Genomic DNA, 72,089 nt, shown 5'->3' on the forward strand with positions numbered 1-72,089 from the left:
GGGGGGGGTCCAACTCCATATTAATGCCCATGATTTTGGAATGAGATGTTTGACGAGCAGGTGTCCACATACTTTTGGTCATGTAGTGTATATATCACCGGAGAAAGCATCCGAGCGAGCAAAACAGCGGCCCTCTATATATTTACATTTACATTTTACATTTTCGTCATTTAGCAGACGCTCTTATCCAGAGCGACTTACAAATTGGTGCATTCACCTTATAGCCAGTGGGATAACCACTTTACAATTCTGCTGTTGTTCAGTCTGCTGTATATCAGTCTGCTGCAGGTCAGTCTGCTGTTGTTCAGTCTGCTGTTGTTCAGTCTGCTGTAGATCAGTCTGCTGCAGATCATTCTGCTGTAGATCAGTCTGCTGTTGTTCAGTCTGCTGTAGATCAGTCTGCTGTAGATCAGTCTGCTGTAGATCAGTCTCTGTTTCCTTCCTGTCTGGGGGGCTAGGGGTTGGACTGAGTGGAGCAGGAATTGGGCCTGTACTGGGTTTATTGGGCCTTGAGGTTGGAGCGGGGCTGGGTATTGGTCCTGGGATGGGCATTAGTCCTGGGCTGGCCTGGACTTGGGGTTTGGAGTTGTAGCAGGCTGGATTGGGCCCAGGCTGGGTGCGGGGGCATCGTGATGGCACCTGCTCTGGGCTGGAGGTGAGTGAGAGAGGAGAGAGAATTGTAATGAAAAGCTGAAATGTCTTGAGTCAATAAGTATTCAACCCCTTTATTATGGCTTAAAATGTGCTTAACAAATCACATAATAAGTTGCATGGACTCATTCTTTGTTCAATAATAGTGTTTTAACATGATTTTTGAATGACTCCACGTCTCTGTACCCCACACATACAATTATCTGTAAGGTCCCTCAGTCGAGCAGTGAATTTCAAGCACAGATTCAACCACAAAGACCAGGGAGGTTTTCCAATGCCTCGCAAAGAAGGGCACCTACAGTGCCCTGAAAAAGTATTTGCCCTCTGTCAGATTTTCTGCATTATTGCACATTTTTCACATTGAATTTGGTCAGATATATAATATGCCATTTAGCAGACGCTTTTATCCAAAGCGACTTACAGTCATGTGCGCATACATTTTTACGTATGGGTGGTCCCGGGGATCGAACCCACTACCCTGGCGTTACAAGCGCCGTGCTCTACCAGCTGAGCTACAGAGGTTGTAGTGGTATATAGAGGGAGCCTGAGGGAAAATAAAGTGACGCTCAAAGTTTGGTGCTTCTTTCATTTGTTTGGTGTGCAAGGTAACCAAACATGCTATCTTCAGGTGTGAAAAATTTATTAACCCCCCTAGTTAACTCAACTCAATTAAAGGGATAATTAGAGTCAGCTTTTTTAGTACTTTGGTTAACATCCAGCCCTGATTTGGGCCGGCCCTGATTTGGGCCAGCCCTGATTTGGGCCAGCCCTGATTTGGGCCGGCCCTGATTTGGGCCAGCCCTGATTTGGGTCAGCCCTGCCCAATATAAATCTGACTAACTTTGGCCCTTTGGACACCACACTGGTTCTAGAAGCACATCATGCCACTATCAAAATAAATTCCTGAAGACCTCCGGAAAATAGTTGTTGATGCCCATCAGTCTGGGAAGGGTTACAAAGCCATTTCTAAGGCTCTGGGGCTCCACCGAACCACGCTCAGAGCCATATTGTCCAAATTGAAAAAAGTTTGGGACAGGAGTGAATCTTCCCAGGAGTGGCCGTCCTGCCAAAATCTCTCCCAAGAGCTAGGTGTAAAATCGTCCAGGAAGTCACAAAGAACCCTAGAACAATATCCAGGGATTTCCAGGCCCCTCTCGCCTCGGCTAAGGTCAGTGTTCATGATTCCACCATCAGAAAGACACTGGGAAAAAATGGGATTCATGGCAGAGTATCAAGGCGGAAACCATTGCTCACTAAGAAGAACATGAATGCTCGTCTCAAGTTTGCCAAAAAGCACCTGGATGATCCTCAAGAGTTCTGGAACAATGTTCTATGGACAGATGAGTAAAAAGTGGAACTTTTTGGCCGACATGGGCCCCGTTATGTCGGGAGAAAACCAAACACTGCATTCCACAGTAAGAACATCATACCAACGATCAAGCATTGTGGTGGTAGTGTAATGGTTTGGGGATGCTTTTCTGCATCATGACCTGGACGCCTTGCCATCATTGAAGGAACCATGAATGATGTTCTGTATCAGAGAATTCTACAGGAGAATGTCAGGCCATCCGTCTGTGAGCTGAAGCTGAAGTGCAGCTGGGTCATGCAGCAAGACAATGATCCAAAACACACAAACAAGTCTACATCAGAATGGTTGAAGAACAAGCTTGGTGGTGGCTGCATCATGTTATGACCATGCTTGTCATCAGCAAGGGAGTTTGTTTTTGCACAGGCAAAATCCCACAAGAAAACCTGGTTCAGTCTGCTCTCCAACAGACACTAGGAGACGAATTCACCTTTCAGCAGGACAGTAACCTAAATCACAAGGCCAAATCTACACTGGAGTTGCTTCCCAAGACGACATTGAATGTTCCTGAGTGGCCTAGTTACAGTTTTGACTTAAATCAGCTTGAAAATCTATGGCAAGACTTGAAAATGGCTGTCTAGCAATTATCAACAACCAACTTGACAGAGCTTGACATTTTTTTTTAAAGAATAACAACAAATATTTTACAATCCAGGTGTGGAAAGCTCTCAGAGACTTACCCAGAAAGACTCACAGCTGCAATCACTGCCAAAGGTGATTCTAACATGTATTGACTCACGGGGTTGAATACTTATCTAATCAATATATATATATTAGTGTTTTATTTTTTATAAATGGTAAAACATTTCTTCCACTTTGACATTACAGAGTATTTTGTGTAGATCGGTGAACAAAAAAATTAAAAGATTACAATTAAATACATTTGAATCCCACTCTGTAACACAACAAAATGTGGAAAAACTCAAGCGGTATGAATACTTTCTGAATGCACTGTAGGTCTGCTCTGCAAAGGCCAGAAAGCTGAGAGGAGAGGGGGATGGAGGAGGCCTGCTGCCGTCCTGCTCGCACTGTGTGTGTTTGCTAGAGAGGAAAACCCTCTGCGTTATGCAGCACATGTGCGGCCCACAATGCTGGGGCGTGTGTGTGTGTGTGTGTGTGTGTGTGTTTGAGTGTGTAGGGGGGGGAGAACTCGGCACATTTTTGGCCTCTTTCTGAAGCTGATAACATTTAGAGGCCTTTGTTTTGAGAGGAGCTGTGTTTCACAGTTCACTAGCTTTAGAAAGAGGAAGACATCTTATTGGCAGTCTTCTTGAGGTTTAAATACTAAGGCTAAAATGTATACGTTCTGTTAGAAAGCTGCATTTCTGAATTATTTCCTGTCAGTCTGACTAGTTTTCATGAAGGTACCATAAGCAAAGAGATCGAGTCTTTCTCTTTCTCTGGGTCAACGGCTTTAAGTTCCGTCCACAAGGACTTAAATTGGTCCGCATTGGGTCGGTATGCGTGTATATGTTTGTGTTGTCGGTATCCATGTGTGTGTTGTGTGTGTGTGTGTATGTGAATGTGTGAGAGTGTCAGTGTAGTGTGTGTGTGTGTATGTAGTGTATACTGTATACAGTATTGTGAGATAGTCAGTGCTAGATAGGGTCAGAGCAGATAGTCCCTGGTAACCATTAATTAACTATTTAGCAGGCTTATAGCTCGGGGGTAGAAGCTGTCCCGGAGCCTGTTGGTTGGTCAGTTTGCCGGACGGTAACAGAGTGAACAGTCTTGGATGGCTGGAGCCTTCAGCAATATTTCGGACCTTCCCCTTACACCGCCTGGTATAGTGGTCCTGGATGGCAGGGAGCTCTGATATAGTGGTCCTGGATGGCAGGGAGCTCTGATATAGAGGTCCTGGATGGCAGGGAGCTCTGATATAGAGGTCCTGGATGGCAGGGAGCTCTGATATAGAGGTCCTGGATGGCAGGGAGCTCGGTCCCAGTGATGCAGCCAGTCAAGATGCTCCCGGTGGTGCAGCAGGTATATCTTTTTGAGGAGCAGAGGGCCCAAATCCTTTCAGCCTCCCGAGGTGGAAGTGCCCTCTTCACGGCTGTGTGGGTGTGTGTGGACCATGTTAATGACCTTAGCGATGTGGACGCCAAGAACTTTGAAGATCCCGACCCGCTCCACACACCTGCTCTCCCCTCTTTCTACTATAGTCCACGATCAGCTACTTGGTCTTACTGACGTTGAGGGAGAGGTTGTTGTCCTGGCAACCACACTGCTAAGTCTCTGACCCTCCTCCCTGTAGGCTGACTCATCGCCGTCGGTGATCAGGCCTACCACCCTCGCGTCGTTAGCAAATTTGATGATGGTGTTGCAGTCGTGGGTGGGCACGCAGTCGTGGGTGAACAGGGAGTACAGGAAGGGACTAAGCACGCACCCCTGAGTGGCCCCCCGTGTTGAGGGTCAGGGTGGCGGAGGTGTTGTTGCCTACCCTCACCAGATGGGGTCAGCCCGTCAGGAAGTCCAGGATCCAGTTAGCAGAGGGAGGGGTTCAGTCCCAGGGTCCTTAGCTTGGTGATGAGTTTAGAGGGGACTATGGTGTTGAACGCTGAGCTGTAGTCTATGAAAAGCATTCTCACGTAGTTATTTCCCCCTCTTGTCCAGGTGGGAGAGGGCAGTGTGAAGTGCAATTGAGATTGCGTCATCTGTGGATCTGTTGGGGCGGTATGCGAATTGGAGTTTGGTCTAGGCTGTCTGGGATGACGGTGTTGATGTGTGTCATGACCAGCCTTTCAAAGCACTTCATAATTACAGATGTGAGCGCTACGGGGCGATAGTCATTTAGGTAGGATACCTTGGTGCTCTTGGGAGCAGGGACAACGGTGGTCAGCTTGAAACATGTTGGGGTTACAGACTGGGACAAGGAAAGATTGAAAATGTCTCTGAAGACACTTGGCAGCGCGTGCTTTGAGAACACGGTATTCCGTCTGACACTTGGCAGCGCGTGCTTTGAGAACACGGTATTCCGTCTGACACTTGGCAGCGCGTGCTTTGAGAACACGGTATTCCGTCTGACACTTGGCAGCGCGTGCTTTGAGAACACGATATTCCGTCTGACACTTAGGCAGCGCGTGCTTTGAGAACACGGTATTCCGTCTGACACTTGGCAGCGCGTGCTTTGAGAACACGGTATTCCGTCTGACACTTGGCAGCGCGTGCTTTGAGAACACGGTATTCCGTCTGACACTTGGCAGCGCGTGCTCAGAGAACACGGTATTCCGTCTGACACTTGGCAGCGCGTGCTTTGAGAACACGGTATTCCGTCTGATTGTCAGGGGAAGACACTTGGCAGCGCGTGCTTTGGGAACACGGTATTCCGTCTGATTGTCAGGGTGGAAGACACTTGGCAGCGCGTGCTTTGAGAACACGGTATTCCGTCTGACACTTGGCAGCGCGTGCTCAGAGAACACGGTATTCCGTCTGACACTTGGCAGCGCGTGCTTTGGGAACACGGTATTCCGTCTGACACTTGGCAGCGCGTGCTTTGAGAACACGGTATTCCGTCTGACACTTGGCAGCGCGTGCTTTGGGAACACGGTATTCCGTCTGACACTTGGCAGCGCGTGCTTTGAGAACACGGTATTCCGTCTGACACTTGGCAGCGCGTGCTTTGAGAACACGGTATTCCGTCTGACACTTGGCAGCGCGTGCTCAGAGAACACGGTATTCCGTCTGACACTTGGCAGCGCGTGCTTTGAGAACACGGTATTCCGTCTGATTGTCAGGGAAGACACTTGGCAGCGCGTGCTTTGGGAACACGGTATTCCGTCTGATTGTCAGGGGTGGAAGACACTTGGCAGCGCGTGCTTTGAGAACACGGTATTCCGTCTGACACTTGGCAGCGCGTGCTCAGAGAACACGGTATTCCGTCTGACACTTGGCAGCGCGTGCTTTGAGAACACGGTATTCCGTCTGATTGTCAGGGGAAGACACTTGGCAGCGCGTGCTTTGGGAACACGGTATTCCGTCTGATTGTCAGGGGTGGAAGACACTTGGCAGCGCGTGCTTTGAGAACACGGTATTCCGTCTGACACTTGGCAGCGCGTGCTTTGAGAACACGGTATTCCGTCTGACACTTGGCAGCGCGTGCTTTGAGAACACGGTATTCCGTCTGACACTTGGCAGCGCGTGCTTTGAGAACACGGTATTCCGTCTGACACTTGGCAGCGCGTGCTTTGAGAACACGGTATTCCGTCTGATTGTCAGTGGTTGAAAATTGTCATACTTGAGTAAAAGTAAAGATACCTTAATAGAAAATGACTCAAGTAAAACATATATATATAAACACTAACCGGTCAAAGGTTTTAGAACACCTACTCATTCAAGGGTCTTTCTTTATTTTTACTATTTTCTCTGGTTGTATTGACTGACCTTCATGTCTTAAAGTAATGATGGGACTGTCGTTTCTCTTTGCTTATTTGAGCTGTTCTTGCCATAATATGGACTTAGTCTTTTACCAAATACCCCCTCTACAGTGCCTTGCAAAAGTATTCATCCCCTTTGGCGTTTTTCCTATTTTGTTGCATTATAACCTGTAATTTCAATGGATTTTTATTTGGATTTCATGTATATGGACATACACAAAATAGTCCAAATTGGTGAAGTGAAATGAAAAAAAATTACTTGTTTCAAAGAATTGTAAAAAATAAATTACGGAAAAGTGGTGCGTGCATATGTATGCACCCCCTTTGCTATGAAGCCCCTAAATAAAGATCTGGTGCAACCAATTACCTTCAGAAGTCACATAATTAGTTAAATAAAGTCCACCTGTGTGCAATCTAAGTGTCACATGATCTGTCACATGATCTCAGTATATATACACCTGTTCTGAAAGGCCCCAGAGTCTGCAACACCACCAAGCAAGCTGCACCATGAAGACCAAGGAGCTCTCCAAACAGGTCAGGGACAAAGTTGCGGAGAAGTACAGATCAGGGTTGGTTTATAAAAAAATATCAGAAACTTTGAACACCCCACGGAGCACCATTAAATCCATTATTAAAAAATGGAAAGAATATGGCACCACAACAAACCTGCCAAGAGAGGCCGCCCACCAAAACTCACAGCCCAGGCAAGGAGGGCATTAATCAGAGAGGCAACAAAGAGACCAAAGATAACCCTGAAAGAGCTGCAAAGCTCCACAGCGGAGATTGGAGTATCTGTCCATAGGACCACTTTAAGCCGTACACTCCACAGAGCTGGGCTTTATGGAAGAGTGGCCAGAAAATAGCCATTGCTTATAGAAGAAAATTAGCAAACACGTTTGGTGTTCACCAAAAGGCATGTGGGAGACTCCCCAAACATATGGAAGAAGGTAATCTGGTCAGATGAGACTAAAATTGAGTTTTTTGGCCATCAAGGAAAACTCTATGTCTGGCGCAAACCCAACACCTCTCACCACCCCGAGAACACCATCCATGCTGTGGGGATGTTTTTCATCGGCAGGGACTGGGAAACTGGTCAGAATTGAAGGAATGATGAATGGCGCTAAATACAGGGACATTCTTGAGGGAAACCTGTTTCAGTCTTCCAGAGATTTGAACTGGGACGGAGGTTCACCTTCCAGCAGGGCAATGACCCTAAGGATACTGCTAAAGCAACACTTGAGTGGTTTAAGGGGAAACATTTAAATGTCTTGGAATGGCCTGGTCAAAGCCCAGACCTCAATCCAATTGAGAATATGTGGTATGACTTAAAGATTGCTGTACACCAGCGGAACCCATCCAACTTGAAGGAGCTGGAGCAGTTTTACCTTGAAGAATGGGCAAAAATCCCAGTGGCTAGATGTGCCAAGCTTATAGAGAAATACCCCAAGAGACTTGCAGCTGTAATTGCTGCAAAAGGTGGCTCTACAAAGTATTTACTTTGGGGGGTGAATAGTTATGCACGCTCAAGTTTTCTGTTTTTTTTGTCTTATTTCTTGTTTGTTTAACTATATTAAAATACTTTTCATCTTCAAAGTGTGTGTAAATCAAATGATACAAACCCCCCAAAAAATCAATTTTATTTCTAGGTTGTAAGGCAACAAAGTAGGAAAGATGCCAAAGGGGGTGAATACTTTCGCAAGCCACTGTACCTTGTCACAACACAACTGATTGGCTCAAACGCATTAAGAAGGAAATAAATTCCACAAATTAACTTTTAAGAAGGCACACCTGTTAATTGAAATGAATTCCAGGTGACTACCTCATGAAGCTGGTTGAGAGAATTTCAAGAGTGTGCAAAGCTGTCATCAAGGCAAAGGGTGGCTATTTGAAGAATCTCAAATATATAATATATTTTGATTTGTTTAACACTTTTTTGGTTACTACATGATTCCATAGGTGTTATTTCATAGTGTTGATGTCTTCACTATTATTCAACAATGTAGAAAATAGTAAAAATAAAGAAAACCCCTTGAATGAGTAGGTGTTCTAAAACTTTTGACCGGTAGTGTATAAAAAATAAATTAATGACTCAAGTAAAAGTAAAAGTCACCCAGTAAAAATTTACTTGAGTAAAAGTCTAAAAGTATTGGTTTAAAACATACTTAAGTATCAAAAGTAAAAGTATAAATCATTTCAAATTCCTTTTATTAAGCAAACCAGACGGCACCATTTTCTTGTTTTTTTAAATTACGGATAACCAGAGGCACACTCCAACATTCAGACATAATTTACAAACAAAGCATTTGTGTTTAGTGAGTCTGCCAGATCAGAGGCAGTAGGGATGACCAGGGATGTTCTGTTGATAAGTGTGTGAATTGGACCATTTTCCTGTCCTGCTAAGCATTCAAAATGTAACGAGTACTTTTGGGTGTCAAGGAAAATGTATGGAGTAAAAAGTACAATATTGGCCCCTTTACACAATACTGAACTAGACAGATCACCCCCCTTTACACACTACTGGATTAGACAGATCACCCCCTTTACACACTACTGGACTAGACAGATCACCCCCCTTTACACACTACTGGATTAGACAGATCACCCCCTTTACACACTACTGGACTAGACAGATCACCCCCCTTTACACACTACTGGACTAGACAGATCACCCCCCTTTACACACTACTGGACTAGACAGATCACCCCCTTTACACACTACTGGACTAGACAGATCACCCCCTTTACACACTACTGGACTAGACAGATCACCCCCCTTTACACACTACTGGACTAGACAGATCACCCCCCTTTACACACTACTGGACTAGACAGATCACCCCCCCTTTACACACTACTGGACTAGACAGATCACCCCCTTACACACTACTGGACTAGACAGATCACCCCCCTTTACACACTACTGGACTAGACAGATCACCCCCTTTACACACTACTGGACTAGACAGATCACCCCCCTTTACACACTACTGGACTAGACAGATCACCCCCCCTTTACACACTACTGGACTAGACAGATCACCCCCTTTACACCTACTGGACTAGACAGATCACCCCCCTTTACACACTACTGGACTAGACAGATCACCCCGCTTTACACACTACTGGACTAGACAGATCACCCCCCTTTACACACTACTGGACTAGACAGATCACCCCCCTTTACACACTACTGGACTAGACAGATCACCCCCCTTTACACACTACTGGACTAGACAGATCACCCCCCTTTACACACTACTGGACTAGACAGATCACCCCGCTTTACACACTACTGGACTAGACAGATCAGATGAGGAAAGCAGAACTATGTTAGTTGATATCGTTACTCCCTACCTTTGACTTGGTTTTATTATCCATATAACTGAGTTTATCACAGAGATATAGTGGGTTGACACAACGTGACACAGCCCAGTGTTTTATGGGCATAGGATTAACACACACACACACGGTGACACACACGGTGACACACACGGTGACACACACGGGAATGACCCTGTTCTCAGTGTTACAGTACAGGTCACAAGGGGTGAATATAGGGTGTGACGGAACTCATTATCAATCCTCCAGTTACCCTCAGAAAACTTGGACTAATCATCAAGCCTCCAGTTCCCTCAGAAACCAAACTAATCATCAACCCTCCAGTTACCCTCAGAACCAAACTAATCATCAACTCTCCAATTACATTCAGAAACCCTGGACTAATGATCAACCTCCAGTTACCCTTTAGAAACGCTGGGCGAATCAAACCAAACTAATCATCAACCCTCCAGATACCCTCAAAAACCCTGGACTAATCATCAACCCTCCAGATACCCTCAGAAACTAAACTAATCATCAACCCTCCAGATATCAGCAGAAACCCTGGACTAATCATCCACTCTCCAGTTACCCTCAGAAACCCTGGACTAATCACCAACCCTCCAGTTACCCTCAGAAACCAAACTAATCACCAACCCTCCAGTTACCCTCAGAAACCCTGGACTAATCATCAATCCTCCAGTTACCCTCAGAAACCCTGGACTAATCATCAACCCTCCAGTTACCCTCAGAAACCCTGGACTAATCATCAACCCTCCAGTTACCCTCAGAAACCCTGGACTAATCACCAACCCTCCAGTTACCCTCAGAAACCCTGGACTAATCATCAACTCTCCAGTTACCCTCAGAAACCCTGGACTAATCATCAACCCTCCAGTTACCCTCAGAAACCCTGGACTAATCATCAACCCTCCAGTTACCCTCAGAAACCCTGGACTAATCATCAACTCTCCAGTTACCCTCAGAAACCCTGGACTAATCATCAACCCTCCAGTTACCCTCAGAAACCCTGGACTAATTATCAACCCTCCAGTTACCCTCAGAAACCCTGGACTAATCATCAACTCTCCAGTTACCCTCAGAAACCCTGGACTAATCATCAACCCTCCAGTTACCCTCAGAAACCAAACTAATCATCAACTCTCCAGTTACCCTCAGAAACCCTGGACTAATCATCAACCCTCCAGTTACCCTCAGAAACCCTGGACTAATCATCAATCCTCCAGTTACCCTCAGAAACCCTGGACTAATCACCAACCCTCCAGTTACCCTCAGAAACCCTGGACTAATCATCAACCCTCCAGTTACCCTCAGAAACCCTGGACTAATCACCAACCCTCCAGTTACCCTCAGAAACCCTGGACTAATCATCAACCCTCCAGTTACCCTCAGAAACCCTGGACTAATCACCAACCCTCCAGTTACCCTCAGAAACCCTGGACTAATCATCAACCCTCCAGTTACCCTCAGAAACCCTGGACTAATCATCAACCCTCCAGTTACCCTCAGAAACCCTGGACTAATCACCAACCCTCCAGTTACCCTCAGAAACCCTGGACTAATCACCAACCCTCCAGTTACCCTCAGAAACCCTGGACTAATCATCAACCCTCCAGTTACCCTCAGAAACCCTGGACTAATCATCAACCCGCCAGTTACCCTCAGAAACCCTGGACTAATCACCAACCCTCCAGTTACCCTCAGAAACCCTGGACTAATCACCAACCCTCCAGTTACCCTCAGAAACCCTGGACTAATCACCAACCCTCCAGTTACCCTCAGAAACCCTGGACTAATCACCAACCCTCCAGTTCCTGAAGCTCTAGCTTCATAAATCCTCTCAATAATAGTGTACCATATAATAGTGTACCATATAATAGTGTACCATTAGCTACAGCTCAAACTCCAAAGACACTGATGAATGTGTCCAAAATAGCACCTTATTCCCTATAGAGTGCACCTCTTTTGACCGTGGCTTCAATATATCCACATAATTTTCCTTCCTCATGATGCCATCTATTTTGTGAAGTGCACCAGTCCCTCCTGCAGCAAAGCACCCCCAACAGCATGATGCTGCCACCCCCCGTGCTTCACGGTTGGGATGGTGTTCTTCGGCTTGCAAGCTTTCCCCTTTTTCCTCCAAACATAACGATGGTCATTATGGCCAAACAGTTCTATTTTTGTTTCATCAGACCAGAGGACATTTCTCCAAAAAGTACGATCTTTGTCCCCATGTGCAGTTGCAAACCGTAGTCTGGCTTTTTTATGGCGGTTTTGGAGCAGTGGCTTCTTCCTTGCTGAGCGGCCTTTCAGGTGATGTCGATATAAGACTTGTTTTATTGTGGATATAGATACTTTTGTACCTGTTTCCTCCAGCATCTTCACAAGGTCCTTTGCTGTTGTTCTGGGATTGATTTGCACTTTTCGCACCAAAGTACGTTCATATCTTGGAGACAGAACGCATCTCCTTCCTGAGCGCTATGACGGCTGCGTGGTCCCATGGTGTTTATACTTGCGTACTATTGGTTGTACAGATGAACATGGTACCTTCAGGTGTTTGGAAATTGCTCCCAAGGATGAACCAGACTTGTGGAGGTCTACAATTTTTTTCTGAGGTCTTGGCTGATTTCTTTTGATTTTCCCATGATGTCAAGTAAAGAGGCACTGAGTTTGAAGGTAGGCCTTTAAATACATCCACAGGTACACCTCCAATTGACTAAAATGATGTCAATTAGCCTATCAGAAGCTTCTAAAGCCATGACATCATTTTCTGGAATTTTCCAAGCTGTTTAAAGCCACAGTCAACTTAGTGTATGTAAACTTCTGACCCACTGGAATTGTGATACAGTGAATTATAAGTGAAATAATCTGTCTGTAAACAATTGTTGGAAAAATTACTTGTGTCATGCACAAAGTAGATGTCCTAACCTACTTGCCAGAAACTATAGTTTGTTAACAAGAACTGTGTGTAGTGGTTGAAAAACGAGTTTGAATGACTCCAACCTAAGAGGATGTAAACTTCCGACCTCAACTGTGCGCACATACACATGCATGCACACACATAAATGCACACACAGACTTAATGTATTACTTAATGTAGAATAAGTGTGTTTATCATGATTATGAGTCATCCAGGTCTCTATGGTAACCCAATCCCTGTCAATAAACATAATAGTGTAAACATTGCAACACAAGAGAACATGAAGGTTCTGCTGGTTATGACAATACTACAGTTATCTGTGTACTATTTAACCTTATCAAGGTGTGTCATCATATTCACTTCCAGAGGTACTGAGATCTGAATCTGATTCTTCACAATGGGGTCGCTAATCCGGACGCTTATAAGAAATCCCGCTACGCCCTCAGACGAACCATCAAACAGGCAAAGAGTCAATACAGGATTAAGATTGAATCCTACTATACCGCCTGGTATGGCAACTGCTCGGCATCTGACTGTAAGGTGCTACAGAGGGTAGTGCGTACGGCCCAGTACATCACTGGGGCCAAGCTTCCTGCCATCCAGGACCTCTATACCAGGCGGTGTCAGAGGAAGGCCATAAAAATGGTCAAAGACTCCAGCCACCGTAGTTATAGACTGTTCTCTCTGCTACCGCACGGCAAGCGGTACCAGAGTGCCAAGTCTTGGACCAAAAGGCTCCTTAACAGCTTCTACCTCCAAGCCATAAGACTGCTGAACAATTAATAAAATGGCCACCCAGACTATTTACATTTACACCCCCCTGTATATAGCCTTGTTACACTGCTGCTACTCGCTGTTTATTATCTATGCATAGTCACTTTACCCCTACCTACATGTACAAATTACCTAAACTAACCTGTACCCCTGCACATTGACTCGGTACCGGTACCCCCTGTATATAGCCTCATTATTACCTGGACTAACCTGTACCCAGCACATTGACTCGGTACCGGTACCCCCTGTATATAGCCTCATTATTACCTGGACTAACCTGTACCCCAGCCCATTGACTCGGTACCGGTACCCCCTGTATATAGCCTCGTTATTATTATTTTATTGTGTTACTTTTTGTTATTTTTTACTTTTGTTTATTTAGTAAATATTTTCTTAACTCTTTCTGGAACTGCATTGTTGGTTAAGGGCTTGTAAGTAAGCATTTCACCGTGAGGTCTGTACTCCCGAGTGGCGCAGTGGTCTAAGGGGAGGGAATGGCCGGCAGGGATGTAGCTCAGTTGGTAGAGCATGGCGTTTGCAACGCCAGGGTTGTGGGTTCGATTCCCACGGGGGACCAGTTAAAAAAATATAATGTAAGTCGCTCTGGATAAGAGCGTCTGCTAAATGGATAAAATGTAAAATGTAAAATGTCTACCTGTTGTATTCGGCACATATAAAGTTTGATTTGATTTGAATCGTTTTTATATACAGTCTATGGTGTGAATGTATGGCCAATCATCATGAAGAATGAAAAGATTGTTCTCTTTTTAAAAGACATCGGGAACGAAAGTGGAGAGAGAGACAGGCATACAGACCGACAGGCAGACAGGCTGACAGACAGGCAGGCAGACAGACAGACAGACAGACAGACAGACAGACAGACAGACAGACAGAGAGGCAGGCAGACAGACCGACAGGCTGACAGACCGACAGGCTGACAGACAGGCAGGCAGACAGACAGACTGAGCGAGAGAGAACTCAAATTAATAGGTTTTCCATGCAACAGCCGTTCAGTACTTTAAGAGTTGGGAATGTTGGTGTTCTATGGGCTAGCCAGTCTAACTCCCACCAGAGGAAATGCGTCCCAAATGGCATGCTATTACCTAGTGCACTATATAGGGAATTAGGGTGCCATTTGGAACACTAAAGAGGGGGAAGGATCAGGACTGGAGTGTGCTGCTCTGTTAAAACTACCGTCAGCACTTGATGTCATTGGCTGAATTACGAAACAGCACTTCATCCCAGCGGTGTGCATTTAGCTCTCAATCTCTCACCTCCACAGATTACATTACCATGAGAGACAGCCTGCCTAATGGACTATAGTGGCTTGTTGTATCTGTGTCTCTTAAACTAGTACAGTAGGTCATATTCATGGATGTGTCTGTGAAAGATAGTTTTCAGTTGTAGTATACTTTACATTTACGTCATTTAGCAGACGCTCTTATCCAGAGCGACTTACAGTTAGTGCATACATTATTTTTTTTTCATACCCCCTGTGGGAATCGAACCCACAACCCTGGCGTTGCAAACGCCATGCTCTATCAACTGAGCTACATCCCTGCCGGCCATTCCCTCCCCTACCTTGGACGACGCTGGGCCAATTGCGCGCCGCCCCATGGGTCTCCCGGTCTCGGCCGGCTACGACAGAGCCTGGATTCAAACCAGGATCTCTAGTGGCACAGCTAGCACTGCCTTAGACCACTGCGCCACTCGGGGTAACAGTGTTGCTTCTGTCCCTCTCCTCGCCCCTACCTGGGCTTGAACCAGGGACCCTCTGCACACATCGACAACAGTCACCCTCGAAGCACCGTTACCCGTCGCTCCACAAAAGCCGCGGCCCTTGCAGAGCAAGGGAAACAACTACTTCAAGGTCTCAGAGCGAGTGACGTCACCGATTGAAACGCTACTAGCGCGCACCGCTAACTAGCTAGCCATTTCACATCGGTTACACTCACCCCCCTTTTACATTTACATTTTAGTCATTTAGCAGACGCTCTTATCCAGAGCGACTTACAGTTAGTGAGTGCCTACATTATGTTTTTTCATACTGGCCCCCCGTGGGAATCGAACCCACAACCCTGGCGTTGCAAACGCCATGCTCTATCAACTGAGCTACATCCCTACCGGCCATTCCCTCGCCTACCCTGGACCAATTATTCGCCGCCCCATGGGCCTCCCGGTCACGGCCGGCTACGACAGAGCCTGGATTCGAACCAGGATCTCTAGTGGCACAGCCTTAGACCACTGCGCCACTCGGGAGCCTTTTGACCGCCTCCTTTTCCGCAGCAACCAGTGATCGGGGTCAACAGCATCAATGTAACAGTGTTGCTTCCGTCCCTCTCCTAGCCCCTACTAGCCATTTCACACCGGTTACATACACATGGTTGTGTCTGTGAAAGAAAGTTTTAAATTGGAATTAGTAGTTCATATATTCATGGTTGTACAGTATCTATGTCTGCTAAATTTAGTTTTTATTTGGAATAGTTAATACTGTACGTTCATGGTTGTATATATCTGTGAATGGATGGTTGTATGAGGTTACAGTGACAGAACAACCAGGTTCAACATTAGCGCTCAGTGGGCTAGTCTGTAACTTATTGTTGAGAGGCTAACAGTAGCTTGTAGCGTTAGCACTCAGTGGGCTAGTCTGTAACTTATGGTTGAGAGGCTAACGCACTCAGTCTCTTAACTTATTGTTGAGAGGCTAACAGTAGCTTGTAGCGTTAGCACTCAGTGGGCTAGTCTGTAACTTATGGTTGAGAGGCTAACAGTAGCTTGTAGCGTTAGCACTCAGTGGGCAGGTCTGTCATTTATTGTTGAGAGGCTAACAGTAGCTTGTAGCGTTAGCACTCAGTGGGCAGGTCTGTAATTTATTGTTGAGAGGCTAACTGTAGCTAGTAGCGTTAGCACTCAGTGGGCAGGTCTGTAACTTATTGTTGAGAGGCTAACAGTAGCGTGTAGCGTTAGCGCTCAGTGGGTAGGTCTGTAACTTATTGTTGAGAGGCTAACAGTAGCTTGTAGCGTTAGCGCTCAGTGGGCTAGTCTGTAACTTATTGTTGAGAGGCTAACTGTAGCTAGTAGCGTTAGCGCTCAGTGGGTAGGTCTGTAACTTATTGTTGAGAGGCTAACAGTAGCTTGTAGCGTTAGCGCTCAGTGGGCTAGTCTGTAACTTATTGTTGAGAGGCTAACAGTAGCTTGTAGCGTTAGCGCTCAGTGGGCTAGTCTGTAACTTATTGTTGAGAGGCTAACTGTAGCTAGTAGCGTTAGCGCTCAGTGGGCTAGTCTGTAACTTATTGTTGAGAGGCTAACAGTAGCTAGTAGCGTTAGCGCTCAGTGGGTAGGTCTGTAACTTATTGTTCGTGGGGGGTTTGTGATGAGAGGGATGGAAACACAAGAGCTCACTGTCAGAGAGTCTGGAGTAACTGTAAGTCATTGGGGCTGAGGGATAAAGGGCCATTGTCTGCTGTCAGTGGCTCTCTACACCTTCTGTCCTGCAGCTGTGTGTGTGTGTGTGTGTGTGTGTGTGTAAAGCTACATTTCTCCTTCCATTAGTGGATGTAGGTTCCAACTGTACAAATATACTACTTAGCTGTCCAAAGGAGTAGGCCAGTAAAACCACTGACTGTACTTGTCAATTATATAACTTCTATGGTATTCTATTTAGAATAGAATACCATGGAATGAAATAGAATATAACGGAATAGAATATAATGGAATAGAATAGAGTGGGAATATAATAGAGTCCCTTAATGTGGCGCAGATGACAATTCGTTTGCTTGTGGTCAACTACAGGTTAATTTCAGTCAGATTTTATCATCGGGTTTTATCAACCATGAGATATTTTTTTTCAATCGTGGGGCGGTCCATTCATAATGAATGTTCTTCTCAGGTTGGGAGGGTGAGAGAGAGAGGATGGAGGGAGGGAGGGAGGGAGGGTGAGACAGAGAGGGGGGCAGATATGTTAAAGAGGAACCGGCTGCATCTGACTCTTCTGTATCCACCGATAGAGCATTACGCACTGTCCTTAGTTTCTAATATCTCTATATTGAAAAACATCTATGTGGACGTTGAGAATGGGTATGGTTCGGACTATTTGTATTGTTATGGTCCAATGGCTATCCTCCTATTCCATTGTGGATGATAAATGGGATATTGCCTGTGTGCCAGAGGTTGCCCAAAAAGGTGTCTAAACGCGATTACGCAATCTATGCATTTGGAGGTCCCAATAGACGGTGCTTCTTCTCCGGTCCCGGTCCCGGTCCCGGTCCCGGTCCCCCCCTTATTAATCAGACAGGGTTGAATGACCCCTAAGAATCCGACAGGGTTGAATGAATCATCAGTGTAATATTTTAGGACATTTGTTGCTGTCCAAGTTGGTGAGAGAGAGGGACATGATGTCTGAAAGCAACAGCCTCTCCTCTCCAATGCTGTATGCTGCGTCTTTAACTGTTGCCCCAGCTCCTCCTACAGTGACATGCCTACTGTCTGCAAACCCCTTTTAGTTCTGCCTGCTTGTCACAGCGGTTACTGGAAATGACACACGGGAGGCGGTCGAATGGCAAACGTTAAAATAATGTGCTATAGCTACGATCCAACCGGAATCCACATTTTCATCAGATTTATATAATAACGCGATATAGGTCATTTTTAGTAAAGGGCAGCTATAAGACCGCAGTATCAAATGGACGTCGACCGCATCTGAATGAACCCAGCATAATTTCTAGCCTACGGACTGAAAGAAAAATATCCTTAATGTGTTCAAGCCTGGTGGTGTGTTCACTCGGTCAACCAGCCTTGGCGAGCAGAGGTGCTGCTATATCGGTGGACGAAAGTGATCAGAGCGGATTCGGTTCTGTCCCTATCCACAGCAGTAGAAGTTTAGCGCCGTGATTTTTTATCTCCCCCCTCATGTTACTGCAAAGAGCCACCTCCACATTTCCCTAATGAAAATTCATCTTTGGAACGGTTCCCGGGACGTGACAGAGATTATGTCGAGTAAAAGTGTGGAATGGCTTCAAGAAGAACTGGAGTCCGGGCTCGGGGTGAGCTCGCTACTACTGTTGGACTGCCGATCGCACGAGCTCTACGAATCGTCGCACATCGAGTCGGCCATCAACCTGGCGATACCCGGTTTGATGCTGCGGAGACTTAAGAAGGGGAATCTACCGATCCGGTCCATCATCCCCAACAACGAGGATAAGGAGAAATTCGTGAAGCGGTGCAAGACGGACATGGTTCTTCTCTACGACGAGGCCACTACGGACTGGCAGGAGACCGGGGTGGCGAGCTCTGTTCTCGGCTTGCTTCTGCAAAAGCTCCGAGATGAAGGTTGTAAGGCTTTCTACCTGGAAGGTGAGAATGAACTTCTTCGATTCTATTATTTTATGTTCCTGGTACCTTTTTTTTTTTTTTTACGTCTAGAGACTAGGCTACTTGTCTAATACAACAGCAAAGACATTTGGACTATAGCACAATTTCTATTTTATTCCTACATGTCCGAGTTCAGAGACTAGGTAGACCACTTGTCTAATGAAACAGTTACAAATGGACTATAGCGCAAAGTTACATTGTAGCTAAGTCAAGGCAGCGGTATGGATCTATGTATCCATTCGTTTCCCTCTCACCACAATGGTATTATCGACTATGGAGTGCCTATTTGATTGTGTTCTGTATCATATTAAAGTTGTAAAATATTTTTTGTCTAAATGAAAAGTCAACGGAAGGCAGCCACGGTTCCTATATAATAATGTGTAAAATATAGAAATAAAGGTCTATATTTTCCTCAAGTGATTCAAATGAATAAAACCAATAATATTTCTCTCGATTTTTATTCCCCTTCCGCTTCACGACTGCCTTTATAAAATAAGCAGTGTTGAAAATAACTTATTCTATTGTCAAATAGTCGCTTATTTCCCACACCGTGACAGTAGTAAGAATCACCAAGTTTCAACCCCATTTTCGATTGTTAATCTATTAGAGTAAAATATGTTGTATTAATTATTTGAGTTTTAACTTTGAAAGAATGTTGAACGAGGCAAAGATGTTTTCAATTAATGCTCTAACATGGCTCCGCCATGTTGTCAAGTGCTTCTTCAGGAAAAGACGTGCATTTCATGAATGAACAGAACAGGAACTATTTCTTCACTGTGTGCTGTCTGACACTAGTCTAGGCTATATACAAACCTTTTCTTTATACCACACAATCAACACCATTCTCGCCATAGGCCCATTCGTGTCTTATTTTATGTGTGTAGGAAAATAATAATAGTTGAGTGAACTATTCCTAAACATGTTTCGGGCTCACTGTCATTCAGGAACTACTTCTATGCTGTGTGTTGCTGAGACTAGATTGTAGAGTGAGATAATACAACCTATTTATGACAGCAGAATCAGACCCGTGCTAAAGACCTTCCACTATTCATTACTGTCTCATGTAATGTATAATTATAATTATAATTATATTATTAATGTGTACTTTCATGAATGAACAATAAAACACTTGTAGCCTACTGTACATTGAACTGCTGAGAGTATACTATAGAGGCTGTCCATCCTGACCATAGATCTATTACCATCCTGACTATAGATCTAGTACCATCCTGACCACAGATCTAGTACCATCCTGACTATAGATCTAGTACCATCCTGACCACAGATCTAGTACCATCCTGACTATAGATCTATTACCATCCTGACTATAGATCTAGTACCATCCTGACTATAGATCTAGTACCATCCTGACTATAGATCTATTACCATCCTGACTATAGATCTAGTACCATCCTGACCATAGATCTATTACCATCCTGACCACAGATCTATTACCATCCTGACTATAGATCTATTACCATCCTGACCACATATCTAGTACCATCCTGACCACAGATCTATTACCATCCTGACTATAGATCTATTACCATCCTGACTATAGATCTATTACCATCCTGACCACAGATATATTACCATCCTGACTATAGATCTATTACCATCCTGACTATAGATCTATTACCATCCTGACTATAGATCTAGTACCATCCTGACCACAGATCTAGTACCATCCTGACTATAGATCTATTACCATCCTGACTATAGATCTAGTACCATCCTGACCACAGATCTATTACCATCCTGACCACAGATCTATTACCATCCTGACTATAGATCTATTACCATCCTGACCACATATCTAGTACCATCCTGACTATAGATCTAGTACCATCCTGACCACAGATCTATTACCATCCTGACCACAGATCTATTACCATCCTGACTATATATCTATTACCATCCTGACTATAGATCTAGTACCATCCTGACCACAGATCTAGTACCATCCTGACTATAGATCTATTACCATCCTGACTATAGATCTATTACCATCCTGACTATAGATCTATTACCATCCTGACCACATATCTAGTACCATCCTGACCACAGATCTATTACCATCCTGACTATAGATCTATTACCATCCTGACCACATATCTAGTACCATCCTGACCACAGATCTATTACCATCCTGACTATAGATCTAGTACCATCCTGACTATAGATCTAGTACCATCCTGACCACAGATCTATTACCATCCTGACTATAGATCTATTACCATCCTGACCACATATCTAGTACCATCCTGACCACAGATCTATTACCATCCTGACTATAGATCTATTACCATCCTGACTATAGATCTAGTACCATCCTGACTATAGATCTATTACCATCCTGACCATAGATCTAGTACCATCCTGACTATAGATCTATTACCATCCTGACTATAGATCTATTACCATCCTGACCATAGATCTATTACCATCCTGACTATAGATCTATTACCATCCTGACCATAGATCTAGTACCATCCTGACTATAGATCTATTACCATCCTGACCATAGATCTATTACCATCCTGACTATAGATCTATTACCATCCTGACCATAGATCTAGTACCATCCTGACTATAGATCTATTACCATCCTGACCATAGATCTATTACCATCCTGACTATAGATCTATTACCATCCTGACCATAGATCTAGTACCATCCTGACTATAGATCTATTACCATCCTGACCATAGATCTATTACCATCCTGACTATAGATCTATTACCATCCTGACCATAGATCTAGTACCATCCTGACTATAGATCTATTTCCATCCTGACTATAGGCCCATTCATGTCTTATCTCATGTGTGTAGGGAAATAATAGTACTTGAGGAAAATATTCCAAACATGTTTCAGGTTCACTGTCTGATATTCAGGAACCACTTCTACACCGTGCTGCTGAGACTAGCTGCTAGTGTAACAGATGTGCTCGTACTTCGTAACTCTCTTGCGTTGTGTTTTTAAAGAAAGGACTGTCCAGCCAGAGATTTGTCGCTTGCATGTCAATATCAGACTAGGTATTTTGTAATCAAACATCATAATGACAAAGACAGTACAAAATACAACAAATCTATGTACCTGACGATAGACACGAGGAAGGAAGCACATTAGATGTGCAGGACAACAGTATGTTGATGGCTGTAGATTCATGTTTTCATCTGTTAGTATGGAAATAACTGAATTAGCAGGGAGCTAATGTGACCATTACAATTAGAGCATGCTAGCTAACTCACTCTTACAGCAATAACATACAAAAGCACGTCCCAGGATTCTGCCAATATCTAACAGGTACTGTACACATATATATACACATCAGGACATGTACACAGTGAACTCGTACACATTGTAAACATGACAATAGAACGTGACCTACCACTTGCATAGAAATATCAGACTGAGAAGAACTGACGTTCACGATCTCCCCCCTATCTGCAAACATAACCAATGGCGTAACACCTTATTGATATGTAAATTCAACCAACCAATAGGAATACATAAACATCGAATACATATTTCTGCAGTGGCAAGTGGAAACACAACCAACCTTGTTACACTAGGCTATAGAGATATGACCTACAACCTGTTCACAATATTACAGAATCATTACAATCCTGACCATAGACCACTGTTGTCTTATCTTGTCATTATGAAAATGGTAATAGTTGAGGGAAGTATTCCATAGGCCTACATGTCTGAGGCTCACTGTCACCTGTCATTCACAAAAAGTCCACACATGACACTCTATGGCCCTGTCACTTAGATGTCCCCTTAGATCAGATCAGTGGTAGGATACTGTACACATAGCCGCAGGAAGTAGGGGTTCTGAGGGTTCTGATGAGGGTTCTGAGGGTTCTGAGGGTTCTGATGAGGGTTCTGATGAGGGTTCTGAGGGTTCTGATGAGGGTTCTGAGGGTTCTGATGAGGGTTCTGAGGGTTCTGAGGGTTCTGATGAGGGTTCTGAGGGTTCTGATGAGGGTTCTGAGGGTTCTGATGAGGGTTCTGATGAGGGTTCTGATGAGGGTTCTGATGAGGGTTCTGAGGGTTCTGAGGGTTCTGAGGGTTCTGCCGCACCCCCTGAAAAATAAGAATAAATTGTTTGTATTTTTTATTTGTATATAAATAAATAAAATCACCAAAGGTAGTGCACTGGGCCTTTGCTAATCCTATATTAGCAGACCTTACAGCTGTCTGTAGCACGGGCAAAACATTTTTTTCCTCCAGCATTTTATTGAAGGACTGGAAACATGGGATATACAGTAATCACATTACCAAAAACATCAGTGTATGAAATGGGTTTATTATTGTGTTATAGGATGTAATGTGATAATATATCAGTATACATTTATTTTACCATCGTGTAGGAAGTAGGCCCATATCCTTTTCCTGTCTGACACATATACATAGTATCTGGTTGTTTGCGTTGGCACAATGTACTTTTTTATTTCACCACTTTGAATATGTATATGCTGTGTACACACACACACACAACCTTTTTGTGTACAGTATTTTCATAAATCTCAGTACTAATTGAGTAGATTAAATGAAAAGTTTACACAACCTTTCATCACACAGAGATGACTTTCCAATTCACATTGGACAATAAAGTTATATTCTAATGCTCACAATTTCATTTCTCTGTATTGTACTTTTTTTGAATAGGTGAAATGACAACATGCCGCACAATCATTCTCATATTGTAATTCTGACCCATCTCTGTATTGCTGTGTTTCCAGGGGTTCTATTTGTTTCTACTGTTTTATATTCTACTCTATTCTACTCTATTCTACTCTATTGTATTCTATTCTACTCTACTATATTCTACTCTATTCTACTCTATTTTATTGTATTCTACTCTATTCTACTCTATTTTATTGTATTCTACTCTATTCTACTCTATTTTATTGTATTCTACTCTATTCTACTCTATTGTATTGTATTCTACTCTATTCTATTCTACTATTTTCAATTCTACTCTATTCTATTAGATTATTTTTTTACTCTATTATATTCTACTGTATTCTACTCTACTATATTCCACTCTACTCTACTCTATTTTACTATATTCTATTCTACTACTCAATTCTACTATATTATATTCTACCCCATTCTATTCTACTTTATTCTACTCTACTATGTTCTACTCTATTGTATTCTACACTATTCTACTTTATTCTACTCTATTCTATCCTACTAAATTCAACTCTACTCTATTCTGCTCTATTCTACTATTTTCTATGCTACTCTATTCTACTCTATTCTACTCTAATCTATTCTACTATATTGTACTCTACTATATTCTAGTCTAGTCTATTCTACTCTACTCTATTCTACTCTATTCTACTCTATTCTATTCTTATATTGGGATTCTGATCCATCTCTGTATTGTTGTAATTTCCAGGACAATAGTTGTATTATATTTTACCCTAATATATTCTATTATATTCTAATTAGTCTCTGTTGTTGTTTCCAGGTGGCTTCAACAAGTTCCAGACGGAGTACCCTGAGCACTGTGAGACCAACCTGGACTGTTCCTGCCCCAGCAGCTCCCCGCCTGCCTCCGTCCTGGGTCTGGGTGGGCTGAGGATCAGCTCGGACTGTTCTGATGGGGAGTCATCGGACAGGGAACCGGGCAGCGCCACCGAGTCCGAGGGCAGCCCTCTCCCCAACAACCAGCCTGCCTTCCCGGTCCAGATCTTACCCTACCTCTACCTGGGCTGTGCCAAAGACTCAGCCAACCTGGACGTCCTGGGGAAGTACAACATCAAGTACATCCTCAACGTCACACCCAACCTGCCCAACATGTTTGAACATGACGGAGACTTCAAGTACAAACAGATCCCCATCTCCGATCACTGGAGCCAAAATCTCTCACAGTTTTTCCCAGAGGCCATTTCTTTCATTGGTGAGTATAAGTGGCCTCATTTGGATGCTTTAACAGATCAGTTGGAGTTTAGTCTTTTACAGATCATTTGGAGTTTAGTCTTTTACAGATCATTTGGAGTGTACAGTCTTTACAGATCAGTTGGAGTTTAGTATTTTACAGATCATTTGGAGTGTACAGTCTTTACAGATCAGTTGGAGTTTACAGTATTTTACAGATCAGATGTGAGTTTACAGTCTTTTGAAGTCTTGTTTTGTGATGTTCGTTTTCGCAACATCTTATGAACCTATCTCATAGCTGATTCATCAGAGAACTGTGGTCTACACTTGACACTTACATGTGACTTCTGCTATCAGAATATAAAGATCGCATTGAAAAGACGGGTCTAGACGCACAGAAGTCACTTTGTGGTCTGATCTGGCTGACCACTTCACGTGGTGGTCAGGGATTGTGTGCGGATTTCTCCTCAGTCTGGACGCAAATCAGGCTACCGAAAGGGCATACAGCGGGCGTCGTTCATCAGCACTCCTCCCGCAAGTCTCCAGAAAACGTGTGTTTTGGGAGCGAGAGGCACCTTCTCATTATACCGTTGGAGGAAATACGTTACTACTGTGTGAGGAACGTGTTTGCTGGCCTCATACATGCTAGCCAGCTAGCTAATATTTAGAAAAACAATTTTCTGTTTGGCTAGAGTTATGCTAACCTGTTTGCAATCCCTTTAGTGTTGCTTGCTGGCTAGCTACAAAGGTTAGCTGGCTAGTTAGCAACAGTAGTTAGCTACTGCCATTAGTTGTGGTGTTGTTATCAGATTTAGCCTATTCCACCGTTTGTAGAATGCATACTGGCATCTGAATATAGCGCGGGAAAAGGGAATCCGGACACACTGTGGACACGGTAGACACATTTACATGTAGGTGTAGACGCATGACGCGTTCAGAATTCCATGATCAGAACTCTGTGATCAGAACTCTGTGATCAGAACTCTGTGATCAGAACTCTGTGATCAGAACTCTGTGATCAGAACTCTGTGATCAGAACTCTGTGATCAGAATACTAAAACTGCATGAACTGTCAAGTCTAGACATTTCACCAACATTCAGGTTATATAACTATTAATATAACACTAAATTAGGCATAAATAGATTAATCCAATTTGATTGTGCCTCATATCTATTGAAGGATGAGTCAAACAAGCGGTCTTATTGCTTATTTGATTTGATTTGATTTATAAGTACAATAACTCATATTTTTGCTTAAAACATGTAGATTTATAAATTACAAAATAAAAATGTAAATCTTAGTCGTTTATCAGACGCTCTTATTCAGAGCGACTAGGGTTAAGTGCCTTGCACAAAGGCACATCGACAGATTTTTCACCTAGTCAGCTCGGGGATTCGAACCAGAAACCTTTCGCTAGGCTACCTGCCGCCCGTACAATAACAAGTACAATAACAGGTGTTATTGCCTAAAACATATCGTATAGGTTTATTACTACAATGCCAAATCTTATTGCTTAAAACATATAGATTTATAATACATTAACAGATCTTATTGCTTAAAACATATAGATTTATAAGTACATTAACAGGTCTTATTGCTTAAAACATATAGATTTATAAGTACATTAACAGGTCTTATTGCTTAAAACATATAGATTTATAAGTACATTAACAGGTCTTATTACTCAAATATAGATTTATAAGTCAGCAACTTAAGCTAACAAGCCCCACCTCAGACGCAACAAAACGTTGCTTTATCCTCCAAGGAACAAAACGTTGCTTCACTCTCCAAGGAACAATATTGAACTCTGAGTTGATTTATGTCTTCTGAGCGGTTTGTGGTATTTCCTGCTACACGTCTCATTTCACACCATGAAAGAGCCATGACTTGATCCGAGTCATTGCAGGGATTATATTATTATCAAATCACAGAGTGGGCCTTTAAATAACTCATCAAAAGTTGGCCTAAGGTTTCTAGCACACTCGTTACACCACAGAAGGGAATCTGTGAATGAAGCAGGTCATCTTGAGAACCATTGTGAAGACTGATGAATGAAGGAAATACCTAGTTTTTAAATGATTCAGGTTACCCTCCGCTGCACCCAGAGGTTAAAGGTTGTCGGTTGATGCCAGCTTCTTCATCTACTGTCTATTACATGACCTCATTCCATTACTGTAATGTGGTTGTGTTTCACGGTTGCCAGCCTTCAGTCAGAAGATAAACACCTCCAGAAGGCTGAAGGTACAGAGTATCACTTCATCAAAGCTCTGATCTCACACATTACTTGACAGACATTATTCCCCAAATTAGCCTTATAGTTATCTGAATGAATTGTATTATTCGGTCCCACTTTAAACGACGTGCAGCTTATAAAGGCTTCATAAAGCACTACATAAATGTGTTACAAAGCATCTATAACCATGTGTCATGCTTTATAAAGGGTTCATAAATGTGGCATAACTGTGTGACATAATCACTAATGTCATGTGACGTAACCCACTATGTCAAATAGGATATAAACGTGCTTTATAAAGGGTGACATTTTGTGCTGAAGAATGGCACACGCTCTGAAGTGAAGTCATGCTAGTCACGTTACACCTAATCTCGTTCCCAGACACTTCCGTCCAAATGCGCGGGAGGTCTGGTGGACCGACGCATCAAACTTGGCCTTCATTAGTTAGGGTTAGGTTTAAAATCACATTTTAAGAAGATAAATTGTGGTAATGGGCAGAGTTTAGAAATAATGATGACTTTTTGACTGTGTTAAGTAGTGACGATGACACATACTTTACTCAGTAAGGTCACTCCTGTAGAATTATATGGGTCACTCCCACTAAGACGATCTTTGAATGGTTGATATCACAGGCTTATATGTGCTGTGTTTGCAATAGCCTGGGGACGACGTTACACCAAGAAACACTTACCTTGAGAAATTGAAATTGTCTTTCTTCTGGAACCAAGTTACATGTTCCTCAGAACACAAACATGCACACAACAACAACAACAACAACAACAACAACAACGAGCCATACCCGAGCGGTGCTGGGCCCAGTCAGGTCTTTAACACAACAACAACAACGACGAGCCATACCCGAGCGGTGCTGGGCCCAGTCAGGTCTTTAACAGAACAATATAACGAGCCATACCCGAGCGGTGCTGGGCCCAGTCAGGTCTTTAACAGAACAATATAACCAGCCATACCCGAGCGGTGCTGGGCCCAGTCAGGTCTTTAACAGAACAATATAACAAGCCATACCTGAGCGGTGCTGGGCCCAGTCAGGTCTTTAACACAACAATATAACGAGCCATACCCGAGCGGTGCTGGGCCCAGTCAGGTCTTTAACACAACAATATAACGAGCCATACCCGAGCGGTGCTGGGCCCAGTCAGGTCTTTAACACAACAATATAACCAGCCATACCCGAGCGGTGCTGGGCCCAGTCAGGTCTTTAACACAACAACAACAACGACGAGCCATACCCGAGCGGTGCTGGGCCCAGTCAGGTCTTTAACACAACAATATAACCAGCCATACCCGAGCGGTGCTGGGCCCAGTCAGGTCTTTAACACAACAATATAACCAGCCATACCCGAGCGGTGCCGGGGCCCAGTCAGGTCTTTAACACAACAATATAACCAGCCATACCCGAGCGGTGCTGGGCCCAGTCAGGTCTTTAACACAACAATATAACCAGCCATACCCGAGCGGTGCCGGGGCCCAGTCAGGTCTTTAACAGAACAATATAACAAGCCATACCCGAGCGGTGCGGGGCCCAGTCAGGTCTTTAACACATTCACCCACTCCCCCTCTGAAAGGTCAACCACAAAATGTTGGCACCATTGTGACAGGTTGTAATCAAGCCCTGGTCTCCATGGGAACAGAAGAGGAATACCTGGTGAGGTAGTCTCAGGATGGACTCCTCCAAATCATCTTAGTTCTGACACACACACACAAGCTTTTCAGGCCCATCAGTCCATTTAAATACGTCTCTCACCCTACAGTAACCTGTGGATCACGAGAGAACCGTCATAAATCAGCAGAACGTTAATAACCTGATTAGTGACACTTCATGTAGTGTCCTGTAACACTTAGTTTGAAGTGAGACACCTTCGGTCATTCATAACACATCCATAAAGACTCTATATCGCATCATGCTGTACTTAATTTAGTCAGACCCCTCTGGTCATTTATAACACACGGTGTCCCGTGTAGATCAGTTGGTAGAGCATGGAGCGTGCAACGCCAGGGTTGTGGGTTCGATTCCCACAGGGGGACCATTATGAAAAAATGTATGAAAAATGTATGCACTCACTAACTGTAAGTCGCTCTGGATAATAGCGTCTGCTAAATTATTTAAACTAAAACAATTTAAATTGTAATTCATAACATATACATGAATGCCTCGTATCATATGACGCTGTACTTACTGCATGAATACATACATAAAGGCTTAATGATATTAACACTTAGGGAATTATCACTAAGAGCTAAAACAAATGAACATTAAAATACATGTTTAAACCATACATTTCCTTTTATTTGTACATTTTTAAAACAATACAAAATACATGAAGTTTTCAAAAAAGTCCAGCAATGCAATTCCATTGAACACTACACAGGGCTGTGAATAGTGCAGCTTGTCCCTGAGCAGGAGGACGAATGGTTCTTCACCTCTCTGCCTGCTGGAGGACGAATGGTTCTTCACCTCTCTGCCTGCTGGAGGTTACAGCATGTTGGTTCCAACCTTTAAAAGTAACAACAAAGAGAGTTAGCAGGTATGTTAGGAAATGCCTTTGTCACACCATCTGGATAAGGGCATTTCTGTGCAGCGCCAGGAACTCTAAATGGGAAGATGGGGAAACTCTCATGACGTGACTATGAGACATGGCTTTATATAATAATATAATATAATATGCCATTTAGCAGACGCTTTTATCCAAAGCGACTTACAGTCATGTCTAAGGGGATTTGTATTTAGCTGAGCCTGCTAGCTAGCTAAATTGAGAAATTATTTGAAATAACGATTGAGGTAGCTACAGTATATAATCTCAACACTTGAGTACTACAAACTAATTTAAATGACAATAAATAAAGGTTAACTTACTTGCTTTTCGCTGTCCAGTGGCAGCACAAGTGGGCATTTGATTTCCGAACACATGATCAGCGCCTCGTCAGCAACGCTAAAAAAGTACTTCCGGGTCACGGAATTTCAGAAATTTAAAAGATTAAAGTCCCCCATGTAATAATAGAAAAGTGTCAATAACCATTCATGATATATGAAAAATAGCTGTCTCAAAATTAACATTGATTCATATTTGTTCATATTTAAGTGACATTTGCATTAAATGTGGGTTTTAAAACATGTTCTAAGGTCAAATAAATGCCCTCAACGCAAATCACTGTATATGTAACATATTGGGTTATAGAGCAATAATTATTCTGGGTGCCGCAGTAAAAGTATTGTAGGGAATACTCAGTAGGGTCTGTAGAATGTATATATGGTGTCTTTTCACGGGGTTCTGAATAATGCGGAGTGTTGCTGGCCTTTCACTCCACCCGTTGGCCGAATCACATCACGTGAGCTTACTGCACTACAGAAAACCCGCTAACCAAAACAACAGTGGCACCTACACATTAAAAGGCACCTACACTCAAAAATCTAAGTTTTCCCCTGATGTGGTTTAAGCATTGTGGTGAACACAGAAAATCACATTGTGCTGTTTATCTATTACAAACTGGGGGAAAACAGAACAAATGTGGGAAATCTGTAACCTGGAAAAAGAAAAACGGAAATGGAAAAATCCATACAGAAGTAGGCAAAAAATACAAACTGATTTTAAAAGGCCCTACTAACGGTTTTAAAAGGCCCTGCTAACGGTTTTAAAAGGCCCTGCTAACGGTTTTAAAAGGCCCTGCTAACGGTTTTAAAAGGCCCTGCTAACGGTTTTAAAAGGCCCTGCTAACGGTTTTAAAAGGCCCTGCTAACGGTTTTAAAAGGCCCTGCTAACGGTTTTAAAAGGCCCTGCTGTGCATGACTCCACTTTAGAGTGTGTCATCCTGCAGCACAGCATTATGGGGGAAGTTGAGGTCAGGTCCAATATTGACTATGCACCCAGGAGGGAAAGAGGTTGGGCCAGCCTAGAAATGTTTTAGTGAAATATAATATATAACATTAAACAGACACTTTTATCCAAAGCGACTTATGGTTGGTCCCGGGTATGAAAAATAAGAAAAAAAACAATGTATACACTCACTAACTGTAAGTCGCTCTGGATAAGAGCATCTGCTAAATGACGTAAAATGTTTAAATGTAAATCTGTCGTCCCAGAAGACAAAATCAAATCCAGCTGAAAAGTTGAGATGTTCTCAAATTCCACGTTTTTTTTCTTCTTTTTTTGTGATGACAGTTGTCTCTTCATTAAGAATAATAATAATAATAATATGCCATTTAGCAGACGCTTTTATCCAAAGCGACTTACAGTCATGCGTGCATACATTTTTGTGTATGGGTGGTCCCGGGGATCGAACCCACTACCTTGGCGTTACGAGCGCCGTGCTCTACCAGCTGAGCTACAGAAGAACAACTGGGTTAAACAACCAATCACGTCTATTGTAAACTCGTATAACGGGTGAAACTCAAAGTGAAAGAAATGAAGTCACAGTGATATAAAGCAGGAGAGAAAAGCCTTTGGAAGCTTCCACCACAACACAAGACAGGCTTATTAATACCCTTCCCCATTCAAGGTCACGCCTGGGTTGAGTCCCAAATGGCACCCTATTCCCTATTGGGCCCTGATCAAAAGTAGTGCACTATATAGGGAACAGGGTGCCATTTGGGATGCAAACCCTGTATTAGCGCTCTTTTCAGAGAGTTTCCCTTCACTTACTCAGAGTGCACAGCACAATGTCTACCAATATAGACTCGTTTTCACCTTGGATTCGCAGAATCAAATAGAAAACCAAGAAAGATGTTCTTGACAAGTTGAGAATCACACTGCACAGTGTGGGACTACTGTTGAGTCACGACAGTTGATTCACCACTATACACAAGGGATAATAACAGAGCTTTGCTTAGAGTTGTTTGTGCAATTTCATAGTACATTTCAGTATTTAACATCAGACTATTTCAGTATTTAACATCAGACGATTTGTTTTTAATTTCAGTATTTGAGATTAGACTATTTCAGGTTAGTTTCAGTATTATAGCTCAGACTATTTATTTTCAGTGTCAGTATTTCAGTATTTCAGATCAGACTATTTGACGATAGTTTCTGTATTTCAGACCAGACAATTTGACAATAGTTTCAGTATTGTATATCAGACTATTTGACGATAGTTTCAGTATTTCAGATCAGACTATTTGACGTTAGTTTCAGTGTTTCACATCAGACTATTTGATGTTAGTTTCAGTGTTTCAGTAATCAGTCTACTAGACGTTCCTCCTCCAATCCCCAAGGAGGAATACCCAGGGCTTTCCCTCTTCAGCTTCATGGGAATGTGGAGTTTTTGTTTGGCTCTGGAATGTCCAATGCCTTGTTTGTTTTGAAAGTGCCATAGTTAAGAAATACACTACGACGTGAAAGGATCGAGTCAGACTCAGGAAGTATTTAAGGGTCTTTGTCGATCTCCGGAATGGTGGTAGCAGGGTTTGCTGCTCAACTTTTAGGGAAATACACTACATGACCAAAGGTATGTCCAACATCTCATTCCAAAATCATGGGCGTTAATATGGAGTTGGTCCCCCCCTTTGCTGCTATAACAGCCTCCACTCTTCTGGGAAGGCTTTCCACTAGATGTTGGAACATTGCTGCGGGGGACTTGCTTCCAATTCAGCCACAAGAGCATTAGTGAGGTCGGGCACTGATGTTGGGCGATTAGGCCTGGCTCGCAGTCGGCGTTCTAATTCATCCCAAAGGTGTTCGATGGGGGTTGAGGTCAGGGCTCTGTGCAGGCCAGTGAAGTTCTTCCACACCGATCTCGACAAACCATTTCTGTATGGACCTCGCTTTGTACACGGGGGCATTGTCATGCTGAAACAGGAAAGGGCCTTCCCAAAACTGTTGCCACTAAGTTGGAAGCATAGAATCGTCTTGAATGTCATTGTATGCTGTAGCATTAAGATTTCCCTTCACTGGAACTAAGGGGCCTAGCCCGAACCATGAAGAACAGGCCCAGATCATTACAGTTGGCACTATGCATTGGTGCAGGTAGCGTTCTCCTGGCATCCACCAAACCCAGATTAGTCCGTCGGACTGCCAGATGGTGAAGCGTGATTCATCACTCGAGAGAACGCATTTCCACTGCTCCAGAGTACAATGGCGGCGAGCTTTACACCACTCCAGCTGACGCTTGGCATTGCGCATGGTGATCTTAGGCTTGTGTGCGGCTGCTCGGCCATGGAAACCCATTTCATGAAGCTCCCGACGAACAGTTCTTGTACTGACGTTGCTTCCAGAGGCAGTTTAGAACTCGGCGGTCCCGGTCTGTGAGCTCTCCAGAAATCCTGGTTGGAAGATCCCTGGAATCAGGAGGGGATAAGCAGGAAATCCAGGAATCCTCCGACAGAGATTTCTGGAAAACCTGGGAAAGTTACCAGAATGTTGCAACCCAGTGAAACTGCTCACACAGTTAATTTAAACTCAACCTCAGGCGAGATGCAGGAGGATAGTTTCAGCCACAGACATCTCAACCTTTATTTCCTTGAAGTTACAATCCCCCAAAACATTGGCTTCCTTAAAACAGCCATTGTCTGTGTTCATCTGACCCCAATCTCCCAGTCAGAGACACAGCTACAGTAGAAACATACTCTATCCATCCATCAAGAGAGAGGAGGAGGAGGAGAGAGAGAGAGAGAGAGAGAGAGAGAGAGAGACAGAGAGACAGAGAGAGACAGAGAAGCACTTTACGGTAGCCTTGGAAGCTCTAATGGCTTGATAGCGTTGCACCAGATAAAATCCAGGAACACCTTGGTTGTTAATAATGGATCATTTCTATCTATGTGTCCATCCCAAATGGCACCCTGTTCCCTTTATAGTACACTACTTTAGACCATAGCCCAATAGGACCTGATCTCTCTCTCTCTCTCTCTCTCTCTCTCTCTCTCTCTCTCTCTCTCTCTCTCTCTCTCTCTCTCTCTCTCTCTCTCTCTCTCTCTCTCTCTCTCTCTCTCTCTCTCTCTCTCTCTCTCTCTCTCTCTCTCTCTCTCTCTCTCTCTCTCTCTCTCTCTCTCTCTCTCTCTCTCTCTCTCTCTCTCTCTCTCTCTCTCTCTCTCTCTCTCTCTCTCTCTCTCTCTCTCTCTCTCTCTCTCTCTCTCTCTCTCTCTCTCTCTCTCTCTCTCTCTCTCTCTCTCTCTCTCTCTCTCTCTCTCTCTCTCTCTCTCTCTCTCTCTCTCTCTCTTTCTTTCTCCCCCCCCCAATGGGACCTGGTCAAAGTAGTATAATATAAAGGGAATAGGGTACCATTTGGAACGCACATCTATCTCTCGATGCACGTTTCTGTATGTATGGAATGTATTGTTTGATGAAGAAACTCTGCTCTGATTAAAAACTATTATTTTGTCAGTTATGGAAATAGGTCATTCACTTCTGAATAGTCAGATGGTTGTTTGTTCAGATCACGTTATGAAGGTATGCAGCACTTCACATTGTAGATACACTATATATCTGTTAACTGTAGATACACTATATATCTGTTAACTGTAGATACACTATATATATCTGTCAACTGTAGATACACTATATATATCTGTTAACTGTAGATACACTATATATCTGTCAACTGTAGATACACTATATATATCTGTCAACTGTAGATACACTATATATATATCTGTTAACTGTAGATACACTATATATCTGTCAACTGTAGATACACTACAAATCTGTTAACTGTTGATACACTATATATCTGTCAACTGTAGATACACTATATATCTGTCAACTGTAGATACACTATATATCTGTCAACTGTAGATACACTATATATCTGTTAACTGTTGCTACACTATATATCTGTCAACTGTAGATACACTATATATCTGTCAACTGTAGATACACTATATATCTGTCAACTGTAGATACACTATATATCTGTCAACTGTAGATACACTATATATCTGTCAACTGTAGATACACTATATATCTGTTAACTGTTGATACACTATATATCTGTCAACTGTAGATACACTATATATCTGTCAACTGTAGATACACTATATATATCTGTCAACTGTAGATACACTATATATATCTGTTAACTGTAGATACACTATATATATCTGTCAACTGTAGATACACTATATATATCTGTTAACTGTAGATACACTATATATCTGTCAACTGTAGATACACTATATATATCTGTTAACTGTAGATACACTATATATATCTGTCAACTGTAGATACACTATATATCTGTTAACTGTAGATACACTATATATCTGTTAAACACCAGAAACCAGAGAGGTGGAGTTGGTATCGCTGTTCTCTGTAGCTCAGCTGGTAGAGCACGGCGCTTGTAACGCCAGGGTAGTGGGGTCGATCCCCGGGACCACCCATACGTAAAAATGTATGCGCACATGACCGTTAGTCGCTTTGGATAAAAGCGTCTGCTAAATGGCATATTATTATTATTATTATTATAAACACCAGAAACCAGAGAGGTGGAGTTGGTATCGCTGTTCTCTTTGAAATCTTTCCGAACACACACATTTCACGCCCCCCCCCCAAAAAAAAAGTCAGTATTCAAAACTCTAAACTGTGTTGCGTCTCAAACACATCAAACTAATCCGTATCTTTATCTTCTCTCTCCCCCCTCCAGACGAAGCTCGCTCCAAACAGTGTGGTATCCTGGTGCACTGCCTGGCAGGGATCAGTCGCTCCGTAACGGTAACCGTGGCCTACCTGATGCAGAAGCTCAACCTGTCGCTCAACGACGCGTACGACTTCGTGAAACAGAAGAAGTCCAACATCTCACCCAACTTCAACTTCATGGGTCAGCTCTTGGACTTTGAGAGAACGTTGGGGCTCAGTAGCCCGTGTGACAACCGCTCCTCCACCAATGAACAGCTGTTTTTCACCACGCCAACCAATCACAACGTGTTCCAGCTCGACACGCTGGAATCTACATGAAGGCGTGTGGGGGGGAGGAAGGGGGGGGGCGGGACTTGAGCGGCCATCTTGGATGTGAATGTTTTTATCTCTTCTCTTCAGAGGCTGGCTGTGCTTTGACAGCGGATAGCCTGGGATGGTGGACGGACTGTGCGTGGGCAGAGACAGGTCAGAGGCCAAATGGAAGTCTGCTTGGCTTGTAGAGCTCTGTTGGTCTCTCAGAGGGTAGAAAGGAAGAGGAAGAAGCCCCGTCTCCTCTCCTCAGTGGTTTGGGAAGCTTGTAGTCTTGCCTTTGGAACAGCCTGTCTTAGAAGCAGACTGAGACGTGCTACGCTGTAGAACAGAACAGAACACAGAGCTTCATACAAAGACAGGAAACAGATGGTGGATCCTCTTGGACGACGACCTCATCAACAACCTCGTGATGATGATGATGATGGTGCCAATGTGTTGCAGTGTCTGGGGGGGGGTCACCCCTTATGGAGGGGATCGCACTCTACTGAGTGATGATGATGATGGTGCCAATGTGTTGCAGTGTCTGGGGGGGGTCACCCCTTATGGAGGGGATCGCACTCTACTGAGTGATGATGATGGTGCCAATGTGTTGCAGTGTCTGGGGGGGGTCACCCCTTATGGAGGGGATCGCACTCTACTGAGTGATGATGATGGTGCCAATGTGTTGCAGTGTCTGGGGGGGGTCACCCCTTATGGAGGGGATCGCACTGTACTGAGTGATGATGATGATGGTGCCAATGTGTTGCAGTGTCTGGGGGGGTCACCCCTTATGGAGGGGATCGCACTCTACTGAGTGATGATGATGATGGTGCCAATGTGTTGCAGTGTCTGGGGGGGGTCACCCCTTATGGAGGGGATCGCACTCTACTGAATGTAGGGTTGGATTTTTAAAAACAAAGATATTATTAACACAAACACAAGTATGTTCAAGTGATGCATATAACATGTACAAGTACTAATGTATGTATGTATGTCTACATGCATTTGTATATTTGTATAAATGTACGCACAAATGTGTGGATATACTGTATGTTTACTGCTACTCCTATAATCCTGTCCACAACCAGAAACAGATGCACTATAACATCTGAAGGAGACCTGTATAACTAAAGAGAAAACAGACCAAGAGAAAAGTTACTTTTCATAATATTCTGGGTTGTTTTTATAGTTTTTTTTTTTCTATGTTTGTAAACGATGATCTAATGCAGTTTGCACAGTGGTGAAGCCTATCACTTCTTGGCACTTAAACTAGTACTCCAGAGAAAGAGACATTCAACGAGAAGGCGAGAGGGAGAGGGAGAGGGAGGGAGAGGGAGAGAGAGAGAGAGAGAGGGAGAGAGAGAGGGAGAGAGAGGAGAAGGAGAGAGGGAGAGGGAGAGATGGTGTGGTGTAGAGGCAGTCCTAGGCAGAGACTAGCTCCTGCAGCTGGTCTGACCATGCCGTGGGCTGGGACTGGCTGGGTGAAGCTTATTGTTCCTTAACTGCATATGAAAAGATGGGTTCATCCCAAGTGGCACCCTATTCTCTATATAGTGCACTACTTTTGACTAGGACCCATAAGGCTCTGGTCAAATGTAGTGCACTACGTAGGGAATAGGGTGCCATTTTGGGATAAAACCGTGGATCTGTTTGTCTCAGCAAAGAACCTCACTTCCTCCGAGAGAGTTTTAATCCTGGGTCGATTCACCCCGCAAGCCTTGGCTATATTATGATATTATAAATATTATATTACATTACACTACATTATTATATTATGAATAAAATATAAGGTAAATTATATATTATGTTATGTTCTATACATGAGCAATCTACTGTGTGCTGTCCAACAGTGGTGTGCAGGTGACTACCTAAGGAAGTGGTTGGGAGGTGGCCTGGGCACCAGTCTATTTGTGCAATCATTCCACTCCTTGCCTTTTGTTTGGCATGACAAGTTGGAATGACAGTTGGAATGATAGCACGAACAGACTGGTACCAGGCTAGTTGGGAGGTTGTTGGATGTTGTTTATTTACCAGTTGGAAGCCGGAAAATGAGAACTGTTTTTTTTTACTGCTGTCTGGTAAGTATAGAGAGGTTATAAGCTCTTATAACGGGTTATAAGCTATAGCTGATCACATACAGCAGCATACAGTATGTAGCCAGGAGGATTTCTGACTAGGGTTGGACATTTCCCGGTAACTTTCCCAAATGTCCCAGTTTTTCCCAGAGATCCCGGTTAGAGGATTCCTGGATTTCCTGTTTTTTTGGCTCTTGATTACGGGAATCTCCAACCAGGAATTCTGGAAAACCTGGGAATGTTGGGAAAGTTACCGGAAACCTTTTTTTGTGACATTGTTACATGAGACTTGTCCAAAGGGAGCGTGGCAAAGAACAGGGTTGCTTTACGCTGGCCTTATTCTATAACCTTATAATACAACTCTTTCTATAATGGTGACTGTTCAATACTCTTTGTATCTCACTTTAGAAATATCGTTGTGTAAAAACATTTGTTCTTTAATGATAATAAAATCAAAATATACATGGCAATGACGGACAACTAATTGTCGGTGTCCGAAATAGCACCCTATTCCCTATAAAGTGCACCCCTCTAGTGCTCAACTGTGGTCAAAAGTAGTGCACTATATAGGGAATAGGGTTGCCATTTGGGACAGAGCCATTGTCTTTAACGGGTCTTCAGACGAGGTTGTTTGTATTACTCTGTCTGCAATATTAAATCAACAAACACCTTTTATTATATTATATCAACAGTATTTTATACATCTGTTTGTGTTACTATTGTTTTTTACTATAATAATTAGAATTATAGAATTAGAATTCTATACGTAAATACATAATACAGCTGTAAATACATAATACAGCTGTATCTCTGACCGCTTTGATTTTTTTGTAGGGTGAAATTGGCCCCTAAACGCTGATCCTGGTTCAGTTTGGCCTTTTCCCCACTAATGGTTAAGGTTAGGATTTTGGGGGAGGGAAAGCTGATTCTAGATCTGTACCTAGGGGGGAAACGTTATCCCAAAAGCGCTCTGCTTTGGGACTGAAGCTATCTTTCCTTCACCTGGGGGTGTCCAAAGGACAGGGCTTGGTTCGGTTCGCTAGCCTGAGTCCCACATCTGTGTGTCATCTTGCCAATGTAACAGAGTTAGCTTCGTTACCTTACTCCCTGAAGCCGTGTGAGGAAGGAATCTATATTGTTAGATAAAGCACAGGGAAACCTGTTACACCAACCCCATTGCTCCATTGTCAAGCCAGACAACAGACTGGCACCCAGGCTAATACGGTGTTGGGTAGCCTAGCGGTAAGAGCATTGGGCCAGTAACAGAAAAGGTCGCTGGTTTTGAATCCCCGAGCCGACGAGGTGAACAATCTGCCGACGTGCTCTTGAGCAAGGCACTTACCCCTAATTGCTCCAGGGTCGCTGTTCATAATGGCAGACCCTGGCCGTGACCCCACTCTCTGAGGGTGTCTCAGGGAGAGTTGGGATATGCAAAAAAAAAACACATTTCCAATTCACACATGCATATTAATACACACGTGTGAAATAGGACAAATATAAGCACCCCACCAAACTGTTCTTATTTAATAACAACAGTTTGTTTGCATCTCAACACCTAGCCTGGGAGCCAGTCTGTTTGTGCTAACCTTCCACTCCTTGTCCTCTGTTTAGCCATGGAGTGTCAAGGAGTGGATTGATAACACAAACATATCTGGGTCCAGGCTACATTACGCCTAAGAAGTAGGAGACAACCTGCACCAACGGTAATATCCTGAGCAATGTTTCTGTTCTACCGCAGCTCATTACTCCATTACATCGAAACGTCTTTCTTCTTTAACAATTTAGATTTGTTTTGATAATGTGCTCTATGCTATCTGTCTATTCATGTGGCCTTTCAATATGTTATATCTTTAAAGCTGATATGCAAAGTTGTTTCTCCTAAATATAATATAGCATTATTCCAGATGATGATGATGATGATGTGTATTTTACATGCTTGGTAGGACTTTATCCGTTTTTGAGTCCGAACCCAGTCACAACAATGAGAAAATGTGGACGAGTCAATCACACTTCGTCCCAAATCGCACACTTTATAGTGCACTACTTTTGACAATGGCACCATAGGCTCTGGTCAAAGTAGTGCACTATATAGGGAATAGGGTGCCATTTGGGATGTACTCTTCCTTTACACCCTAGGGTTGAAATGTATTTCAGTGCAGAGGTTGTTGTTTTTTTAAAAAGAGAAAATCCTTGATTTCAAGCTGCTTCGTGTGTTTGTGTCTTTGTAACGATGAAAGAGAAACCCTAAGTGTTTTTCTCTGTTTGTATATTTGACACAGGAATATATATTTTTATGTGACATTTTATTGTAGCTTCTTCCTGTTAACTAAGGTAGCGTCCCAAATGGCGCCCTATTCCCTATGTAGTGCACTACTTTTAACCAGGTTTCAAACAGCTCTGGTCAAAAGTAGTGCACTATATAGGGAATAGGGCGCAAGAGTGTGTTGGATCCGTGAGATGGAGGGAGTGTGAGAGGCCAGAGTGAAGAGTGGAAGAAAGAAAATGAATGATAAATAAATTAATGTTTACAGCGCCTTCAGTAAGTAGTCACACCCCTTGTCTTTTCCCACATTTTGTTGTGTTACAGCCTGAATTTAAAAATTGATTAAATTAAGATTTTGTGTCACTGGCCTACACACAATACCCCATAATGTCAACGTGGAATTAGAGAGAAGGGCACCTACTGCAAACATTGAATATCCCTTTGATCACGGTGAAGTTATTAATTACACTTTGGTGTATCAATACATCCAGTCACTACAAAGATACAGACGTCCTTCCTAACTCAGTTGCCAAAGAGGAAGGAAACCGCTCAGGGATTTCACCATGAGGCCAATGGTGACTTTAAAACAGTTAGTTTAATGGCTGTGATAGGAGAAAAATTAGGATGGATCAACAACATTGTAGTTACTCCACAATATTAACCTAAATTACAGAGTGAAAAGAAGGAAGCCTCTACAGAATAAAAATATTCCAAAACATGCATCCTGTTTGCAATAAGGCACTAAAGTAAAACTGCAAAAAATGTGGCAAATAACTTAACTTTTTGTCCTGAATACAAAGCATTATGTTTGGGGCAAATCCAATAAAACACATATTTTCAAGCATGGTGGTGGCTGCATCATGTCAGGGGTATGCTTGTCATTGGCAAGGACTAGGGAGTTGTTTAGGATAAAGGTAAACGGAATAGAGCTAAGCACAGGCACAATCCTAGCGGAAGACCTGGTTCAGTCTGCTTTCCAACAGACACTGGGATACAAATTCACATTTCAACAGGACAATATCCTAAAACACAAGGCCAAATATACATTGAATGTTCCTGAGTGGCCGAGTTACAGTTTTGACTTAAATCCGCTTGAAAATCTATGACAAGACATGAAATACGGCTGTCCAGCAATGATCAACAACCAACTTGACAGAGCTTGAAGAATTAAAAAAATAACAATGTGCTAATATTGTACAATCCAGGTGTGCAAAGCTCTTAAGAGACTTACCCAGAAAGACTCACAGCTGTAATCGCTGCCAAAGGTGATTTTAACATGTATTGACTCAGGGGTGTGAATACTTATGTAAATGAGATATTTCTGTATTTCATTTTCAATAGATTAGCAACATTTTCTAAAAACATGTTTTCACTTTTTCATTACGGGGAATCGTGTGTAGATGGGTGAGAGAAAAAAATATATTTAATCCATTTAGAATTCAGGCTGCAAGACAACAAAATGTGGAATAAATCAAGGGGTATGAATACTTTCTGAAGGCACTGTCTATTACCTCACTGAGGGAATTTTCAGGGATTTTTTGACAATGCATCTTCTGCATCTTGTAACAGCTTCATAGCCGTTCAATAGCTGCTTTCTATGTGTGCTGTATGCTGTATAAAAGATTATATATAAAACTGTCAGCAGGGCAGTTGATACTTCCTGATGTTGACCCAATGTATTGTACAGTTATATGGAAACCAACACAAGATGTTTATACAGCGAATAAATATTGAAATATTTTTTCTTTAAAATGTAATCTGCTTTTATTTGGGTTAATGTATGATGATAACGTGATTGTGTGTGTGTGCGTGCGTGTTAGTTATAGACATGCTGATATACCCCATCTAGTGATAGACATGCTGAAATACCCCATCTAGTTATAGACATGCTGATATACCCCATCTAGTTATAGACATGCTGATATACCCCATCTAGTGATAGACATGCTGATATACCCCATCTAGTTATAGACATGCTGATATACCCCATCTAGTTATAGACATGCTGATATACCCCATCTAGTTATAGACATGCTGATATACCCCATCTAGTTATAGACATGCTGATATACCCCATCTAGTTATAGACATGCTGATATACCCCATCTAGTTATAGACATGCTGATATACCCCATCTAGTTATAGACATGCTGATATACCCCATCTAGTTATAGACATGCTGATATACCCCATCTAGTTCATGTTATAGACATGCTGATATACCCCATCTAGTTCATGTTATAGACATGCTGATATACCCCATCTAGTTATAGACATGCTGATATACCCCATCTAGTTCATGTTATAGACATGCTGATATACCCCATCTAGTTATAGACATGCTGATATACCCCATCTAGTTATAGACATGCTGATATACCCCATCTAGTTCATGTTATAGACATGCTGATATACCCCATCTAGTTATAGACATGCTGATATACCCCATCTAGTTATAGACATGCTGATATACCCCATCTAGTTATAGACATGCTGATATACCCCATCTAGTTATAGACATGCTGATATACCCCATCTAGTTATAGACATGCTGATATACCCCATCTAGTTATAGACATGCTGATATACCCCATCTAGTTATAGACATGCTGATATACCCCATCTAGTTCATGTTATAGACATGCTGATATACCCCATCTAGTTATAGACATGCTGATATACCCCATCTAGTTATAGACATGCTGATATACCCCATCTAGTTATAGACATGCTGATATACCCCATCTAGTTCATGTTATAGACATGCTGATATACCCCATCTAGTTCATGTTATAGACATGCTGATATACCCCATCTAGTTATAGACATGCTGATATACCCCATCTAGTTATAGACATGCTGATATACCCCATCTAGTTCATGTTATAGACATGCTGATATACCCCATCTAGTTCATGTTATAGACATTAACTATATGGTGTATATGCTGTGAGAAACTAGGTGAAATTAACATACGGCATCTGTATATATAAAACACAAAACATCAGCAGTAAATGTGTTTGAATATAAACACAGTCCAGTGCCTTCAGTATCCTGCTTAATCTGTGAGCTCTGTGAAAATAATGCCTCATTTGTCAAAACCACTGCTTATCCTCTTTCATTGATGCAGTTGCAATGTTCTCTGTGCGTGTGTCTGTGCGTGTGTCTGTGTGTGTGTGTGTGTGTGTGTGTACGTTCAAACGCGGATATGACTGTGTCTTTGTGATCCCTCTGTCCATGTGTCACACACTGTATGTGCTGCTGAGAGAGCGATAGAGAGAGAGAGAGGGATAGAGAGAGAGAGAGAGAGAGAGAGAGAGAGAGAGAGAGAGAGAGAGAGGGGGAGAGACAGAGAGAGAGACAGAGGGAGAGAGAGAGAGGGGGGGGGGAGAGAGAAAGAGAAAGAGAGAGAGCGAGAGAGAGACAGAGAGAGAGAGAGAGGGAGAGAGAGAGAGTGACAGAGAGAGAGAGAGAGAGAGAGAGAGAGATATTAGGGAGAGCGAGAGAGAGAGAGAGAGAGAGAGAGAGAGATTAGGGAGAGCGAGAGAGAGAGAGAGGTCATGAGCTCATGGGCCCCTGAGTTCTTCTGCAAAAAAAAATAGAATTATAGTTGGATAAATGTAGATAAAATTGGAATTTTTTTCGCAAGGACTTGTACAGGATACTACCCTCTACATGAAAACCTTCAAACCAAATCAAAAATCCATACCTAAAACCTTGATTTTGGACAAAATTACCTGAATGGATTATTACTACCAAGGACTATCAAGGAGAAGAAAAAACGTATAGCAAACCAAACTTGCAGAAACCTGGAAATACCATCCAACCCTGGAAATACCATCCAACCCTGGAAATACCATCCAACCCTGGAAATACCATCCAACCCTGGAAATACCATCCAACACAAAACTGTTGTAATGTTCAGTCTGGACCTACAGCTGGTTATACTCCGGACTGAGGTGAGAGAACTGAAGGAGGAGAGAGAGACACATGGCACAGCTAACAGCACTGAAGGAGGAGGGAGAGAGACATGGCACAGCTAACAGAAGTGAAAGAGGAGAGAGAGACACATGGCACAGCTAACAGCAGTGAAAGAGGAGAGAGAGACACATGGCACAGCTAACAGCAGTGAAGGAGGAGAGAGGAACACATGGCACAGCTAACAGCAGTGAAGGAGGAGAGAGAGAGACATGGCACAGCTAACAGCAGTGAAGGAGGAGAGAGAGACACATGGCACAGCTAACAGCAGTGAAGGAGGAGAGGAACACATGGCACAGCTAACAGCAGTGAAGGAGGAGAGAGAGAACATGGCACAGCTAACAGCAGTGAAGGAGGAGAGAGAGACATGGCACAGCTAACAGCAGTGAAGGAGGAGAGAGAGACACATGGCACAGCTAACAGCAGTGAAGGAGGAGAGAGAGACACATGGCACAGCTAACAGCACTGAAGGAGGAGGGAGAGAGACATGGCACAGCTAACAGAAGTGAAAGAGGAGAGAGAGACATGGCACAGCTAACAGCAGTGAAAGAGGAGAGAGAGACATGGCACAGCTAACAGCAGTGAAGGAGGAGAGAGAGACACATGGCACAGCTAACAGCAGTGAAGGAGGAGAGAGAGAGACATGGCACAGCTAACAGCAGTGAAGGAGGAGAGAGAGACACATGGCACAGCTAACAGCAGTGAAGGAGGAGAGGAACACATGGCACAGCTAACAGCAGTGAAGGAGGAGAGAGAGACATGGCACAGCTAACAGCAGTGAAGGAGGAGAGAGAGACATGGCACAGCTAACAGCAGTGAAGGAGGAGAGAGAGACATGGCACAGCTAACAGCACTGAAGGAGGAGAGGAACACATGGCACAGCTAACAGCAGTGAAGGAGGAGAGGAACACATGGCACAGCTAACAGCAGTGAAGGAGGAGAGAGAGAGACATGGCACAGCTAACAGCAGTGAAGGAGGAGAGAGAGACACATGGCACAGCTAACAGCAGTGAAGGAGGAGAGAGAGAGACATGGCACAGCTAACAGCAGTGAAGGAGGAGAGAGAGACACATGGCACAGCTAACAGCAGTGAAGGAGGAGAGGAACACATGGCACAGCTAACAGCAGTGAAGGAGGAGAGAGAGACATGGCACAGCTAACAGCAGTGAAGGAGGAGAGAGAGACATGGCACAGCTAACAGCAGTGAAGGAGGAGAGAGAGACATGGCACAGCTAACAGCACTGAAGGAGGAGAGGAACACATGGCACAGCTAACAGCAGTGAAGGAGGAGAGGAACACATGGCACAGCTAACAGCAGTGAAGGAGGAGAGAGAGAGACATGGCACAGCTAACAGCACTGAAGGAGGAGAGGAACACATGGCACAGCTAACAGCAGTGAAGGAGGAGAGAGAGAGACATGGCACAGCTAACAGCAGTGAAGGAGGAGAGAGAGAGACACATGGCACAGCTAACAGCAGTGAAGGAGGAGAGAGAGACACATGGCACAGCTAACAGCAGTGAAGGAGGAGAGAGAGACATGGCACAGCTAACAGCAGTGAAGGAGGAGAGAGAGACATGGCACAGCTAACAGCAGTGAAGGAGGAGAGAGAGACATGGCACAGCTAACAGCAGTGAAGGAGGAGAGAGAGAGACATGGCACAGCTAACAGCAGTGAAGGAGGAGAGAGAGAGACATGGCACAGCTAACAGCACTGAAGGAGGAGAGAGAGACACATGGCACAGCTAACAGCAGTGAAGGAGGAGAGAGAGACACATGGCACAGCTAACAGCAGTGAAAGAGGAGAGAGAAAGCTGAGGTGTGACAGAGAGCAGGACACTCCCCCAGAGAAGCCAGCAGAACAGCCCACCTCAGACCCGGACCACAACCTCAACACCACAATGAGACAGACAACACAGGACCCACCAACCCAACAGACCCCACCCCTACCTAACAGCCCCCCTGTCATCTCCCCCGATAGCCCTCCTGACAACCCCCACACATCCACTGAGGACACACAAAAGCTAGAAATGGTGTTCCTCTTTGACTCAAATGGCAAATACATTCAAGAGAATAAATTTTTTCTCAAACCCAAAGTGGCTAAACTCTGGTGCCCAAACACTAGGCCTGCCCTGGAGCTGCTGTCAGAGGACAGACTAGGGTCCAAACACTAGGCCTGCCATGGAGCTGCTGTCAGAGGACAGACTAGGGTCCAAACACTAGGCCTGGAGCTGCTGTCAGAGGACAGACTAGGGTCCAAACACTAGGCCCTGGAGCTGCTGTCAGAGGACAGACTAGGGTCCAAACACTAGGCCTGCCATGGAGCTGCTGTCAGAGGACAGACTAGGGTCCAAACACTAGGCCCTGGAGCTGCTGTCAGAGGACAGACTAGGGTCCAAACACTAGGCCATGGAGCTGCTGTCAGAGGACAGACTAGGGTCCAAACACTAGGCCTGGAGCTGCTGTCAGAGGACAGACTAGGGTCCAAACACTAGGCCCTGGAGCTGCTGTCAGAGGACAGACTAGGGTCCAAACACTAGGCCTGCCATGGAGCTGCTGTCAGAGGACAGACTAGGGTCCAAACACTAGGCCTGCCCTGGAGCTGCTGTCAGAGGACAGACTAGGGTCCAAACACTAGGCCTGCCCTGGAGCTGCTGTCAGAGGACAGACTAGGGTCCAAACACTAGGCCTGGAGCTGCTGTCAGAGGACAGACTAGGGTCCAAACACTAGGCCCTGGAGCTGCTGTCAGAGGACAGACTAGGGTCCAAACACTAGGCCCTGGAGCTGCTGTCAGAGGACAGACTAGGGTCCAAACACTAGGCCTGCCCTGGAGCTGCTGTCAGAGGACAGACTAGGGTCCCCCAGCTACAAACGACCTGAGGGTGGCCACAGCACTCAAGAGAGTGATTGAAAAGCTTCTTCCACTTTCCCCAAAGCACAAGTGGTTATCTCCACCCTGCTACCACAAAAATAAATGTACCTTGCCACCATATAGCGGGTGAATGCAAGCATTTCCCGGGACTGTGCCTCAAAACCTGATGTCTACCTGGCCCACCACTCCACCCTGGACTAGAACAGCCTTTACAACCAGGTCAACCTCTACAAGGCAGCAATCCCAACTTTTGCCAAGACCCTGAAGGAAGTCACCCTCAACCACAGCCCCAGCACCTCACACAGGAGCAACAGAGCAACGGACACCCCGCCCAGACCAGCGAGACACCCGCCCAGACCAGCGAGACACCCTCCCAGACCAGCGAGACCCCCTCCCGAAGTACCTGCACCGAGGGAACCCACGCCAAGAGGACCTACACCCAGACCACAGCATCACTAGCCACACCCCAACCGGCTGAGACCACCCCAAACAAACCCTGGCCACACCCTATATAGGCCCCCCCAGATCAGACCTATGTGCCTTCTGCCCACTCCATGCCCCCCGCCCCTGCAGCAAGGACCTCAACATGACAGCAGGACATATGCCCAGGCCGTGAGCAGAGCAACAAGCCCAACCCCCCCCTAACACACCCCCCCAAGCCCCCTCCTGAGACCTAAGAGGTATGTATCAGATGCTCAACATGCTCTGCTGACACCTACTGTAATGGTCTGGGCCTAAACCACACGAAAACAACACTAGACACCATGGAACACAAAGCCTTCACTATCTCATCCTGGAATATCCAAGGTCTGATGTCATCTGCCGTTGGCCTAAAGAGCAGGAACCCAGACTTCATCAAATAAATCAGAAATACAGACATTGTCATCCTACAAGAAACATGGTATAGAGGAGACGGACCCACTGGTTGCCCTTCTAGGTTACAGAGAGCTGGTAGTCCCATCCACCAAACTACCAGGTGTGAAACAGGGAAGGGACTCAGGGGGTATGCTAATTTGGTATAGAGCAGACCTAACCCATTCTATTAAATTAGTCAAAACAGGAACATTTGACACCTGGCTAGAAATGAATAAAGAAATTATCTCAACAGAGAAAAATGTCCTCATGTGTGCTACCTATATCCCCCCAATAGAATCCCCATACTTTAACAATGACAGCTTCTCCATCCTGGAGGGGGAGATCAACCATTTCATATTTACATTTTAGTCATTTAGCAGACGCCACTTACAGACGCTCTTATCCAGAGCGACTTACAGTTAGTGAGTGCATACAGTGAGGGAAAAAAGTATTTGATCCCCTGCTGATTTTGTACGTTTTCCCACTGACAAAGACATGATCAGTCTATAATTTTAATGGTAGGTTTATTTGAACAGTGAGAGACAGAATAACAACAACAAAAATCCAGAAAAACGCATGTCAAAAATGTTATAAATTGATTTGCATTTTAATGAGGGAAATAAGTATTTGACCCCTCTGCAAAACATGACTTAGTACATGGTGGCAAAACCCTTGTTGGCAATCACCGAGGTCAGACGTTTCTTGTAGTTGGCCACCAGGTTTGCACACATCTCAGGAGGGATTTTGTCCCACTCCTCTTTGCAGATCTTCTCCAAGTCATTAAGGTTTCGAGGCTGACGTTTGGCAACTCGAACCTTCAGCTTCCTCCACAGATTTTCTATGGGATTAAGGTCTGGAGACTGGCTAGGCCACTCCAGGACCTTAATGTGCTTCTTCTTGAGCCACTCCTTTGTTGCCTTGGCCGTGTGTTTTGGGTCATTGTCATGCTGGAATACCCATCCACGACCCATTTTCAATGCCCTGGCTGAGGGAAGGAGGTTCTCACCAAGATTTGACGGTACATGGCCCCGTCCATCGTCCCTTTGATGCGGTGAAGTTGTCCTGTCCCCTTAGCAGAAAAACACCCCCAAATCATAATGTTTCCACCTCCATGTTTGACGGTGGGGATGGTGTTCTTGGGGTCATAGGCAGCATTCCTCCTCCTCCAAACACGGTGAGTTGAGTTGATGCCAAAGAGCTCCATTTTGGTCTCATCTGACCACAACACTTTCACCCAGTTCTCCTCTGAATCATTCAGATGTTCATTGGAAAACTTCAGACGGGCATGTATATGTTTTTCTTGAGCAGGGGGACCTTGCGGGCGCTGCAGGATTTCAGTCCTTCACGGTGTAGTGTGTTACCAATTGTTTTCTTGGTGACTATGGTCCCAGCTGCCTTGAGATCATTGACAAGATCCTCCCGTGTAGTTCTGGGCTGATTCCTCACCGTTCTCATGATCATTGCAACTCCACGAGGTGAGATCTTGCATGGAGCCCCAGGCAGAGGGAGATTGACAGTTATTTTGTGTTTCTTCCATTTGCGAATAATCACACCAACTGTTGTCACCTTCTCACCAAGCTGCTTGGCGATGGTCTTGTAGCCCATTCCAGCCTTGTGTAGGTCTACAATCTTGTCCCTGACATCCTTGGAGAGCTCTTTGGTCTTGGCCATGGTGGAGAGTTTGGAATCTGATTGATTGACTGCCTCTGTGGACAGATGTCTTTTATACAGGTAACAAACTGAGATTAGGAGCACTCCCTTTAAGAGTGTGCTCCTATTCTCAGCTCGTTACCTGTATAAAAGACACCTGGGAGCCAGAAATCTTTCTGATTGAGAGGGGGTCAAATACTTATTTCCCTCATTAAAATGCAATTCAATTTATAACATTTTTGACATGCGTTTTTCTGGATTTGTTTGTTGTTATTCTGTCTCTTACTGTTCAAATAAACCTACCATTCAAATAATATGATCATTTCTTTGTCAGTGGGCAAACATACAAAATCAGCAGGAGATCGAATACTTTTTTCCCTCACTGTACATTATTTTTCATACTGGCAAACGCCATGCTCTACCAACTGAGCTACATCCCTGCCGGCCATTCCCTCCCCTACCCTGGGCCAATTGTACGCCACCCCATGTGTCTCCCCTCGTGGCTGGCTACGACAGATTCAAACCAGGATCTCTAGTAGTGCCTTAGACCACTGCGCCACTCGGGTTTCCAGGGACATGTACTAGTCTGTGGCGACCTAAATGCCAGAACTAGACAAGAATCTAAAACTCTCAACACACGGGGGGACAAACACATACCTGGAGGTGACAGTATTCCCTCCCAAATATGCCCCCCTAGACACAACAACGACAACATAACCAACAAAAATGGGTCACAACTCCTGCAGCTCTGTCGCACGCTGGGTCTGTACATAGTCAATGGTAGGCTTTGAGGAGACCCCTATGGTAGGTACACCTATAGCTCATCCCTTGGCAGTAGTACTGTAGATTACAATACTCAATCATGAGGCATCAAACCCAAATATTAAGAAATGCTATAGATGGAAGGAACGTATTGTAATAGATGGGGGTTTGTATCATTTGATTTACACAACATGCCTACCACTTTGAAAATACAAAATATTTTTTATTGTGAAAGAAATAAGACAGAAAAACAGAAAACTTGAGCGTCTCTGGAAGACTGAAACAGGTTTCCCTCAACATTTGGATTGCTTCTTTAATCAGCACAACAGTTTTCAGCTGTGCTAACATAATTGCAAAAGGGTTTTCTAATGATCAAGTTAGCCTTTTAAAATGATAAACTTGGATTAGCAAACACAACGTGCCATTGGAACTGATATTGGGCCTCTGTACGTCTATGTAGATATTCCACAAAAAAATCAGCCGTTTCCAGCTACAATAGCCATTTACAACATTAACAATGTCTACACTGTATTTCTGATCAATTTGATGTTATTTTAATGGACAAAAAAATTGCTTTTCTTTCGAAAACAAGGACATTTTTAAGTGACCCCAAACTTTTGAACTGTAGTGTATATACAGTACCAGTCAAAAGTTTGGACACACCTACTCATTCAAGGGTTTTTCTTTATTTTTACTATTTTCTAGGCCAGGTCATCAGATGCAGCACTTCAGCACTCTCCTTCTTGGTAAAATAGTCCTTACACAGCCTGGAGGTGTGTTGGGTCATTGTCCTGTGATAGTCCCACTAAGCCCAAACCAGATGGGATGGCGTATCGCTGCAGAATGCTGTGGTAGCCATGCTGGTTAAGTGTGCCTTGAATTCTAAATAAATCACAGACAGTGTCACCAGCAAAACACCCCCACACCATCACACCACCTCCTCCATGCTTCACGGTGGGAACCACACATGCAGAGATCATCCGTTCACCCACACCACGTCTCACAAAGACACTGCGTTGGAACCAAAAATCTCAAATTTGGACTCCAGACCAAAGGACACATTTCCACCGGTCTAATGTCCATTGCTCGTGTTTCTTGGCCCAAGCAGGTCTCTTCTTCTTATTGGTGTACTTTAGTAGTGGTTTCTTTGCAGCAATTCGACCATGAAGGCCTGATTCACACAGTCCCCTGTGAACAGTTCATGTTGAGATGTGTCTGTGACTTTAACTTCTGTGATGCATTTATTTGGGCTGCAATTTCTGAGGCTGGTAACTCTAATGAACTTATCCTCTGCAGCAGAGGTAACTCTGGGTCTTCCATTCCTGTGGCGGTCCTCATGAGAGCCAGTTTCATCATAGCACTTGATGGTTTTTGCAACTGCACTTGAAGAAACTTTCAAGGTTCTTGAAATGTTCCGTATTGACTGACCTTCATGTCTTAAAGTAATGATGGACTGTCGTTTCTCTTCGCTTATTTGAGCTGTTCTTGCCATAATATGAACTTGGTCTTTTACCAAATAGGGCTATCTTCTGTATACCCCCTCTACCTTGTCACAACATAACTGATTGGCTCAAATGCATTAAGAAGGAAATAAATTCCACAAATTAACTTTTAAGAAGGCACACCTGTTAATTGAAATGCATTCCAGGTGACTACCTCATGAAGCTGGTTGAGAGAATGCCAAGATTGTGCAAAGCTGTCATCAAGGCAAAAGGGTGGCTATTTGAAGAATCTCAAATATAAAATATATTTTGATTTGTTTAACACTTTTTTGGTTATGTTATTTCATAGTTTTGATGTCTTTGCTATTATTCTAAAATGTAAATAATAGTAAAAATAATGAAAAACCCATGAATTAATAGGTGTCCAAACTTTTCACTGGTACTGTATATAATAATAATAATAAATAAAACCTTAACCCAACAGAATAATAAATAAAATGGAGAGATAGACAGGGGGAAAAAACAGTAAAAAGGTAAATGATTTTACCAGAGACAGGATTTCAACCCTGGTATTTAGTGGTGGAAGCCATTGTCATTACCATTAAGCCATGGAAACTTGAGTGTTGGCAGTATAAAATGGCGGATTTAGACAGCACCGGGCAAAATTGTGTGTTTTTACATGATCCCACAGTGAAAACTTAGTTGGTATTCCTGGCTTGCTTACCTAGCTAACTATATTTCTAGATTAGATTGAAGGATGGCATGCTAGCTAGTTAGTCTATATTTGTTAAAAGACATAGGTACCTAGCTAGAGACATAGTTGTGGTCAGTAGTTGTGTGGTTGTGGTCAGTAGTTGTGGTCAGAATTTGTGGTCAGTAGTTGTATGGTTGTGGTCAGTAGTTGTGTGGTTGTGGTCAGTAGTTGTGGTCAGAATTTGTGGTCAGTAGTTGTATGGTTGTGGTCAGTAGTTGTGGTCAGTAGTTGTGGTCAGTCGTTGTGGTCAGTCGTTGTGGAAGCCATAGACATTACCATTAAGCCATAGATGTGGTAAAGAGGTCTGTGGGGAATAGGACACCGGATTGGCAAAATAAGCCATTTAGAAGTAGCTGGCTAGCAAGTTACTTATGTCTGCCAACACTCAAGTCTCCATTGGCGCACATTCAACAAATCTGATCTAACAAAGTGGATATTCAAATATATCAAAATCTGACTTTATTTTGAGCCTGTTACAATACATCAGTTATGACGGATTTGACGAATATCCACTTTGTTAGATCAGATTTGTTGAATGTGCGCCAATGGAGACTTGAGTGTTGGCAGACATAAGTAACTTGCTAGCCAGCTACTTCTAAATGGCTTATTCTGCATCGCAGTGCTAACTGTGCCACTAGAGATCCTGGTTCGAATCCAGGCTCTGTCGCAGCCGGCCGCGACCGGGAGACTCATGGGCGGCGCACAATTGGTCCAGCGTCGTCCAGGGTAGGGGAGGGAATGGCCCTCAGGGATGTAGCTCAGTTGATAGAGCATGGCGTTTGCAACGCCAGGGTTGTGGGTTTGATTCCCACGGGGGGCCAGTATAAAAAAAAAATGTATTCACTAACTGTAAGTCGCTCTGGATAAGAGCGTCTGCTAAATGACTAAAGTGTAAGTGTTAGATCAGATTTGTTGAATGTGCGCCAATCCGGTGTCCTATTCCCCACGGTTCCTTTGGCCTCTTTGCCGCATCAATGGAGACTTGAGTGTTGGCAGACATAAGAAACTTGCTAGCCAGCTACTTCTAAATGGCTTATTTTATCAGTGAAAAAGCATTTATAGGAATATAGGAAACATCAGGTATTGAATTTCCAAGTTTTATTTTCACTACATTTGAGTAATTCAGCTTAGAAAACAAAATTACTTGTTCATAGGCAATTAAGTTTAGTTTTGAAACACCATGTTAACTAAATGGGAGTTTTTGGAGTTACAAAAAGTTGAATATTGTGAAAGGTATAATAGTTACCAGACTGATTTTTTTACAGGGTTTGTAATTTGGAGCGTTCTGCACATTTTAAAGTTGTTTTGGGGTGTACAGTGGGGGAAAAAAGTATTTAGTCAGCCACCAATTGTGCAAGTTCTCCCACTTAAAAAGATGAGAGAGGCCTGTAATTTTCATCATAGGTACACGTCAACTATGACAGAGAAATTGAGGGAAAAAAATCCAGAAAATCACATTGTAGGATTTGTAATGAATTTATTTGCAAATTATGGTGGAAAATAAGTATTTGGTCACCTACAAACAAGCAAGATTTCTGGCTCTCACAGACCTGTAACTTCTTCTTTAAGAGGCTCCTCTGTCCTCCACTCGTTACCTGTATTAATGGCACCTGTTTGAACTTGTTATCAGTATAAAAGACACCTGTCCACAACCTCAAACAGTCACACTCCAAACTCCACTATGGCCAAGACCAAAGAGCTGTCAAAGGACACCAGAAACAAAATTGTAGAGCTGCACCAGGCTGGGAAGACTGAATCTGCAATAGGTAAGCAGCTTGGTTTGAAGAAATCAACTGTGGGAGGAATTATTAGGAAATGGAAAACATACAAGACCACTGATAATCTCCCTCAATCTGGGGCTCCATGCAAGATCTCACCCCGTGGGGTCAAAATGATCACAAGAACGGTGAGCAAAAATCCCAGAACCACACGGAGGGACCTAGTGAATGACCTGCAGAGAGCTGGGACCAAAGTAACAAAGCCTACCATCAGTAACACACTACGCCGCCAGGGACTCAAATCCTGCAGTGCCAGACGTGTCCCCCTGCTTAAGCCAGTACATGTCCAGGCCCGTCTGAAGTTTGCTAGAGTGCATTTGGATGATCCAGAAGAGGATTGGGAGAATGTCATATGGTCAGATGAAACCAAAATATAACTTTTTGGTAAAAACTCAACTCGTCGTGTTTGGAGGACAAAGAATGCTGAGTTGCATCCAAAGAACACCATACCTACTGTGAAGCTTGGAGGTGGAAACATCATGCTTTGGGGCTGTTTTTCTGCAAAGGGACCAGGACGACTGATCCGTGTAAAGGAAAGAATGAATGGGGCCATGTATCGTGAGATTTTGAGTGAAAACCTCCTTCCATCAGCAAGGGCATTGAAGATGAAACGTGGCTGGGTCTTTCAGCATGACAAAGATCCCAAACACACCGCCCGGGCAATGAAGGAGTGGCTTCGTAAGAAGCATTTCAAGGTCCTGGAGTGGCCTAGCCAGTCTCCAGATCTCCCCCATAGAAAATCTTTGGAGGGAGTTGAAAGTCCGTGTTGCCCAGCGACAGCCCCAAAACATCATTGCTCTAGAGGAGATCTGCATGGAGGAATGGGCCAAAATACCAGCAACAGTGTGTGAAAACCTTGTGAAGACTTACAGAAAACAACGTTTGACCTGTGTCATTGCCAACAAAGGGTATATAACAAAGTATTGAGAAACTTTTGTTATTGACCAAATACTTATTTTCCACCATAATTTGCAAATAAATTCATTAAAAATCCTACAATGTGATTTTCTGGATTTTCTTTTCTCATTTTGTCTGTCATAGTTGACGTGTACCTATGATGAAAATGACAGGCCTCTCTCATCTTTTTAAGTGGGAGAACTTGCACAATTGGTGGCTGACTAAATACCTTTTCCCCCCACTGTATATGAGCGAGGAGCAGCTACGGAGCGGTATTTGGCACGCTAAACACACAATGGACTTTACGTCCATCAGTCTGACTAACACGCAATGGACTTTACGCCCATCAGTCTGACCAACACACAATGGACTTTACGCCCATCAGTCTGACTAACACACAATGGACTTTACGCCCATCAGTCTGACTAACACACAATGGACTTTACGCCCATCAGTCTGACTAACACACAATGGACTTTACGCCCATCAGTCTGACTAACACACAATGGACTTTACGCCCATCAGTCTGACCAACACACAATGGACTTTACGCCCATCAGTCTGACTAACACACAATGGACTTTACGCCCATCAGTCTGACTAACACACAATGGACTTTACACCCATCAGTCTGACTAACACACAATGGACTTTACGTCCATCAGTCTGACTAACACACAATGGACTTTACGCCCATCAGTCTGACTAACACACAATGGACTTTACACCCATCAGTCTGACTAACACACAATGGACTTTACGTCCATCAGTCTGACTAACACACAATGGACTTTACGCCCATCAGTCTGACCAACACACAATGGACTTTACACCCATCAGTCTGACTAACACACAATGGACTTTACGCCCATCAGTCTGACCAACACACAATGGACTTTACACCCATCAGTCTGACTAACACACAATGGACTTTACGCCCATCAGTCTGACCAACACACAATGGACTTTACGCCCATCAGTCTGACCAACACACAATGGACTTTACACCCATCAGTCTGACTAACACACAATGGACTTTACGCCCATCAGTCTGACCAACACACAATGGACTTTACGCCCATCAGTCTGACCAACACACAATGGACTTTACGCCCATCAGTCTGACCAACACACAATGGACTTTACGCCCATCAGTCTGACCAACACACAATGGACTTTACGCCCATCAGTCTGACTAACACACAATGGACTTTACGCCCATCAGTCTGACTAACACACAATGGACTTTACGCCCATCAGTCTGACTAACACACAATGGACTTTACGCCCATCAGTCTGACTAACACACAATGGACTTTACGCCCATCAGTCTGACTAACACACAATGGACTTTACGCCCATCAGTCTGACTAACACACAATGGACTTTACGCCCATCAGTCTGACTAACACACAATGGACTTTACGCCCATCAGTCTGACCAACACACAGACCAGGTCAGACACAGTACACACACACACTAGTGTTGTTACAATAAAATAATGTTGACTTCGATACTGATACCAGGTTTAGTATTGCGATACTTGATACCAAAACGATACCAAAATGTTAGCCATAAAGCTACAATGAGCTCCTCTTCCTATGGGACATGAGGCTACAATGAGCTCTTCTTCCTATGGGACATGAGGCTACAATGAGCTCCTCTTCCTATGGGACATGAGGCTACAATGAGCTCCTCTTCCTATGGGACATGAGGCTACAATGAGCTCCTCTTCCTATGGGACATGAGGCTACAATGAGCTCCTCTTCCTATGGGACATGAGGCTACAATGAGCTCCTCTTCCTATGGGACATGAGGCTACAATGAGCTCCTCTTCCTATGGGACATGAGGCTATAATGAGCTCCTCTTCCTATGGGACATGAGGCTATAATGAGCTCCTCTTCCTATGGGACATGAGGCTATAATGAGCTCCTTCCATCACTCTATACGGCCACGTCACTGTGCGATGCTATCTCGACCACCAGCTATGATTTAAGTTGGCCTCCCGCTACACTGCCATAAGTGATAAGCCAGGTGATATTTGTGGTGAGAAGGTCAGACAGGCAGGAAGATAGCTGAGGTCATTAAGAGTGTGTGTGTGTGTGTGTGTGTGTGTATATGTTCGTGTGTGTGTATATATGTGTGTCATTAAAGAGGCTGTGAGGCTTTGAGACACATCACACCATGCCAAGTTCCCATGCTGCAGTCACTACTGATCTGAAGGCCAGGGGAGTAACCTGAGAGAGAGAGGGAGGAGGGAGAGGGAGTAGAGAGAGAGAGAGCGGAGGAGAGAGAGGGGGGGGGGGGGAGAGAGAGAGAGGAGGAGAGAGAGGTGCAGATCGGGGATAGAGAGAGAGAGAAAGAGGAGGGGAGAGAAGGGAGAGAGGGAACAGCAAGGGATAGAGGGGGAGAGAAAGAGATGAAAGACTGACAGAGAGAGAGAGAGAGAGAGAGAGAGAGAGAGAGAGAGAGAGAGAGAGAGAGAGAGAGAGAGAGAGAGAGAGAGAGAGAGAGAGAGAGAGAGAGATAGAGAGAGAGAAGGAGAGAGGGAGAACAAGGTCAGAGAGCGGAAAGGAAAGTCTCTCCTACCCGTCTAGGCTGAACAGGAAGAAAGTGTGTTACAACACCGTTGGTTCTACAGGAAGTGACAGCATCCTGGAGACGATGAGTGATGACCTCGTATCAAGTAGCACTTCCTCCCGGCAGGCGGCTGCCAGCAGCTGAAACCTAAGATGGTGGCTGAGCCAAACCACTCCTGGACCCAGAGGAGTGACATGCCTGACATTTAGCACCTCTAGTCTGTTACAGATGTAGGATCTTAATTTGAGCCAGTTTGCGACAGCAGTAAAATAATCCTGAAGCAACAGGAAATGTGAATTATTATATGGATTATAATTAATGGACATTTTTGTAGTGGTTGATACATTTTCTGTAAGGGAAATCAAGAACTTCCAAACTTCAGAAGCATTTCTAAACCTCAAATAGTTTAAAATGTCCTGCATTGCAGGAAAGGTATCATGCACCAGGGTGATCAAATTAAGATCCTACATCTGTAGAGGAGGAGTGGCTCTGGGCCAAGGTCTGCTGGACCATGGGACTGGACAGGGACAGATACAGGCTAACTCACAGCTGTGACAACCTGCTAGCTCCTACACATAGATTAGGACAAGTTAGCTATAAAGTACACGTTTTCTCCTAAAGAGATGAGGTAGCCCTGCTTCAAAATCAGTGTCACCCTCGTGTAAAGGTCAAGATGTTGGTCTCTCCCGTGGGAGACCAGGGTTCAAGATGTTGGTCTCTCCCGTGGGAGACCAGGGTTCAAGATGTTGGTCTCTCCCGTGGGAGACCAGGGTTCAAGATGTTGGTCTCTCCCGTGAGAGACCAGGGTTCAAGATGTTGGTCTCTCCTGTGAGAGACCAAGGTTCAGAGCCCGCCTGTGTGTTCACTGCATTATCAGCATAATGATCCAGAGCTGTCTGTCTGTCTGTATGTTGTGTTGTGGACTTTGAGTCTGAAATAAGCACTAACTAAATCAATGTATCTGCTGCTCTTTGACCCTTCAGGAAGTAATAGTTGAGCCATGGTCCCAGATACACCAGACTAGTGTTATTCTAGCCAGCCAGGCAGCTAGGTCCCAGATACACCAGACTAGTGTTATTCTAGCCAGCCAGGCAGCTAGGTCATCATGACCAGACTAGTGTTATTCTAGCCAGCCAGGCAGCTAGGTCCCAGATACACCAGACTAGTGTTATTCTAGCCAGCCAGGCAGCTAGGTCCCAGATACACCAGACTAGTGTTATTCTAGCCAGCCAGGCAGCTAGGTCATCATCACCAGACTAGTGTTATTCTAGCCAGCCAGGCAGCTAGGTCCCAGATACACCAGACTAGTGTTATTCTAGCCAGCCAGCCAGGCAGCTAGGTCATCATCACCAGACTAGTGTTATTCTAGCCAGCCAGGCAGCTAGGTCATCATCACCAGACTAGTGTTATTCTAGCCAGCCAGGAAGCTAGGTCATCATCACCAGACTAGTGTTATTCTAGCCAGCCAGGCAGCTAGGTTATCATCACCAGACTAGTGTTATTCTAGCCAGCCAGGCAGCTAGGTCATCATCACCAGACTAGTGTTATTCTAGCCAGCCAGGCAGCTAGGTCCCAGATACACCAGACTAGTGTTATTCTAGCCAGCCAGGCAGCTAGGTTATCATCACCAGACTAGTGTTATTCTAGCCAGCCAGGCAGCTAGGTCCCAGATACACCAGACTAGTGTTATTCTAGCCAGCCAGGCAGCTAGGTTATCAACACCAGACTAGTGTTATTCTAGCCAGCCAGGCAGCTAGGTCATCATCACCAGACTAGTGTTATTCTAGCCAGCCAGCCAGGCAGCTAGGTCATCATCACCAGACTAGTGTTATTCTAGCCAGCCAGGCAGCTAGGTTATCATCACCAGACTAGTGTTATTCTAGCCAGCCAGGCAGCTAGGTCCCAGATACACCAGACTAGTGTTATTCTAGCCAGCCAGGCAGCTAGGTTATCATCACCAGACTAGTGTTATTCTAGCCAGCCAGGCAGCTAGGTCCCAGATACACCAGACTAGTGTTATTCTAGCCAGCCAGGCAGCTAGGTCATCATCACCAGACTAGTGTTAATCTAGCCAGCCAGAAAGCTAGGTCCCAGATACACCAGACTAGTGTTATTCTAGCCAGCCAGGCAGCTAGGTCCCAGATACACCAGACTAGTGTTATTCTAGCCAGCCAGGCAGCTAGGTCCCAGATACACCAGACTAGTGTTATTCTAGCCAGCCAGGCAGCTAGGTCATCATGACCAGACTAGTGTTATTCTAGCCAGCCAGGCAGCTAGGTCCCAGATACACCAGACTAGTGTTATTCTAGCCAGCCAGGCAGCTAGGTCCCAGATACACCAGACTAGTGTTATTCTAGCCAGCCAGACAGCTAGGTCATCATGACCAGACTAGTGTTATTCTAGCTAGCCAGGCAGCTAGGTCCCAGATACACCAGACTAGTGTTATTCTAGCCAGCCAGGCAGCTAGGTCCCAGATACACCAGACTAGTGTTATTCTAGCCAGCCAGACAGCTAGGTCATCATGACCAGACTAGTGTTATTCTAGCCAGCCAGGCAGCTAGGTCCCAGATACACCAGACTAGTGTTATTCTAGCCAGCCAGGCAGCTAGGTTATCATCCCAGACTAGTGTTATTCTAGCCAGCCAGGCAGCTAGGTCCCAGATACACCAGACTAGTGTTATTCTAGCCAGCCAGGCAGCTAGGTCATCATCACCAGACTAGTGTTATTCTAGCCAGCCAGACAGATAGGTCATCATCCCAGACTAGTGTTATTCTAGCCAGCCAGGCAGCTAGGTCCCAGATACACCAGACTAGTGTTATTCTAGCCAGCCAGGCAGCTAGGTCCCAGATACACCGGACTAGTGTTATTCTAGCCAGCCAGGCAGCTAGGTCATCATCACCAGACTAGTGTTATTCTAGCCAGCCAGGCAGCTAGGTCATCATCACCAGACTAGTGTTATTCTAGCCAGCCAGACAGCTAGGTCCCAGATACACCAGACTAGTGTTATTCTAGCCAGCCAGGCAGCTAGGTCATCATCACCAGACTAGTGTTATTCTAGCCAGCCAGGCAGCTAGGTCATCATCACTAGACTAGTGTTATTCTAGCCAGCCAGGCAGCTAGGTCCCAGATACACCAGACTAGTGTTATTCTAGCCAGCCAGGCAGCTAGGTCCCAGATACACCAGACTAGTGTTATTCTAGCCAGCCAGACAGCTAGGTCATCATCAACAGACTAGTGTTATTCTAGCCAGCCAAGCAGCTAGGTCCCAGATACACCAGACTAGTGTTATTCTAGCCAGCCAGCCAGGCAGCTAGGTCCCAGATACACCAGACTAGTGTTATTCTAACCAGCCAGGCAGCTAGGTCCCAGATACACCAGACTAGTGTTATTCTAGCCAGCCAGGCAGCTAGGTCCCAGATACACCAGACTAGTGTTATTCTAGCCAGCCAGGCAGCTAGGTCATCATCACCAGACTAGTGTTATTCTAGCCAGCCAGGCAGCTAGGTCCCAGATACACCAGACTAGTGTTATTCTAGCCAGCCAGGCAGCTAGGTCATCATCACCAGACTAGTGTTATTCTAGCCAGCCAGGCAGCAAGGTCATCATCACCAGACTAGTGTTATTCTAGCCAGCCAGGCAGCTAGGTCCCAGATACACCAGACTAGTGTTATTCTAGCCAGCCAGGCAGCTAGGTCATCATCACCAGACTAGTGTTATACTAGCCAGCCAGGCAGCTAGGGTCATCATCACCAGACTAGTGTTATTCTAGCCAGCCAGCCAGGCAGCTAGGTCATCATCACCAGACTAGTGTTATTCCTAGCCAGCCAGGCAGCTAGGTCATCATCACCAGACTAGTGTTATTCTAGCCAGCCAGGCAGCTAGGTCATCATCACCAGACTAGTGTTATTCTAGCCAGCCAGGCAGCTAGGTCATCATCACCAGACTAGTGTTATTCTAGCCAGCCAGGCAGCTAGGTTATCATCACCAGACTAGTGTTATTCTAGCCAGCCAGGCAGCTAGGTCCCAGATACACCAGACTAGTGTTATTCTAGCCAGCCAGCCAGGCAGCTAGGTCTGAGATACACCAGACTAGTGTTATTCTAACCAGCCAGGCAGCTAGGTCATCATCACCAGACTAGTGTTATTCTAGCCAGCCAGGCAGCTAGGTCATCATCACCAGACTAGTGTTATTCTTGCCAGCCAGGCAGCTAGGTCATCATCACCAGACTAGTGTTATTCTAGCCAGCCAGGCAGCTAGGGTCCCAGATACACCAGACTAGTGTTATTTTAGCCAGCCAGGCAGCTAGGTCCCAGATACACCAGACTAGTGTTATTCTAGCCAGCCAGACAGCTAGGTCATCATCAACAGACTAGTGTTATTCTAGCCAGCCAAACAGCTAGGTCCCAGATACACCAGACTAGTGTTATTCTAGCCAGCCAGCCAGGCAGCTAGGTCCCAGATACACCAGACTAGTGTTATTCTAACCAGCCAGGCAGCTAGGTCCCAGATACACCAGACTAGTGTTATTCTAGCCAGCCAGGCAGCTAGGTCCCAGATACACCAGACTAGTGTTATTCTAGCCAGCCAGGCAGCTAGGTCATCATCACCAGACTAGTGTTATTCTAGCCAGCCAGGCAGCTAGGTCCCAGATACACCAGACTAGTGTTATTCTAGCCAGCCAGGCAGCTAGGTCATCATCACCAGACTAGTGTTATTCTAGCCAGCCAGGCAGCTAGGTCATCATCACCAGACTAGTGTTATTCTAGCCAGCCAGGCAGCTAGGTCCCAGATACACCAGACTAGTGTTATTCTAGCCAGCCAGGCAGCTAGGTCATCATCACCAGACTAGTGTTATACTAGCCAGCCAGGCAGCTAGGTCATCATCACCAGACTAGTGTTATTCTAGCCAGCCAGCCAGGCAGCTAGGTCATCATCACCAGACTAGTGTTATTCTAGCCAGCCAGGCAGCTAGGTCCCAGATACACCAGACTAGTGTTATTCTAGCCAGCCAGACAGCTAGGTCATCATCAACAGACTAGTGTTATTCTAGCCAGCCAAGCAGCTAGGTCCCAGATACACCAGACTAGTGTTATTCTAGCCAGCCAGCCAGGCAGCTAGGTCCCAGATACACCAGACTAGTGTTATTCTAACCAGCCAGGCAGCTAGGTCCCAGATACACCAGACTAGTGTTATTCTAGCCAGCCAGGCAGCTAGGTCCCAGATACACCAGACTAGTGTTATTCTAGCCAGCCAGGCAGCTAGGTCATCATCACCAGACTAGTGTTATTCTAGCCAGCCAGGCAGCTAGGTCCCAGATACACCAGACTAGTGTTATTCTAGCCAGCCAGGCAGCTAGGTCATCATCACCAGACTAGTGTTATTCTAGCCAGCCAGGCAGCTAGGTCATCATCACCAGACTAGTGTTATTCTAGCCAGCCAGGCAGCTAGGTCCCAGATACACCAGACTAGTGTTATTCTAGCCAGCCAGGCAGCTAGGTCATCATCACCAGACTAGTGTTATACTAGCCAGCCAGGCAGCTAGGTCATCATCACCAGACTAGTGTTATTCTAGCCAGCCAGCCAGGCAGCTAGGTCATCATCACCAGACTAGTGTTATTCTAGCCAGCCAGGCAGCTAGGTCATCATCACCAGACTAGTGTTATTCTAGCCAGCCAGGCAGCTAGGTCATCATCACCAGACTAGTGTTATTCTAGCCAGCCAGGCAGCTAGGTCCCAGATACACCAGACTAGTGTTATTCTAGCCAGCCAGGCAGCTAGGTCCCAGATACACCAGACTAGTGTTATTCTAGCCAGCCAGGCAGCTAGGTCCCAGATACACCAGACTAGTGTTATTCTAGCCAGCCAGGCAGCTAGGTCCCAGATACACCAGACTAGTGTTATTCTAGCCAGCAAGGCAGCTAGGTTATCGTCACCAGACTAGTGTTATTCTAGCCAGCCAGGCAGCTAGGTCCCAGATACACCAGACTAGTGTTATTCTAGCCAGCCAGACAGCCAGGTCATCATCAACAGACTAGTGTTATTCTAGCCAGCCAAGCAGCTAGGTCCCAGATACACCAGACTAGTGTTATTCTAGCCAGCCAGCCAGGCAGCTAGGTCCCAGATACACCAGACTAGTGTTATTCTAACCAGCCAGGCAGCTAGGTCCCAGATACACCAGACTAGTGTTATTCTAGCCAGCCAGGCAGCTGGGTCCCAGATACACCAGACTAGTGTTATTCTAGCCAGCCAGGCAGCTAGGTCATCATCACCAGACTAGTGTTATTCTAGCCAGCCAGGCAGCTAGGTCCCAGATACACCAGACTAGTGTTATTCTAGCCAGCCAGGCAGCTAGGTCATCATCACCAGACTAGTGTTATTCTAGCCAGCCAGGCAGCTAGTTCATCATCACCAGACTAGTGTTATTCTAGCCAGCCAGGCAGCTAGGTCCCAGATACACCAGACTAGTATTATTCTAGCCAGCCAGGCAGCTAGGTCATCATCACCAGACTAGTGTTATACTAGCCAGCCAGGCAGCTAGGTCATCATCACCAGACTAGTGTTATTCTAGCCAGCCAGCCAGGCAGCTAGGTCATCATCACCAGACTAGTGTTATTCTAGCCAGCCAGGCAGCTAGGTCATCATCACCAGACTAGTGTTATTCTAGCCAGCCAGGCAGCTAGGTCATCATCACCAGACTAGTGTTATTCTAGCCAGCCAGGCAGCTAGGTCATCATCACCAGACTAGTGTTATTCTAGCCAGCCAGGCAGCTAGGTTATCATCACCAGACTAGTGTTATTCTAGCCAGCCAGGCAGCTAGGTCCCAGATACACCACACTTGTGTTATTCTAGCCAGCCAGCCAGGCAGCTAGGTCCCAGATACACCAGACTAGTGTTATTCTAGCCAGCCAGGCAGCTAGGTTATCATCACCAGACTAGTGTTATTCTAGCCAGCCAGGCAGCTAGGGTCCCAGATACACCAGACTAGTGTTATTCTAGCCAGCCAGGCAGCTAGGTTATCATCACCAGACTAGTGTTATTCTAGCCAGCCAGGCAGCTAGGTCCCAGATACACCAGACTAGTGTTATTCTAGCCAGCCAGGCAGCTAGGTCATCATCACCAGACTAGTGTTATTCTAACCAGCCAGGCAGCTAGGTCAACATCACCAGACTAGTGTTATTCTAGCCAGCCAGGCAGCTAGGTCATCATCACCAGACTAGTGTTATTCTAGCCAGCCAGGCAGCTAGGTCCCAGATACACCGGACTAGTGTTATTCTAGCCAGCCAGGCAGCTAGGGTCCCAGATACACCAGACTAGTGTTATTCTAGCCAGCCAGGCAGCTAGGTCCCAGATACACCAGACTAGTGTTATTCTAGCCAGCCAGGCAGCTAGGTCCCAGATACACCAGACTAGTGTTATTCTAGCCAGCCAGGCAGCTAGGTCCCAGATACACCAGACTAGTGTTATTCTAGCCAGCCAGGCAGCTAGGTCATCATCACCAGGCTAGTGTTATTCTAACCAGCCAGGCAGCTAGGTCATCATCACCAGACTAGTGTTATTCTAGCCAGCCAGGCAGCTGGTCATCATCACCAGACTAGTGTTATTCTAGCCAGCCAGGCAGCTAGGGTCCCAGATACACCAGACTAGTGTTATTCTAGCCAGCCAGGCAGCTAGGTTATCATCACCAGACTAGTGTTATTCTAGCCAGCCAGGCAGCTAGGTCCCAGATACACCAGACTAGTGTTATTCTAGCCAGCCAGACAGCTAGGTCATCATGACCAGACTAGTGTTATTCTAGCCAGCCAGGCAGCTAGGTCCCACATACACCAGACTAGTGTTATTCTAGCCAGCCAGGCAGCTAGGTCCCAGATACACCAGACTAGTGTTATTCTAGCCAGCCAGACAGCTAGGTCATCATGACCAGACTAGTGTTATTCTAGCCAGCCAGGCAGCTAGGTCATCATCACCAGACTAGTGTTATTCTAGCCAGCCAGCCAGGCAGCTAGGTCATCATCACCAGACTAGTGTTATTCTAGCCAGCCAGGCAGCTAGGTCCCAGATACACCAGACTAGTGTTATTCTAGCCAGCCAGCCAGTTAGCTAGGTCATCATCACCAGACTAGTGTTATTCTAGACAGCCAGGCAGCTAGGTCATCATCACCAGACTAGTGTTATTCTAGCCAGCCAGGCAGCTAGGTCATCATCACCAGACTAGTGTTATTCTAGCCAGCCAGGCAGCTAGGTTATCATCACCAGACTAGTGTTATTCTAGCCAGCCAGGCAGCTAGGTCATCATCACCAGACTAGTGTTATTCTAGCCAGCCAGGCAGCTAGGTCCCAGATACACCAGACTAGTGTTATTCTAGCCAGCCAGGCAGCTAGGTTATCATCACCAGACTAGGGTTATTCTAGCCAGCCAGGCAGCTAGGTCCCAGATACACCAGACTAGTGTTATTCTAGCCAGCCAGGCAGCTAGGTTATCATCACCAGACTAGTGTTATTCTAGCCAGCCAGGCAGCTAGGGTCCCAGATACACCAGACTAGTGTTATTCTAGCCAGCCAGGCAGCTAGGTTATCAACACCAGACTAGTGTTATTCTAGCCAGCCAGGCAGCTAGGTCATCATCACCAGACTAGTGTTATTCTAGCCAGCCAGCCAGGCAGCTAGGTCATCATCACCAGACTAGTGTTATTCTAGCCAGCCAGGCAGCTAGGTTATCATCACCAGACTAGTGTTATTCTAGCCAGCCAGGCAGCTAGGTCCCAGATACACCAGACTAGTGTTATTCTAGCCAGCCAGGCAGCTAGGTCCCAGATACACCAGACTAGTGTTATTCTAGCCAGCCAGGCAGCTAGGTCCCAGATACACCAGACTAGTGTTATTCTAGCCAGCCAGGCAGCTAGGTCCCAGATACACCAGACTAGTGTTATTCTAGCCAGCCAGACAGCTAGGTCATCATTACCAGACTAGTGTTATTCTAGCCAGCCAGGCAGCTAGGTCCCAGATACACCAGACTAGTGTTATTCTAGCCAGCCAGGCAGCTAGGTCCCAGATACACCAGACTAGTGTTATTCTAGCCAGCCAGACAGCTAGGTCATCATGACCAGACTAGTGTTATTCTAGCCAGCCAGGCAGCTAGGTCCCAGATACACCAGACTAGTGTTATTCTAGCCAGCCAGGCAGCTAGGTTATCATCCCAGACTAGTGTTATTCTAGCCAGCCAGGCAGCTAGGGTCCCAGATACACCAGACTAGTGTTATTCTAGCCAGCCAGGCAGCTAGGTCATCATCACCAGACTAGTGTTATTCTAGCCAGCCAGACAGATAGGTCATCATGAACAGACTAGTGTTATTCTAGCCAGCCAGGCAGCTAGGTCCCAGATACACCAGACTAGTGTTATTCTAGCCAGCCAGGCAGCTAGGTCCCAGATACACCGGACTAGTGTTATTCTAGCCAGCCAGGCAGCTAGGTCATCATCACCAGACTAGTGTTATTCTAGCCAGCCAGACAGCTAGGTCCCAGATACACCAGACTAGTGTTATTCTAACCAGCCAGGCAGCTAGGTCATCATCACCAGACTAGTGTTATTCTAGCCAGCCAGGCAGCTAGGTCATCATCACCAGACTAGTGTTATTCTTGCCAGCCAGGCAGCTAGGTCATCATCACCAGACTAGTGTTATTCTAGCCAGCCAGGCAGCTAGGTCCCAGATACACCAGACTAGTGTTATTTTAGCCAGCCAGGCAGCTAGGTCCCAGATACACCAGACTAGTGTTATTCTAGCCAGCCAGACAGCTAGGTCATCATCAACAGACTAGTGTTATTCTAGCCAGCCAAACAGCTAGGTCCCAGATACACCAGACTAGTGTTATTCTAGCCAGCCAGCCAGGCAGCTAGGTCCCAGATACACCAGACTAGTGTTATTCTAACCAGCCAGGCAGCTAGGTCCCAGATACACCAGACTAGTGTTATTCTAGCCAGCCAGGCAGCTAGGTCCCAGATACACCAGACTAGTGTTATTCTAGCCAGCCAGGCAGCTAGGTCATCATCACCAGACTAGTGTTATTCTAGCCAGCCAGGCAGCTAGGTCCCAGATACACCAGACTAGTGTTATTCTAGCCAGCCAGGCAGCTAGGTCATCATCACCAGACTAGTGTTATTCTAGCCAGCCAGGCAGCTAGGTCATCATCACCAGACTAGTGTTATTCTAGCCAGCCAGGCAGCTAGGTCCCAGATACACCAGACTAGTGTTATTCTAGCCAGCCAGGCAGCTAGGTCATCATCACCAGACTAGTGTTATACTAGCCAGCCAGGCAGCTAGGTCATCATCACCAGACTAGTGTTATTCTAGCCAGCCAGCCAGGCAGCTAGGTCATCATCACCAGACTAGTGTTATTCTAGCCAGCCAGGCAGCTAGGTCCCAGATACACCAGACTAGTGTTATTCTAGCCAGCCAGACAGCTAGGTCATCATCAACAGACTAGTGTTATTCTAGCCAGCCAAGCAGCTAGGTCCCAGATACACCAGACTAGTGTTATTCTAGCCAGCCAGCCAGGCAGCTAGGTCCCAGATACACCAGACTAGTGTTATTCTAACCAGCCAGGCAGCTAGGGTCCCAGATACACCAGACTAGTGTTATTCTAGCCAGCCAGGCAGCTAGGTCCCAGATACACCAGACTAGTGTTATTCTAGCCAGCCAGGCAGCTAGGTCATCATCACCAGACTAGTGTTATTCTAGCCAGCCAGGCAGCTAGGTCCCAGATACACCAGACTAGTGTTATTCTAGCCAGCCAGGCAGCTAGGTCATCATCACCAGACTAGTGTTATACTAGCCAGCCAGGCAGCTAGGTCATAATCACCAGACTAGTGTTATTCTAGCCAGCCAGCCAGGCAGCTAGGTCATCATCACCAGACTAGTGTTATTCTAGCCAGCCAGGCAGCTAGGTCATCATCACCAGACTAGTGTTATTCTAGCCAGCCAGGCAGCTAGGTCATCATCACCAGACTAGTGTTATTCTAGCCAGCCAGGCAGCTAGGGTCCCAGATACACCAGACTAGTGTTATTCTAGCCAGCCAGGCAGCTAGGTCCCAGATACACCAGACTAGTGTTATTCTAGCCAGCCAGGCAGCTAGGGTCCCAGATACACCAGACTAGTGTTATTCTAGCCAGCCAGGCAGCTAGGTCCCAGATACACCAGACTAGTGTTATTCTAGCCAGCAAGGCAGCTAGGTTATCGTCACCAGACTAGTGTTATTCTAGCCAGCCAGGCAGCTAGGTCCCAGATACACCAGACTAGTGTTATTCTAGCCAGCCAGACAGCCAGGTCATCATCAACAGACTAGTGTTATTCTAGCCAGCCAAGCAGCTAGGTCCCAGATACACCAGACTAGTGTTATTCTAGCCAGCCAGCCAGGCAGCTAGGGTCCCAGATACACCAGACTAGTGTTATTCTAACCAGCCAGGCAGCTGGGTCCCAGATACACCAGACTAGTGTTATTCTAGCCAGCCAGGCAGCTAGGGTCCCAGATACACCAGACTAGTGTTATTCTAGCCAGCCAGGCAGCTAGGTCATCATCACCAGACTAGTGTTATTCTAGCCAGCCAGGCAGCTAGGTCCCAGATACACCAGACTAGTGTTATTCTAGCCAGCCAGGCAGCTAGGTCATCATCACCAGACTAGTGTTATTCTAGCCAGCCAGGCAGCTAGGTCATCATCACCAGACTAGTGTTATTCTAGCCAGCCAGGCAGCTAGGTCCCAGATACACCAGACTAGTATTATTCTAGCCAGCCAGGCAGCTAGGTCATCATCACCAGACTAGTGTTATACTAGCCAGCCAGGCAGCTAGGTCATCATCACCAGACTAGTGTTATTCTAGCCAGCCAGCCAGGCAGCTAGGTCATCATCACCAGACTAGTGTTATTCTAGCCAGCCAGGCAGCTAGGTCATCATCACCAGACTAGTGTTATTCTAGCCAGCCAGGCAACTAGGTCATCATCACCAGACTAGTGTTATTCTAGCCAGCCAGGCAGCTAGGTCATCATCACCAGACTAGTGTTATTCTAGCCAGCCAGGCAGCTAGGTTATCATCACCAGACTAGTGTTATTCTAGCCAGCCAGGCAGCTAGGGTCCCAGATACACCAGACTTGTGTTATTCTAGCCAGCCAGCCAGGCAGCTAGGTCCCAGATACACCAGACTAGTGTTATTCTAGCCAGCCAGGCAGCTAGGTTATCATCACCAGACTAGTGTTATTCTAGCCAGCCAGGCAGCTAGGTCCCAGATACACCAGACTAGTGTTATTCTAGCCAGCCAGGCAGCTAGGTTATCATCACCAGACTAGTGTTATTCTAGCCAGCCAGGCAGCTAGGTCCCAGATACACCAGACTAGTGTTATTCTAGCCAGCCAGGCAGCTAGGTCATCATCACCAGACTAGTGTTGTTCTAACCAGCCAGGCAGCTAGGTCATCATCACCAGACTAGTGTTATTCTAGCCAGCCAGGCAGCTAGGTCATCATCACCAGACTAGTGTTATTCTAGCCAGCCAGGCAGCTAGGTCCCAGATACACCGGACTAGTGTTATTCTAGCCAGCCAGGCAGCTAGGTCCCAGATACACCAGACTAGTGTTATTCTAGCCAGCCAGGCAGCTAGGTCCCAGATACACCAGACTAGTGTTATTCTAGCCAGCCAGGCAGCTAGGTCCCAGATACACCAGACTAGTGTTATTCTAGCCAGCCAGGCAGCTAGGTCCCAGATACACCAGACTAGTGTTATTCTAGCCAGCCAGGCAGCTAGGTTATCGTCACCAGACTAGTGTTATTCTAGCCAGCCAGGCAGCTAGGTCCCAGATACACCAGACTAGTGTTATTCTAGCCAGCCAGGCAGCTAGGTCATCATCACCAGACTAGTGTTATTCTAGCCAGCCAGGCAGCTAGGTCATCATCACCAGACTAGTGTTATTCTAGCCAGCCAGGCAGCTAGGTCATCATCACCAGACTAGTGTTATTCTAGCCAGCCAGGCAGCTAGGTCCCAGATACCCCAGACTAGTGTTATTCTAGCCAGCCAGAAAGCTAGGTCCCAGATACACCAGACTATTGTTATTCTAGCCATCCAGGCAGCTAGGTCCCAGATACACCAGACTAGTGTTATTCTAGCCAGCCAGGCAGCTAGGTCCCAGATACACCAGACTAGTGTTATTCTAGCCAGCCAGGCAGCTAGGTTATCGTCACCAGACTAGTGTTATTCTAGCCAGCCAGGCAGCTAGGTCCCAGATACACCAGACTAGTGTTATTCTAGCCAGCCAGGCAGCTAGGTCATCATCACCAGACTAGTGTTATTCTAGCCAGCCAGGCAGCTAGGTCATCATCACCAGACTAGTGTTATTCTAGCCAGCCAGGCAGCTAGGTCATCATCACCAGACTAGTGTTATTCTAGCCAGCCAGGCAGCTAGGTCCCAGATACACCAGACTAGTGTTATTCTAGCCAGCCAGGCAGCTAGGTCCCAGATACACCAGACTAGTGTTATTCTAGCCAGCCAGGCAGCTAGGTCCCAGATACACCAGACTAGTGTTATTCTAGCCAGCCAGGCAGCTAGGTCCCAGATACACCAGACTAGTGTTATTCTAGCCAGCCAGACAGCTAGGTCATCATTACCAGACTAGTGTTATTCTAGCCAGCCAGGCAGCTAGGTCCCAGATACACCAGACTAGTGTTATTCTAGCCAGCCAGGCAGCTAGGTCCCAGATACACCAGACTAGTGTTATTCTAGCCAGCCAGGCAGCTAGGTCATCATCACCAGACTAGTGTTATTCTAGCCAGCCAGGCAGCTAGGTCCCAGATACACCAGACTAGTGTTATTCTAGCCAGCCAGGCAGCTAGGTTATCATCCCAGACTAGTGTTATTCTAGCCAGCCAGGCAGCTAGGTCCCAGATACACCAGACTAGTGTTATTCTAGCCAGCCAGGCAGCTAGGTCATCATCACCAGACTAGTGTTATTCTAGCCAGCCAGACAGATAGGTCATCATGAACAGACTAGTGTTATTCTAGCCAGCCAGGCAGCTAGGTCCCAGATACACCAGACTAGTGTTATTCTAGCCAGCCAGGCAGCTAGGTCCCAGATACACCGGACTAGTGTTATTCTAGCCAGCCAGGCAGCTAGGTCATCATCACCAGACTAGTGTTATTCTAGCCAGCCAGGCAGCTAGGTCCCAGATACACCAGACTAGTGTTATTCTAACCAGCCAGGCAGCTAGGTCATCATCACCAGACTAGTGTTATTCTAGCCAGCCAGGCAGCTAGGTCATCATCACCAGACTAGTGTTATTCTTGCCAGCCAGGCAGCTAGGTCATCATCACCAGACTAGTGTTATTCTAGCCAGCCAGGCAGC

At 45.1% G+C, this 72,089-nt stretch overlaps 1 protein-coding gene across 1 annotated transcript; it reads left to right on the top strand.

The window, feature by feature from the left end:
- The first annotated feature begins 17,950 nt into the window (after window positions 1-17,950).
- On the top strand, window positions 17,951-38,555 carry LOC121577881 (dual specificity protein phosphatase 7-like). The gene is made up of 3 exons (XM_041891838.2): window positions 17,951-18,775; window positions 24,284-24,715; window positions 35,514-38,555. The coding sequence occupies exons 1-3, from the start codon at window positions 18,367-18,369 to the stop codon at window positions 35,822-35,824; spliced, it is 1,152 nt and encodes a 383-aa protein (XP_041747772.2). The 5' UTR covers window positions 17,951-18,366; the 3' UTR covers window positions 35,825-38,555.
- The last annotated feature ends 33,534 nt before the right edge of the window (window positions 38,556-72,089 follow it).

This window comes from Coregonus clupeaformis, chromosome 12 (assembly GCF_020615455.1).
Source record: "Coregonus clupeaformis isolate EN_2021a chromosome 12, ASM2061545v1, whole genome shotgun sequence".
NCBI lineage: Eukaryota > Metazoa > Chordata > Actinopteri > Salmoniformes > Salmonidae > Coregonus > Coregonus clupeaformis.

What these genes read in the sequence shown, in the direction of transcription:
- LOC121577881 (XM_041891838.2), top strand. Translation starts at nt 18,367, where the DNA reads ATGAAAATTCATCTTTGGAACGGTTCCCGGGACGTGACAGAGATTATG. An exon ending in TAAGGCTTTCTACCTGGAAG is followed by an intron (nt 18,776 to 24,283) that starts GTGAGAATGAAC and finishes TGTTGTTTCCAG; the next exon opens with GTGGCTTCAACAAGTTCCAG. An exon ending in AGAGGCCATTTCTTTCATTG is followed by an intron (nt 24,716 to 35,513) that starts GTGAGTATAAGT and finishes TCCCCCCTCCAG; the next exon opens with ACGAAGCTCGCTCCAAACAG.